Source organism: Astyanax mexicanus, unplaced genomic scaffold (assembly GCF_023375975.1).
Source record: "Astyanax mexicanus isolate ESR-SI-001 unplaced genomic scaffold, AstMex3_surface scaffold_47, whole genome shotgun sequence".
NCBI classification, from domain to species: Eukaryota; Metazoa; Chordata; class Actinopteri; order Characiformes; family Acestrorhamphidae; genus Astyanax; species Astyanax mexicanus.
The window spans coordinates 714,268-786,356 of NW_026040057.1; the positions used below are offsets into that span (position 1 = coordinate 714,268).

A 72,089-nucleotide genomic window follows, 5' to 3' on the forward strand; every position below is an offset into this window, starting at 1 on the left:
TGGAGGTTTGACAACATATCATTTGCAACGTGATTTCCTGACTCTTGATTGGATTCAAAATTGTAAAAAATGTATTTTAGGTCCAACTTTTCACGTTCTAACGGTGGCATAAAGCATTCGTGTTCTATGTCAGAATATATTTTAGCGCCGCTTTGTTCACATTGGTTTGTTCGACAGTCGTGTTCTCTGGACCCTTTTCTCACATCCTGTACGGTGTTACATTCTACACAGTAGAATCTGCTTTCACACCTTTTTTGTCCTCAGCCTTGTGCTTTTCAAAACAGTAAGAAAATCTATAAATCCTTAAACAATCTTTACACTGTAGTGTGCTTTTAGGACGCTTGGGACAATTGTTATTGAGACAAACGTTGCATTAGTAGTCGCATTTATGATGAATCCTATTGTTAAGATTCCCTTAAGGTTTTTCACGCCGTTATAATGGTTCTCATGCAGAAATAAAAATAGGGTATTGTCTTTGAGGTGTTACTTTTTTGAAAAATGAGTAGCCTTCTTTGTCAGCGTTCCGGTTCATCACCACGATTTTGCAGTTCAGTTTTTGTTTAAACTATGAAATGTCAGCAAAGCTCACCGCGTCATTTTCCGACAAACCTACATCGTTTTGTAACCGCTTTGCATTTTATTCTATTTGATCACTTAGATCAGGATTCAGTAGTTTGCAGACGTTTAGAGAAAAGCAGAGATTGTTGTTGTTTTGAAAAATATACAGATGTTTACATTTTTGCTGCACAATTTCCGAGTTGAACATTTGTGATAACTTGACTCGCGCGCTTCCGCTAGGCGGGTGTACGATTATAATCAATATTTGTAAAGTTTCATCGGAAAGAATTTCAAATTTCCTCTGCATGCTTTTTTCTATCATGTCAATGATTTCGTTGGGATTAATTTCACCATCGTTTACTTCAAAGCGTGATGAAGTGAATCTCCTTTAATTTTAACACACACAACGTCCCCGGCTCTAATGTAACCATTAGCTACACCAACCATCTGGTGAAAAACCTCCAACACGTAGTTGTGAAATTCTTTGAAAGAATCCACGTTTCCCAGTGAGGAGAAATTCAGGGGCCTTCTAATTTCGGTAGTGTAAATCTGAACTCAGTTAACATGAAGATACGGATCTATTTGATCTTCTAATCCGTCTCCTAGTTGAACATCTAACTGACCTTGGATATCATCCCCTATTTGATCTACTCTTTGATCTTGTAAATCGTTCCTTGCTTGGTTACATAAATGAGCATCAACCGCGTTTTCATTTTGTATGTTATGTCTTTCACCATTAGGTGAATGCGAGTTTTCCATTTGATCTTCACTGTTGTAGGACGACTGGCCATTCTCACTATCGTGATTAACCCTGGTTAACAAATTTTGTGAATGTTGATTTACGTTACCCATTACATTCTGAAGTCTGGTCAGACTTTGGTTTAGATTGTGTAAAAAATCAGTTGGTGGTTCTTTTGATATGTTTTGAGATGTTTTTGCAGATTGATGAGAAACATTACCGTCATCTGACACTACAGCTAAACTTTCATTAAGCTGGTTAACCGCGAATAATAGGTTCATTCTGAAGTCGAGTTAGACTTTGGTTTAGATTGTGGAAAATACCATGCTGACTGTGTGTGTTTTGTAAGTTTACATCAGGTTCTGAATTAGATGTAATGTGACCACTGGGTACCTTATATTGGAATGTTTTATAAACCCACTCAATAAAAATGGAATAAGGCACACAGGAAAGGAATGAGGCTGAGGTTTACAGAACACATTTATTATTTTGTTTAAAACAGATACATTAAACCAGACCAATCACCTTCTCTTAAAACGCTAGTGGTTATACTGACCACAGCAAGGGATTAACAATTATTAGACATTTCTTTCAGGACACTCATACAAATCACTGTTTCCCATAAAATCACCCAATATAAGACTTCACGAGTATTATAATTTGATCCCAATTATCTAAGTACTTTCACTTGGTAACACTTAAGGATTTAATAAATTCTTCTATTAAATAAGGCTTCAATCTGGGCTATAACACTGATCTCAATAGTCTATGTACTTTCACTTGGTAACACTGAAGGATTTAGTAAATTTGCCGATTAAGTCAGGCTTCAAGCCACCAATTAATTAGCACACAAAATAAATAAAAGAAAACCCAAAACGAAGAAAATAATGATAATAATAATAATAATAATAATAATAAACCACACTGCAAACAAAGCGAAATACACTCAAATTAAAATGTGCACAAAACCATAACACTACAAAGTAAATATATCAATAAGGGGCTGAAGCTCTAAACCAAAAGGACCAGTTACTTCCCATAAATCAAGTTAATGTGCACGTTGAAGCTGTACTGGAAGGCACCAGATAATGGTTCTATGAGGAACTAGGGCAACCATGGGCCAAAAGCCTATGTTAAATCACTAAAACCATAATTTTATTTTAATTTAAACTCAAAAAAATATTTAGATGTAAAGATACAATCCTAAAACACGGGGGAAAATGTAAGAGAAGATTGAGAGAAAAACAGTGGCTACTATCATTGGCCTTTTTCGGTCACTCCTAAAACATAAATAAAAGTTAGCCACTCCACTCATTGACTGTATTAGTTACTTTTTACTGCATAAATAAAGTGTCCAGTCAGATAATACATACCAATCAGTCGTAAATGCGGAAGCCAGAACTCAATCTCCTTCACAGCACCTTCAGCATCAATACAAACGCTATATAGAAGCATAAACACACAGTTAGCTACCTCTTCCACATACAGTAATTCAGTAAACAGACTTTACCCACCACTCAGCAGCTACACACCCCCAGCTGATTCCTGGAACTCCCACATTCACTAAGATAAAACAAACTTTCTTTTAATATACTGAAAATTTAGTAAGCTTAATAAACTTTTAATATTTATGTCCAGTACACCACCTAAATCTAGTAAAGTCCACTGTAATTCAAACTACCACAATACAATATTAAAAACAACCCATACCTGCTTCAACTATGGATTCCTCTCACGCACACACAGTGCCCCCTTGATACACCCTCCAGGTGTTCCTTTAGTCCTTTCCAGTCAGTAAGCACAATAAAACTATCTCCCACAGAGTTCTTTTAAAACAGCTTTCCCACGAGCTGGAGCTTTCCGACCGGAGCTTGTACCTGCCGCCACGAGACCAAACGCTACTTCGTGCTGGTCCCGCGAGACTATAAGCAGCGCAGAATCCTGTTCTGCCAATCAGTAGCTATCAAAATAAAAGTCCTCCCCTCTACCTAGAGGAATCTATGGTTCCGTGAGATTATACGCAGCGTGAGGTCCTGCTCTACCCATCAGGGACTGTCAAAATAAGAGTCCTCCCCTCTACACCTCACCTAGTGGAATCTATAGGGCAACACTAGGAAATATTAATTAAAATCTTCCCCACAGTTCTACCCGCTACAGTAATTTTAAACCTTTTAGCTTAATTTAAGTATTCACTATTGGTTCTCTTTCTAGACATGTTTATTGAGTAACAAAGCACAATGATTCATTAACAAATTCAAACGTTTTTATACAATGACTGAACACTCTTACATTGACTGTTTGAACCACGTCTAGTCACATAGAGAATTTTCCTGAAAGTCAGATCCACCGCCTTGGAAAGATGTCGAAAATTATCGAGATCCTCCTCCAGGTCACCATCGTTAAAGTTCTAATTCACATACATTACATTACATTACATTACATTACATTTGGCAGACGCTTTTGTCCAAAGCGACTTACAATATTGAAGTGCGAATAATAGAAGAGGTTAAGTACAAAAATAATAGAAGTTAAAAATAAAGCATCTATAGATAGGGCCTTAAGGAGGTCAGAGGGAAATAATGGGATAGAGGAGTAGAGAAGAGGAAGAAGATGAGGTTAGAATTAGTTAGTTTGTTAGAGGTGTTAGGAGAGTAGGTGCTCTTTGAAGAGCTCTGTCTTCAGGAGTTTATTAAAGATAGTGAGAGATTCTCCTGATCTGGTAGTAGAAGGTAGTTAGTTAGAGGTGTTAGGAGAGTAGGTGCTCTTTGCAGAGCTCTGTCTTCAGGAGTTTATTAAAGATAGTGATAGATTCTCCTGATCTGGTAGTAGAAGGTAGTTAGTTAGAGGTGTTAGGAGAGTAAGTGCTCTTTGAAGAGCTCTGTCTTCAGGAGTTTATTAAAGATAGTGAGAGATTCTCCTGATCTGGTAGTGGAAGGTAGTTTGTTCCACCATTGGGGAACTCTGTATGAGAACAGTCTGGATTGCTTTGTGTGAGTGTTTGGTAAAGCGAGGCGACGTTCATTGGAGGAGCGCAGCGGCCGGGAGGTAGAGTAAGCCTTCAGGAGCGAGTGCAGGTAGGAAGGAGCTGTACTGTCATCACCTTGTAGGCGATTGTAAGCACTTTGAATTTGATGCGAGCAGCAACCGGTAGCCAGTGGAGCTCAATGAACAGCGGAGTGACATGTGCCCGTTTTGGCTGGTTGAAGACCAGACGTGCTGCTGCATTCTGGATCATTTGGAGTGGTTTTACTACACAGGCCGGGAGGCCAGTTAGTACGGCATTGCAGTAGTCGAGGCGTGAGATGACGACTGCTTGTACCAGGAGTTGGGTGGCCTGTTGCGTCAGAAACGGTCGAATTTTTCCGATGTTGTAAAGCGCAAAGCGGCAGGATCGAGCAACTGAGGCCACATGAGAAGCTGGTCATCAACCATGACACCCAGGTTCCTAGCAACCTTTGTCGGTGAGAGAGAGAGAGAGTCGATGGTTATGGCAAAGTTGTGTTGAATAGAAGGTTTTGCTGGTATGACCAGAAGTTCAGTCTTTGAGAGGTTTAGTTGGAGGTGATGTTCCTTCATCCATGCGGATATGTCTGAGAGACACTGCGATATCCGTGCAGAGATTGAGTGATCTTCAGGTGAGAACGACAGGTATAGCTGGGTGTCGTCAGCAAAGCAATGGTAGGAAAAACCATGTGAGCGGATAACCCGACCTAGAGAGGTGGTGTATATTGAGAAGAGAAGAGGTCCCAGTACCGAACCCTGGGGAACCCCAGTGGGTAACGAGTGGGCTGGGGACAGCAGTCCTTGCCATGACACCCTGAACGAGCGCCCAGTGAGGTACGATCTGAACCATGACAGTGCATTGTCTGAGATCCCCATGTTCGAGAGTATAGTTAGGAGGAACTCATGATTGACTGTGTCGAAAGCAGCCGAGAGGTCCAGCAGAATGAGCACTGAGGACTGCCCTGCAGCTCTAGCAGTTTTTAACGCTTCTGTCACAGACAACAGAGCCGTCTCAGTAGAGTGCCCTTTCTTGAAACCAGATTGGTTATGGTCCAGGAGGTCATTTTGGGTGAGGAAGCCAGAGACTTGATTGAGAGCTGCTCTTTCTAATGTTTTAGAAATAAAAGGCAGTAGTGAGACCGGTCTGTAGTTATCAACCTGGGCGGGGTTGAGAGAAGGCTTTTTAAGCAGTGGTGTCACGTGTGCTTGTTTAAAAGCAGTCGGGAACACACCAGAAGTTAAAGAGGCATTGATCGTGTGAGTAATAGCCGGAATGATTGCAGGTGCAATGGTTTGCAGAAGGTCTGAAGGAATCGGGGCAAGTGGACACGTAGTAGGACGGCTACGCGTTAGGAGAGCCAGTGTCTCGTTCTCAGTGAGAGGAGCGAACGAGGAGAGCGCAACGCCTTCGGTAGAGGGATACCGGGCACCAGAGCATGATGTAGGACTGCTACATGTCGCATCAGTAAACTGTCTGCTGAAAGCTGCCACTTTCCCAGTAAAGAATGAGGCAAGAGCTTCAGCCGTAAGGCAGGTAGCCTGAGGAGGAGGTGGAGGGTTGAGTAGTGTTTTGAATGTAGCAAATAGTTTCCGGGAGTCTGTGAGGGAGCTGATTTTTTTTGTGATAGAATTCAGCTTTAGCAGCAGTGAGGCTGGCTGAAAAAGAAGCCAGGAGCAGTTGGTAGTTTTTTAGGTCTGTCTGGTTTTGCTTTTTTTTGCCATTTTCTTTCAGCAGCTCTGAGTTTGGAGCGTAGTTCCCTGAGCGTGTCATTTTTGAGCCATGGCTGCGGTTTGCTTGGTTTAATGGCTTGAGATGTTTGAGGACAGAGGTCGTCCAAACAGGAGCTTAATGTGCAGCAAAGAGTATCAGTGGCATCATTAACATTGAGTGATGAAAATGAGCCTAATGGAGGCATATTATCAGTCACCAGCGAGGAGTACTGGTCTGCTGGGAGATCTCGAAGATTTCGGCGGAACGAGACCATAGTAAGAGTAGCTGTGGGTTTTTTCGAAATGCGAACGTTGAGTTGCATGAAGAAGTGGTCTGAGAGGTGTAGAGGAGTGACAGTTAAAGAGTCTGTGTCACAGTTACGAGTGAAGATCAGGTCTAGATGTTTGCCAGCTTTATGTGTTGGGGGCTGGGGACCTGCTCCAGATCGAAAGACTGCATGAGGGATGAGAAGTCTGAAGCTGTTACTCATGATGGATGTTCATATCCCCTAGAATGAGCATGGGGCAATCTTGCTCGGGGATAGAAGACAGTAGCATGTCAAGTTCATGCGTGAACTCGCCCATTTGTCCAGGAGGACGGTAGATGACAACGACAGTAAGTTTTGATGGAGTATTAACCAGTGTGGCATGATACTCGAACGAGTTGTATGAGTTTGCAGGTAATAGTGGAGTGTATTTTAAGCCATTCGCGAGCAATAGGCCAGTTCCACCTCCTCGTCCTGAGAGACGAGAAGTATGGGTAAAGAAATAATTATTTGAAAGTGCCGCCGGAGTAGCAGTGTTTTCAGGTTTAATCCAGGTTTCAGTCAGAGCCAGTAGTTGTAGTGAGAGATGATTTGCATAAGAGGCGATGAAATCTGCTTTATTAACAGCCGACTGGCAGTTCCACAGCCCAACAGAGAATGAGGTAGTAGTGGGCGTGGCTTGCTTAAGAGGACGCAGGTTAGTATGGTCCTGGCGCCTATGTGTGTTTTTCCGCCTTCTGTGCGTACCGGAGATGACAGGAATGTGATGGGAGCACATTTTGTGAGGCAGTAGGACGGGCTGCCTTGTCAGTGGCCTTGCTCGGTGGACTCGCGCAGGTAGACTCGCAGGTCTTTACCCGCGCAGGTAGACTCGCAGGTCTTTACCCGCGCAGGTAGACTCGCAGGTCTTTACCCGAGTTAGGTCTTCACACGAAAGGGTCTTCACACAACAGCTGACGCCTCGGCGAGTGTGAGTGACGACATAGGAGTCTGAATTTGTGCGCAGGTGCGGGCGATATAGGAAATCAGCTCCACCAGACTGTCTTTTAAAGAGTGAGTAACGCCCCTGAGGTGTGTAGACAGAGAATGTGTGAATGAGGGGGTTTGCCACGCCCCGCTCAAGTGAGAATCGCTCAACCTTGTCCGAAAAAGCGTGCTGAAAAGCGCGTTTGCTGTTGCTCTTACAGCGTAGCTGAAGTTAAAATGGAGTAAAAAGCGCAGTCTGGTGTAGCTTCAGTTCCTGTACACAAACACACAGGCACAAATATAAATTTCTATAAATACATTGCATTTCATTATGAAATTTAAAAGTAATAATAAAAAAGTATAAATGGACCCGCATCAGTTTGCCTACCAAGCAAACAGGTCCACGGATGATGCTGTTGCCCTGGCAATGCACACTGCATTGTATTATTATGATTAAATAATTGATAGGTAAAACTTTGTTGTTTTTTTTAAACGGTACAATTATACACTTACCTGAGCTTGTGGAAGGAGAATCAATAATAATTCTTGATTTTCTAAGGATTAAAATAAAACAAGAATTATTTAATCATATGAATAACTATTTAATTAAGTGTATTAAATATAAATTTCAATTAAACAATGTATTACTTACCTCCTAAATAAAGTTGGAAACACTCTTGAATGGGACAGAACTGAGAACTTTGTGCTACTTTATCAACTAAAGGGCGGAGCTATCTACATACGTATACAATTCTGATTCAATGTTTGTTTAATCAGGGTTTTAATAGCTACGCCATGCACAAAGTTTTAATACTGAAATATACTATTTAAACATGGTTAACATCTGTTTCAATACCATTAAAGGATCCATTACAATGGGGGATTGGATCAGTTGAGGATTGTCAATGGGGACATTGTTTCAACATAAATAACAGTGGGACAGGCCGGTAGCCATGACATCTGACATGTTTTAGATTGATCATGTCATTACAGGGTGAAAGGTCACCTGTCAAAATCACTGTGATTTCCTGTGCCTTGTACCTTGTTGTGACCAGGCTTGCCCTCAAACTGTAGCCAGTTATCTATAAAGTCCACATGATTTTCTGCACACCACTTGGACATCCAGCGGTTCAGCGAAGAAAGCCTGCTGTAAGCTTCATCACCACGCCTCATTGGGATGGGGCCAGAGCAGATTATCTCCTGGGACAGCGTCTGGGCCTGTTTAATCACCTCTTTAACATTAGCCTTAGTTACTTCAGACTGCCACAGACGAATATCATTGGCCCCTACATGAATTACTACCCTCGAATATCTCCTATTCCCTAACAGCCTAAGGTTGCCACTAATGTCCGGTGCTCTGGCTCCCGGTAAACAAGTAACTGTTGCCGCTGGTGCCCCTAAAGGAGTAGCTAATTTCACGTGTCGGACGATAGAGTCTCCTATCACCAGAGTACCTTTAACAGGCTCCTCAGTTGGTGCTTCACTGAGCGGGGCAAACCTGTTTGACTTGTGAACTGGGGGAGCATGGTGTTTAGGTGGGCTGGCTGTGGCCTTTGCGGTAGCATTAGCCTTAGCCTTTCGACTATGCCGCCGAGACGTTACCCATTCGCCCCGCTGTGAGGGCTCTAAGGCCGGAGTCGAGGGGGTACTAACTCTCCCTGAGACACCCGGGGCTGCTAACAGTGAATCCTGCTGTCTATCCCTTATTAAACCCCGGACGTGCAGCTCTAACTTATTCACCTTATCCACCAAGGTGCTAACTATCTCACACTTAGTACAAATACCACTATTGTTACCAGTATCGGTGGATAAGGGATCTAAGCTATACATGCCACACTCTAAACAGGTGTAAACCTGAGCAGAAGCCATGGAGAAAAAAGCACTCACCTTGTTTCAGCTGAAATTAGAAACTTACACAAACAAACTGCAGCAGCAAACAGCTAATCCAGCAAACCTGAGGAAAAAGTCTATAAAAGTAGACTGAGAGTGGATTAATAGGTGTGTAGAGCAAAGAGGAAGCAGACTAAAAGTGGATTAGTAAGTGTGAAGAGAGTAAAAGAGAAGAAAACAGAGAAAAGTGTAGAAGCTGAAGATTAGAGCAAGCTTTCAGCAGAAGACCAGAGTAGCATCTGATTTTACATAAGAGTTCCAAAATCAGATTAATCCAGTGTGTAAGGGAAAATTGGTCTTGATTGATTTTTTTTCCCTTCTTAATTACATATTCTCTATTTTCTGTTTTTATCTCTTTCGCTCTTCTAGGAAAGTCTAAAAGCCTGATAGACACTTTTGTCCATTGCCTTATTTGTATGAAGCTACAGGAGACGTTGGCAACACATCTGAAAAGAGTCTGCATGAAGAACAACACTCCAGAAGAAAGACGTGCAAAAATGAAAAGCTAAAGAATCACAGAAAAGGTCGAAAGGAGGCAGTGTATGTGACTACCAAGATTTGAAGACAATTGTTAAATGTGAAGACAGCTGTAGAACCCTGGCACACCAACTTCTTAGCAAGGGCTTTCTCCTGCAGAATTACTCAGCAGAGACACCTGAAGTAACAGAGAGGTAAGCAAGTATCATACTATTTTTAAGTAAGTGTCATACTCCAATTCCCTAGATATAAAAAAAGTTTTTTTTTTAAAGCTTATGAAATTCATGTTTCTTGGTTTGTTTTTGTGTAAATCAATGTTATGTAGGGGTGAAGAACTTGGTAAAAGAGAACCTGCTGATAAATACTGGGAGAACTTGCAAAGTCTGGTGTCAGTATGACATATGAAAAGCTCACAAAATGGACTTCCGGTGGCTCAAGGTCCAGGTCCAGGCTCCAGGTATCGGCCTAATAAATCCCCCAAATCCAAGGACTCCTCTTTATATGTTGGACTATTGAAAGGACAATGCGTGGGGATAAATCCAGGAAAACGAGATGTTAAAAAGCGTCACAGACCTAGAAACGGAGAAATAATTTGACACCTCCACGATGGAGACATGGCCGGGAGATAAGGGCGACGGGGATAATGAGGGCAGACAGAGGTGAATTGAAAGCGGACATGAGAAACGAGCTCTGAGTTTTGAGCCAGCTTTAGACTCGACCTGAAGGTACAGTTGGACGAAATGTCTACTGAACTTAACCAGAACATATCGGATGCCATGGGGCAGATTGGGGAGGCCACGCAGCGCTTAGGGGAAGTGGAGAGAAGGATGGAGGAGGCAAAGAGATGGGATATCGGCATTAAAGATTCCCTAACCCAATTAATCAAAAACCAGCGAGCGCTGCAGGCTAAACTGACAGACCTGGAAGGTCGTTCCTGAAGAAATAATGTCCGAATACACAGTGTATCTGAAAACGCGGAGGGCTCCTCAGTGCGCTGTTTTGTGGAGGATTTAATTAAAGCTGAATTGGAGGGTTTGGATTCAGAGCTTGGAATTGAGAGGGCTCATCGCGCGCTGGTTCCTAAACCCCCCACCGGTGCTCCACCACGGTCATTGTGGTCCGGTTTCTGCAGTTTACAACCAAAGAAAAAGTCCTACAAACTGCTTGGAAAAAGAGAATCTCCGTACAAGACCGGAGGGTGTTTTTTGACCATGATTATTCGGAGGAGGTCCAGAGGAGGAGAAAGGAGTACACTCCAATCAAGAAAGTTGTCAAAGAAAACAAAATCTGCTTTCAAACTCCGCTGTCCAAGCTGCGGGTGCATCTTGAGCAGCTGAGGATCTGGCCAGGAAAGGAGTGCCTGTGGGATCCATCCGGGTGCAGAAAGGAGCTGACCTCACGGAGGAGTCTTTGGCTAGGCTCCTTCCCTGGAATATAGCTGGAGGATTCCGAGAGGGGAGCAAATCGAAATTCAGTCAATAAGGAAGAAGCTCTGTGGCTTTCAAAGGATGGGTCGAGAGGATGAGACAGAGGAGGATTAATTCGGGCTTTCCTCACTGAACGGCCGGTTCCAGTTATTTGTAAGTGACTCTAGAAGACTGCTTTTTTAGTAAAACTCAGTTTACTTTTGTAATCTCACCACACCAAAATGTTTGGGTGTTCCCAAGGGCCGATACAAACAATGTGACTTCCCGCAACAACACTTTAACGGGGATGGTTAGCACCCCTGATATTTTCTTTGAGTGTTTTGTTTACTTTTTACAAGTCTGCTAACAAGGGGTCTACAACCTAATTTTGCGAAATATGGAGCAAGCTTTGACAATGTCCTTACTGCTGCACCGGACTCTATCCATGCAACGCCTTCGGGCAGCAAGAAGAAGAGCGTATCGTCGTCGCTGGATCGCTCTGTTTGCAGCTGCAGAGGTATTTCCATTCGCACCAATTACTTCCATAATGGCATAGACTGCAAAATGAATACTAAGTGAAAGTTGCCATAAGTTAATAGAGCCCAAAATTTACATATAGATTTCCATCCTTGCCTAACTTAAATACTTGCTTTTCTTCAAGTTACACAGCCCTGTAGTCTATGCCAGGATGAACAGGGCTGTGCCACTCCTGTCACAATATTTTGATGCGGTCTCTAAGCTGAGGGAGTCCTACCATTTGTCCCGGGCTACTATGGACACGGTCATCCATCGAGTTCATAGAGCTCAAATCATGGGTGGACACATGAGGTTTGGGTGCTCCTCAGTGTGTATTGGCTTGTTCATAGACTGCCCTACAGGGTGGTAGCAATGGCATTTGATGTACCTGTACATAGCCTGGCCCACCGCTTCTGTGCTGAGATACTCACCCTGCTGAAGGAAGTAATCTGCTTTCCAGTACAACAGGAACTCTCAGCTGTGGGTGCAGGGTTTGCTCTGGCAGCCAACTCTCCTGTGTTCTCCAAGTGTGTGGGAGCTATTGATTGATGCCATGTACGAGTGAAGGTTCCACCAGGTCCGGATGGACATGACTACATTAACCGCAAGCTGTTTGCTTCTATCCAGCTCCAGGCAATATGTGACAGTAAAGGAAAGTTCATCGACATTGACGTGGGGTATCCAGGCTCTGTCCATGATACTAGGTGCTGAAGAATAGCCCAGTGTATGTAGGTGCACTGTATCCCTCTGAAGGTCACTTCATTGTGGGGGATGGAGGATACCCATGTATCAGCACTCCAATTACCATCATTACCCCCTTCCGTGAGCCAACAGATGGAAGAATGCAGGACCGCTTCAATCGCTATCATGCAAGAGCCCGGAAGGTCATAGAGCGAGCCTTTGGCATGATGAAGGCCAGGTGGAGAAGTATCTTCCTTAAGGCACTTGAAGTAAGCCACCTCTTTGCTCCAGATGTGGTAGCCGTCTGTGCAATACTGCATAACATTTGCCTGTCGACGGGGGATGTTCTTGAACCAGAAGAAAGAAACGACCAGGTGAATGTCCTGCCACCCAGACCAGTTAAGAATGAGTGCAGTGGCCAACCACTGCGAGCCTGTTTAGCAGCACAGTTGTTCACCTCTGTCATTTGGCCAGACCACCAGTGATGGGAGTAACGGTTACTAACGCAGTTACTTTTTTTCAGTAACGAGTAATCTAACTAATTACTATGATTGTAACTATAACGCTGTTACCATTTCCGACACCCCATTACTGCCTGTTACTTTAGCCGCTCTATGAACTTTTTTTTGTTTTAACTTTGCTTTGCCCTGGGTAACCCCTCCTCTTTCTGGTGAACTTGAGCTTCTGGCCGCTGTGCCTGTGGGTTTACGTGGTTTGGCGTGGTGAAGTGAGGCACAATTGTGACGATTTGCTGCTCTAATTAATTCAGTGATTGCCGTGGACAGCCCAAGTTCCGATTTAAGGACGTTAAGCTCTTTTTAGCTGCTCCGGTTTTTGTGGTGCTGCTGCTTTCTATTTTAGAGCTTAGATTCTCTGCCCGAATCCCACCTGACCCGAGGACCGACCCGAAATCAGGCTCCTATTTTTATTTTATATAAAGCTCTGGTGTGATAATCACAATGTTGCTGAGTAACCAATTATTATTGTTCACTAAAGCGAACGAAATAGCGAAAACTGAAAGTGAAAAAACATTTGTGTTAACTGAATCTAATAAAAACGGTAATTAAAAGGAAAAAACATAACTATGAATATAAAACTAACTAAAACGAACTGAAATTACTGATAGAATACACTAATTTTAGTGTTTAATTTATTTATAAGCACTGTTGTAATCACGTAGCTCTGGGCGCACGTGAACGCCTCCGCGTTTGACTTGCAGCACTGTGTGTAGCTGTTCTTAAAAATCATTTAAATTAAATAATAGTTCTATGCTTCTATGTTACAGTGTTAATTAACATAATTCTGATTATATTTCAGGCTCATAATGACAGTTCATGGTTCGGGCTTGGGCAGAATGTGCACGGGCTGGGTCGGGTCGGATTTTTTGGGCACGATCTAAGCTCTATTCTCTTTTGGTGAAGCTGTTATATTAATACCATTTTAACGGTCATTAAATTGTTGTTTTTGTCCATTATTTTGTTTTATTTATATTTACATATTTCCTTTGAGTGTGGCTTGGTTTGTTTAATTTCATCCCCAGACGCGTTTTTCCGTTTTTTTCAGTATTACAAGTTTTAGTAATTTTCTTTGGTTGTGTGAAGAATTTCGTTTTGTTTTTTTGAAATTCGTTAGATTATATTTTTGTCAACATTTTGGGTTTGTTTTCGTTTGTTATTTTTCTAATAATAATAGTAAATGCATAATTGATTTCCTTTTTTTTGACGGGCGAATAATAAAAAGTAACGCGATAGTTACTTTTACTGGTAACTAATTACTTTTATAGTGGAGTAACTCCGTTAGTAACTCAGTTACTTTTTTGGAGAAGTAACGAGTAACTATAACTAATTACTTTTTCAAAGTAACGTGCTCAACACTGCAGACCACCTACAACATCATGACTACATATAATTTTACTGTAAATAAATTACATTTTTCCCAAGAAAACCAATCCATATCTTGTCTGTCAACACTCCATTTTAAATAGAAAAATGGTGCAACTGTGCAATGCAATTTCATTACAGCCAGGGTGTGTATGTTGTGCTTTAGGATTTGCAGTAGTACATTCAGTAACATGTATTTAAGCATTTTCTAAAAATGAATGATGTGCCATCAATCTACCTATAGGGCTACAACACAACCATTAAACATTATGCAGCAAATTCCAACTGCCTAATTTTGTAGTGCAGTGGTTTTCAAACATTTTTAGTTGGAACAAATGATGTTTCCAGTAATTATGCAGGTTATTTCACTGCTCCCTCTGAGCTCTAGCCTCCTCTCTGGCAGCCTCCTTCAGAAACTCTAGCACCTCTGCAGAGTAACTTTGCCTTCTCATTTTGGCTGCTGGAGTTCCTGAAGAGGGACAGGAGGTACTTCTGCTGGTGGAGGGCACTGGCTGGCTCACAGAGTCAGGGGCAGAGCTGGCACAGGAGGGAGCGTCATCTTCCAGTGTGGAGCCTGAGGCCACATCAGCTGGTGGGCTTGGCAGCTGGGCACTTGTGATCCTCCTGGGAGGCACAATTGAAGGTTTGCCTCCCAGGATGGCATGCATTGCCCCAAACCAGCGCCATGTTGCTGCTGTGGTCTCCCCCTGGTCAGTGCTCATCCCTGTAGGGGGATTTCTTAGCTCCTAAAATACATAATTTTGGTGTTACAATGTACAATTGTTTATATACTAAACAATATAACAAATGGTTTGTACAAAAAGATCCCATGTTATTCTGTGCTCCCACTTTTGCCCAGCACCAGTGAAAAGGAACATCTCCCGAAACATAGTGTTCATTGTTTGTTTCTCTGGTTAGGATATTGTGACACAAGACACTCCGTGCAAGCCCTTATACCTACAGTCAGTATACTTTTGTCGAACGGGACTTGCATCTTATATATTTTATAAGTTGCCCCATTTGCTCAAGAGACACCTTACTCTCCAAGCCCAAGTCTCTGCGAATTGTCCTGTAAATCAAGCATCATGAGTCTGACATGAATAAAGCTGCTTATTTAAGATTCTGTGTCGTATCTAACAGGTCAGCTGTACAGGAATGTAATGTACCTATTGATGAAGGTTTCATAGGTAAATATTAAATTATTTTGTATATATTTGTCATTAAATGTAATAAAACAAATAACTATTAATAAATATTAAATATAACAATAAATATAATATTTTGCATATATGCTGAAGTGAGAAAATATGAGTTTAAACAGCATTAATGAAACATTACTATCACACACAGCTAAATATTCAGATGTTACAATAAAATCATGATTACTCCCAGCCGCATTTTTGGCTGCATTTCTCCGGCCAGTGAAGAGGGCAGCCCTGTCTGACCTCAGCCTTATGAGGGTTTCAGTTTCCTCATCAGTCCCTAAGTAAAAAATAAATAAATAATGTATATATGATATGTATATATAACAACATATTACAAATAGGGTCATTAATATAGTTTTACTGAACATACAAAGCAACTTGTGGGCAGTTGTGTTAACTGCATAAAGAACATTTCAGTAGAGAAAGCCAGGTGACAAAAGAAAAGGGTGTTAGCTTATCTAAACTATAAATTATATTACTGCTTTACTGGCTGTTTAATTAGATAATAAACCTAGTTAATTAATGTGTTTATGACGTATATTTGTGCGTTGCCTTTGCCATGTCGCGTGCTCTGTGGGCGTGGATGCAGTGATGTCATTTGAAGATCCCTAAAAGTCTTCCGGAGTAGGATACTTTAATGTATCCTCCGTTGGAAGCGTCTTTGAGGATTTTAAGCGTCTTCTTTCGTCTCCTACGGTATTCAGACAGGCGGCAAGATGGCGTCACGAAATCAGTTTCAGGGTCACGGAGGAGAGGAGGAGGATCGGTAGGAAAAAGGAGACACTTTTGGGGTTTCTGGACGCAGCCTGAGAGCTGCAGTAAAGTCAAGCTGAACAATGCTACCTTCTTGTTGGTCTCCTCCCATTACTGTTAAAGTGTTACTAACTAGTGCAAACACTACAACAACCACAAACACAATTCACCTGTAGTCACTGTTCACAAAACCAACCCCCTTTTTCTCAAAACTCTAAACACATTTTGCATATATCTCTGCTCCAATATGCATTGTGTGTTACGGTTTAGTGGGGGAGGTGGACTCAAATGCAGAGTTATTTTATTTACTTATTTTATTTATTTTTTATTTGCTTATTTATTAGTCTTATTATTTATTGGTAATATTATATTTGATATAACTGATGTGTCTGTATGTGTGTGCAGTTGGTTTGATGGTGTGCTTGAACCGGGGTTTGAACTCCCAACCTTTGTAACTGCAGACGGCTGTGCTACCACTGCACTACAGTGCAGTGTGTGCAGTGGCTTTGGATGAGGGCCTTAAATGTGGCAGTGAAGAAAAAGGGCGGGAAAATCAAACAAAGGATCTGCTGCCACATGGCATGGCTCAAACAAAGGAAATTAACTCGAACTTAAGAAACTTAGGAAAGACTTCTTGAAAATAAAAACTTCAAAAATAAACTGAGATCTTTTCTCTCTCTTTTGCGGCTTCTTTTAAGATCTCTCTCTTTTTTTGTGAGCCTTTGTTTCTTTTGAGATCTTTTTTTGTGGCTTCTTTCAATATATATATATTTTTGTGAGCCTTTATTTCTTTTAAGATCTTTTCTTTTTTTTGTGGCTTCTTTTAAGATCTCTTTTTTTTTTGTGAGCCTTTGTTTCTTTTAGGATCTCTCCTTTTTTGTGGCTTCTTTTAGGATTTCTTTTCTTTCTAATCTTTTTCTTTTGTACCCACTGTTACCGGTCACCCCTCTACAAAGGTGTGATGGTGAACTGAGGTTTGGCTGGGGTTTTTAAGCTGTGTTCACAGCTGAGCCTGATTTGAACTAATTACCGCTGGGGATTCTGGGACTTGGAGTTTTTTGCCCCAGATCCACCAGCTCCTCCACCGCAGTGTCCAGGCCCTCTGCTGGTGGTTGGTGGCATATGCCGCTTTCTTACATTGTGAAGCTCATGTGATGCAAAATGCCACCGACAGTCAGCAAAACTTGAACACAATGAACATACCTGGGCTGTGACCGAAACGGCTCCCTACTCCCTCATTAGTGTTGCGCTATGTAGGGAGATACTAATAAGTTCACTAATTAGTGGTAAAACAGGAGTGAATTCGGACACTAACTCATCATTATCATGCGCCAGCACCGGTCACATAAACACACACAGGTGAGAGAGGGGTTGAGCCGTGTTTAAAACTCCATAAACACACTGAACTGAGCTCTAAATTAAAGTTAGTGAAGCTCTGAGCTGATCATGAAGTCATTTATCTGCTTGTTATATTTACGCTGTTTAGAAGATGATCCTCACATTACTGAACTACATGAAGAAAACCTTACAAATAGCAGCGTACCCCGGCTCGCACTGTTGCCAGATTTGGTGGTTTCATGCCAAATGTCGAGTTGTATCTGAAATTGTCTGGAGGAAACGCTGTGATTTGACAGGTGAACAAAACTACCAAGTGTAAAGAGTTTGGAAATTTAACTCGGCGGTGTTATAGTTAGATATCTAACCCTGCAGAGACAGAGCTTTTAGTCCTGCTGATGGAAAGGGTACTCATCAGTGTTATAGTTAGATATCTAACCCTGCAGAGACAGAGCTTTTAGTCCTGCTGATGGAAATTTGAAGCCGTGTTTATGTTCGTTATTATATGTGAGTAAGTTATTTCTTTCTTTCATTGCTTGTAAGGTTATTTTTATGTACTGTTTTTACGTTTTTGTTTCGTGTGTCCAATGATACAAGGCACAAAACACATAACACAAATATGCAGATAAACTCATTTAAATATCATTTTTTGTAATCAGCGATATTTAAGATATTTATGGTATTTTAGTAAAGATCATGTTGGAATAAACCCTGTAATATTGTTAATATAACAAACATCAGCTGTTTGGGTGGTTTTCTCAGTAATCTGAATCCCACTGTAATCTGGCAACACTGGTGGCTCATCTGTTGCTTAGTAGCGAGACCCGCAAACCATTTTGGGACACATTCAGCTCGCTTAGTAAGCAGCGAAGTTTACTACAGGGGTGATAGCGTTCCGGCGCCGCGCCGGAAATCCGGCGTAGCGTGGCTCTATAAAAAAAAATATATATATATATATATAAATAAAATAAATAAATAAATAAATAGAGCCGGTTCAGGTATTAAGTCCCGCCTCTCAGTAGAAACTGCGGAGGAGCGGGGGAAGCCCCTCCCTTGCTGTGAGATTTAGCAGCGGGATCGGACGCAGCAGCTTCAGCTGATTTAAAAACAGATCTGGATATACGGAGATTTTTCTCAAAAAAAGATAACGGTAGGCTAAACACGTAAACTGTGATGATATGTTTCTGATAGCTGGTTAAAAATACACTTCTTGTATCAGCACACAGATTAAACCCACTGTGATTAATAAACTGCAGCTGTGTTAGTGAGTTAGCTTGATAGGGAGTCAAGGTTTTAGAAAATAAATAAACTATATATGTAATGTTCAACTTGACCTGTACCTGATCAGCTAATCACTATTTCACATATTTCACTGTCGTTATTAGTTTAGGATTACAGGAGAAAATGAATATAGCTAATTAGCTAGAAGCCAGATGTAGTGGATAGTCAGAATTTAGTACAGTACTTTATGTTTGTAGTTTAAAGCAGTTTCTTAACCCTGATCACTGAACTAAAATTGTGTTTTCCACAATTCCACAATCATTTCACCTAGATTTTCACCTGATCTTGATTTTCACCTAGAGTGACAGCTGTCACAGTGAAAATGAAGCGGAGTTATGAAAGTGGTTGTGCTAAACGAAAGAAACGGGCAGAGAGCAAAAGAATCGCAGATGCACTGACAAAATTCACCTCCTTTTTTACACCTCCTGAACCGATCAGTGTTTTTGGGGCCGATTCCGATCGCCGGTCGTCTTTCACCACGATGGGCCGATCGCCGATACCGATCTTGGGCGGGGCCAAATGCCACATTAATGCCACACAGGTGCCTGGCAAACCTGGCTGGTACAGATTCCCCTAATTACATCCACACCAAAGCAAACACTGGTAATTTACGCTGCTAGTAAATAAACACGAGTGTTACTGACCAAAATAAACGCTTTTTATGAGAGATATAAGTTCTGTGTAAATATTTATAAGACAATACCTGACAAAATCAGTTTTAATGACGTTAAATAAACATCACTGTGACAGCGCTAGTCGCAGTTTCACCGCAGTAAAGGACGAGGAGGTGAATCACTTATCTAACCAGCCTTTACTGATTTCTGCTCCAATAACCCTTTCAATAACCTCCAATAGCCTTTAATAGTCTTCAGTAGCCTTCAACAGTCTAACCTTGCAGCCGTGGTGTGTCCACTAAACTCCGTAGTTATAAACATCATGAGGTTAGCAGCGCGCTAACTGACCTGTTTATAATGTAATCCGAGCAGTGCCTCCGTGACAACTGCTGCTGTTAGCTGCTTTGGCTGAAAGGTGAACTGTAGAGAGCTGTATTATCCGTTTTTAAAACCTTTTCCTACACAGATGAACTTAAAAAAAAACGTGTAAAAAAAAACGCTCCAGACTGGCTGAGCTGAGCTCTGTAGCCCGTGGCTGGGCTGTAGCTGTGACTGAGTAAAGACAGCGGGGGCTTGTGCTGCTGCAGCTCCGACTAGTGGTTGGATGAGGAACTGCAGCTTCTTGTAAGTGAGCAGTTTCACCGGTTTCACCAGTTTCATCCACACACAGCTCTGATAAACTGCTTAACCCTAAACTCCTGAATCAGATCGGCTAAAATCATAAGAATATCTGCAGAACAGTGTTAATATGCAGAAGAATATACAGAACAGTGTTAATATGCAGAAGAATATACAGAACAGTGTTAATATGCAGTAGAATATGCAGGATCAGGGTTGAGAAACACTGCTGTAATGTGACTTCTGTTCATTTGTAGTTCACAGTAAGACCACATGTCCTGACGTTTATAAAAGTCTCTATGAAACATAAAGTTACATTATTTTACACAAGGACACCATCTTAAGAAGAGCTCTCAGTAGAAAAAAAGAGTGGAGAAAATGTAAATATGAAAATGAAAACGTTATCTAAAATGTGTCACTTGACAATAAGGTTATACACAGACTATTAAATGTTTGAATAATGTGTCAACATTTATGCCTATGTTACGTCACATATGCAGTCTGTTGTCCCTCCCCAACAACCCCCCCCCCCCCCCTTCCTCACCCTGTTGGAACAGGAAAAAAAAGTTCAGGCTCAGGATTTTTTTTCACTATCACCCCTGTTACTATAAATCATGATGCATTATGGGAGTTTTTAGTGCCCTCAAAATCACATTCGAATCCCCCCTTATGATTCGGACACTCAAAGAAAAATGGCTGACATACTCAATAGTGCCCTAACTAGTAAATAGGGAGCCCTGGTGTCATTCAGTAAACACAACGACTCATAATTGAAAACACCTGTTGCAAATGATTTGACCACACCTATATAAGTCAGTTTGCTGAAGGTTCCAAACAAAAATGGATGATCAAGGCAGAAGAAGAGGAGTTCGTGTCAGAGGAGGGAGAGGAGCAGGGCAAGGAGGGAGAGGAGAAGGAGGGAGAGGAGAAGGAGGGAGAGGAGAAGGAGGGAGAGGAGCAGGGCAAGGAGGGAGAGGAGAAGGAGGGAGAGGAGAAGGAGGGAGAGGAGAAGGAGGGAGAGGAGAAGGAGGGCCAGCAAGACTATGCATTTTAATTACTGATGAAAGGAGAGCAACAGTCATTGACCATGTCATTGTCCACGGCATGACAATGACCGAAGCTGGACAACGAGTCCAACCTAACCTCAGCAGATTCTCAGAGGCCACCATTGTTCGGGCCTTCAGAGAACACAACAGGTACTGTATGTACTAGGCTTTTACTAGTCACTACACTAGATGTTTACAGTATGCAGTACTATAGTGGAGTGCACCTACATACATAAGTTCAATCATATGGAGTCAAATTGGGGTCTTTAATGCTGACGAGAAAATAAAACTATCGTGAAAAAAAATCTCCACGAATTGCAAAAAAAATCTAATATTGCAAACAAAGAAGAGAACATAAATTATTTTTTTTCACTTGTGATATTTTTATAATGAATCTTTTGCAACACCATTTTTTCTTTGCGTTTTGCGTCCCTCTTTTATTTTTGCAATACGTTCCCTCCTTTGCGTTCCTCGGTTTTGTTTGCGAGTCTTTTTTGACCCCTTTTTGACGTGTGGGGTGTGGAGAGAGGAAAGGGGGCGTGGCCACAGTGAAAAGGCGGGTTATTGAAGGTTCACGTCATCAGCTGGAGCCTCTGCCGCGCAGCCCGCCAACTCGACCGGTCGTCATGACGGACGCTAACCAGGCCGAACAACAGGTATTTATAGTTTATAAATTGAAGCTTAATTTTTTTTTTTTACCTAATTACTGAATTATATAATACTGTTGTCTTCGTTGTTATATTAAGCTGTGTTTGTAGCCAGTTAGCTAGGACAAAAAACAGTACGATAACGTCTAGCCTGTAGTCGGCTAGCTAGTGTGCTCCAACGTACAACCAAACGATTTCCTGGGCAGGTCGTGCTGGGGTTGCATCCCCTAAATTCACATTTTTAATTTATAAATCAGATTAACTCTACTTTAATCTAACTCAACCAGCGGTCATGTTAGAGTCTGCAAGCAGCCACCGTCATACACACGGATGGAGCTAATGTAGGATAGCTGGTTAGCTACCTAGCTAACACCCCTGCTCTCTGTCTCTCAGCGTCTCCCTCCCTCTGTTAGCGTTTCTCTCGCGCTCTCTCTCTCTCTCAGCGTCTCTCTCCCTCTGTTAGCGTTTCTCTCGCGCTCTCTCTCTCTCTCAGCGTCTCTCTCTCTGTCTCTCAGCGTCTCTCTCGCGCTCTCTCTCTCTCTCAGCGTCTCTCTCTCTGTCTCTCAGCGTCTCTCTCGCGCTCTCTCTCTCTCTCAGCGTCTCTCTCCCTCTCTCTGTTAGCGTTCTCTCTCTCCGTTAGCGTTTCTCTCTCTCTCGCTTTCTCTCTCTCTCTCTCTCTGTTAGCGTCTCTCTCCCTCTCTCTCTCTGTTAGCGTCTGCGTCTCCCTCTCTCTGTAAGTGTCTCTCTCTCTCCGTTAACGTTTCTCTCTCTCTCTCTCTCTCTCGGTTAGCGTTCTCTCTTCTTACCCCCCCACCCTTTGTTAATAATCTGTATAGGGTAACTACATAAGAACACACATTAAAATTGAAGATCTTTATTTTATAATTACGTACAAGTAAATCTGTCATTACTGTATTCTCACTATATATACAGTATTCTGTATTTTCTCTCTCTCTCTCTCTCTCTATATATATATATATATATATATATATATATATATATATATATATATATATATATATATATATATATAATTAGTAAGGCAATTAATAGCCTTTCTCTTTTTTAGGTCTCTGTGGCTGTTTCTGATCCTGCTCTACTGGAAAGGATGATTATGCAAAGGCTGCTTCATAAATTGTAAAATTTTTTAGATCGTCAGCCCTTAGATCTGGACTACTTACTGTTTGTGTGCAACCACGAACTTCTCTTTCTTACCTCTGTATCTGCCCAGATTTCAATACCTGAAGTGCTTTGTGCACTGACAACCTTGAAATCTGTTGTTGAGATGCATGTGCCACATAATGGTACACCATCCATTTCTGTAGGCATGGAATATGGAGAACGAGGATGCCCTCGCTTTATCATCTCCAGAGAACATCTTGAAAGATTAGTGAAAATGCATTTACCAATACCTTGCATTGCCCATCTCTTCTGTGTCTCAACAAAGACCATCAAAAGGAAACTCCAAGAATTTGGGATTTCTCCTAGACTCACATATAGCATGTTATCAGATGATCAGTTGGACAACCTTGTTAGATCAGTGAAGGCTGAAATTCCAAACATCGGACACAGAATGATGAAGGGAAGGCTGCAAGCATTGGGTCATCGTGTGCAATGGAGAAGGGTGTGGGATTCCATGCATCGTGTGGACTCTGCTGGAGTGCTTTTGAGAATGACACAGCTGAGGTGTGTCGTAAGGAGGACATACTCAGTCCGTGGCCCCCTCCATCTTGTCCACATTGACACAAATCACAAGCTTATCAGGTATGAAGAATTGTTAGCTTCTTAGCTAGGACAACCCCCCCCCCCCCCCCAAACCCCACCAGGAGTAAAATGTTTTTTTTTTCTGTGAAAATGGTAATTTATTAAATTGTTCTCTTTCATCAGATATGGCATGGTGATCTTCGGTGGCATTGATGGCTACTCAAGAAAGGTCATTTCTTTCTTTTTTTATTAGTTGTGAAATGCTGCAAGTATAACTGCAATAAGGAATATTTAGGCCGGTCACAATCCTTTATCATTGTCTTAAATTTGCCATGTCTGCAATGTCCAAATGTTCATTTTGTATTTGTTTCTACACTTTTCCATCAACACAATGGTGTTGATGTAAATATATTAATATAAGAATTAGGGTGAAATAAGTGGATATGATTAAAATAATTTATCATACTATTAGGCAATAACAGTAGCAGGCCTACTAACAAGTTCTGTAAATGTGTATTAGGTCATGTACCTAGGTGCTGCAACAAACAACAAGGCATGCACTGCTCTTGGTTTCTTTCTGCAATCTGTGGAGAGACATGGTGTTCCACTAAGGCAAGATGCATTTAATTCAGAAATTAAATTAATCATAATTTAATGTCCTAAAAAAAACTATAAAACTTTTTATATATATATATTTTTATTATATCTAGGGTCAGAGGGGACCAAGGCGTAGAGAATGTAGACATTGCAAGGTGCATGTTCTCTGTCCGTGGCTGTGGTAGGGGAAGTTACATGTCTGGCAAAAGTGTGCATAACCAAAGGTAAGCAACATTATTTCAGTAGAAATGACTTCTTTAGTTCCCTGTATAAGCTGATTGTTTAAATAATTACTTTTTTCCTCAATTACAATTCAACAGGTTCCAGGTAAGCTTATGATTTAATTATTAATTTTAGATTCCAAAATTACTTTTGGATGCAGTTTTTTAGTTCCTCCCTCACCTTGAGCAGTGTAGATAGTATAGTATCTATTTAATTAAGAATTTTCATTGAAGCTTTTTGAGAACTGGGTCTCTTCTTGTTTTTGTAAAATATTTTAACATTCGAAGTTTGCAGTGATGCTTGAATTGTTTGCACGTTTTCCCCCCCAGAATAGAACGGCTGTGGCGTGATATCTGGATGTCAGTCACAAATATCTTTTATGATGTTCTGCATACCCTTGAAGAGGAAGGTTTACTGGATCCATCCAACAGCTTGCACTTGTTCTGTGCTCAGTATGTGTTCTTGCCAAGACTTCAGGCCAGCCTTGATGCCTTTACAAATGGTTGGAATAATCATCCCATCCGCACAGAAGGGAATTCATCCCCAAACCAGATGTGGGAACTGGGATTCCTTAGTAGTCCTGTACCTCCCCCAGAAAATATGCAGTATATGCAAGGCCTTGATCTTGACAACACTACTACTACACTCCCTGAAGAGTTGTCCGGGGGGATTGTTGTTCCACCTGTTGAATGCCCACTTACTGAGGAACAGAAGGCAGAACTTGAAAGAGCCATACCACCGACAGCACCTTCACAGCAGCATGGACAGGATATTTACTTGGTGGTACTATATTATGTTATGCATCGTTAAATTTGTAATAATTTGAACGTTGTTATAATAAATAAATGAATGCAAACAAAAAAATAAATGCAAATTTAAAGCATGTCTTATTTTCAGCAGGAGGTATAAGTTTCAGATTTGTGCAAATGTGCAGTTAACATGAATGTTGCATGAATGAAATTTTTCAATAAAGCATACTGTTACGCCCTCGCCAGGTTTCCCTCTGTTTCCCCGGTGTTTCCACTGTTATTTTCCATTACGTGTGTCTAATTTGTAACTCCGCCCCTTTCCAGGTGTTCTGTGTTTCATGTTGCTATAAATAGTCTCCCTTTGTTAATGTTTGCTGTCGGTCTTTGCACCTTCCCGTGTTGTCTGTCTCGCTTAGTTATTGTTATCCCTCGTTTCTTGGTTTTTGCATTTATACGCCCTTGTTTATTTCTTGTTAGTTGTGTTCACGTTTATTTTCTAGTCACGTTTAGTTCCTGTTTGTTTCTTTGTTTATTTTGTATATATTTATGTAGTTACCCCTGTATATATCCCTAGCCGTGTTTTGTTATATTCTGTTTAGTTTAGCTCTTTGTTTGTTTTCCCTGTTTGTTTATGTATATATATTTATTCGTGATTTCCCTGTTTGTTTATTTGTTTGTTTATTATTTATTAAAGTTATGTCTTACCCGCTCAAACGATCGCCTCCCATCTCATCCCCGCGTGACATAAAGACCGACCGCAAAATGGACGTTTATGCGGGAAACCCTTGGGTTGGATCCGGGCTGGCCATCCGTCATGCCCCCTTTGGGACCTCGGCGCAGGAAAACCCGAGGCCGGAGAAGGCCGGAGAAGGCCTCGGGCTAGGCGTTCTAAGAGGTCCTAAAATTCGGAGGATTTTCTTGGGGGGGGCTAACTGTTGGGGCTATCGGCCTCGGTGGACACGAGGCAGGCAGAAACGCAGGCTGTGAGGATCCCTACTTCTGGGATTACGTGGACCTCCTCGCAGCCGCGTCCAGTTCGGAGGATGAGTTCTACCTCCCGACGAGAGCCCGCTTGCCGCCGCTTGCGGAGGCTATCCTCCACCCGCCTCCCAGGGCGCGCTCCACCTCGGCGGCTCCGCAGCTAGCTTCAGCGGCTAACCAGCTTGCATCTCCCGCGGCTGCAGCTCCAGGCATTCCCACGGCTACGCGGCTAACGCAGCTAGCATCTCCAGCGGCTGCAGCTCCTGGCATCCCCACGGCTACACGGCTAACGCAGTTAGCATCTCCTGCTTCCACAGGTCAAGTTTCTCTGGCTGCTACGGCGCCCGCATCTTCTACGGCTGCAGACCCAGCTTCCATGGCGGCCGCCGAGCAGCGCTTCCAGTCACCCGCAGCGGCAGCAGATCTTCGCTCCGGGGTTCCCATGACAACGGCGCTACACTGTACTGCTGCTGCCACCCCGGAACCTGAATACGCTGCGGTGAAATTAAGTCAAGTCTCCGTGCAGTCTTCAGCAGCCCGAGTCGTCACACAGACACCTACAGCCCAAGGGTCCAAGTCTGTTCATGTGAGTGTTCCTGTGTCAGCGGTGCCCGCCACCGCCAATGTTCCTGTGCCAGCGGTGCCCACCGCCAATGTTCCTGTGCCAGCGGTGCCCACCGCCTATGTTCCTGTGCCAGAGGTGCCCACCGCCTATGTTCCTGTGCCAGCGGTGCCCACCGCCAATGTTCCTGTGCCAGCGGTGCCCACCGCCAATGTTCCTGTGCCAGCGGTGCCCACCGCCTATGTTCCTGTGCCAGCGGTGCCCACCGCTCCTGCTACGATGCCAGCGATGTCCACCGCTCCTGCTACGGTGCCAGACACCGTCCATGTTCCTGTGCCAGCGGTGCCCACCGCCCATGTGCCGATGCCAGCGGTGCCCACCGTCCATGTTCCTGTGCCAGCGGTGTCCACTGCCCATGTGCCGATGCCAGCAGTGCCCACCGTCCATGCTCCTATGCCAGCGGTGCCTACCGCTCCAGCGCCGACGGCAGCGATGCTCGTCGTCACGCCGCCAGCCCCAGCTGCTCTAGTCGCCGCGCCGCCAGCTCCTGCTGCCCGAGACGCCGCACCGCCAGCTCCTGCTGCCCGAGACGCCGCACCGCCAGCTCCTGCTGCCCGAGTCGCCGCGCCACCAGCTCCTGCTGCCCGAGTTGCCATGCCTCCAGCTTCTGCTACCCAAGCCGTCGCGTCGCCAGCGAGGCCCGTCACCACACCCAAGCCCATCCCGGCACCCAGGACTAAGTTTTGCCCCAAGCCTCGTGTGCCCAGGTCTACCCCAAGGCCCCCGGATACCAGCCCAAGAACTTTGCCCAGGCTGGCTCCACGAACTTTCCCACAGACTTTAGCCAGTCCTGGGCATCCCCAAGTTTATTTTGTACCCCTGTCGCTCCCCGTTATGGTTCCTGTGTCGGTCTATGTTACTGTTCCTGTCTTGTCTGGTTTCTGTGTACCTGTCCCTGTGACCGTGTTCGTGTCTGTACCGGTTAATGTTTTTGTCCCTGTTCCCTTGTCTAGTCCAGTCATCAGTCATGCCCCATGTCCAGTCATCGACCCCTGTCCAGTCTCCTGTCTCGCCCAATGTCCAGTCTCCAGTCACGTCCCCGGTTCAGTCTCCTCTCTATGTCCAGTCTCCTGTCACGTCTTCTGTCCAGTCTCCTGTGTTGCCTCATGTCAAGTCCCCGGTCTCGTCTTTTGTTTTTCCCGGCCTCTCCCCGCCGCCGGCCCCCGGGGTTCGTTTTTACGTGCCTCAGGAGCTGCGCGTTTAGGGAGGGGCTTCTGTTACGCCCTCGCCAGGTTTCCCTCTGTTTCCCCGGTGTTTCCACTGTTATTTTCCATTACGTGTGTCTAATTTGTAACTCCGCCCCTTTCCAGGTGTTCTGTGTTTCATGTTGCTATAAATAGTCTCCCTTTGTTAATGTTTGCTGTCGGTCTTTGCACCTTCCCGTGTTGTCTGTCTCGCTTAGTTATTGTTATCCCTCGTTTCTTGGTTTTTGCATTTATACGCCCTTGTTTATTTCTTGTTAGTTGTGTTCACGTTTATTTTCTAGTCACGTTTAGTTCCTGTTTGTTTCTTTGTTTATTTTGTATATATTTATGTAGTTACCCCTGTATATATCCCTAGCCGTGTTTTGTTATATTCTGTTTATCGTTATTCCTTGTTTGTTTGTTTATGTACATATTTATTTTCGTCATTCCCCTATTTGTTTGTTTGTTTGTTTATTATTTATTAAAGTTATGTCTTACCCGCTTAAACGTCCGCCTCCCTTCTGCTCACTCGTTACACATACAGGTTTTAAAACTTGCTATTTTTTTATTTCATGTAAATATTCAGATAACCACAACAAGTTTAAACAGTTTTGTCTTAAAATGCTTTTTGTAAACATACAAACTGATTAAAAAGGTATGTTGGCATGTAAATTAATAATTACTTATAAAAGCGAGACTGATTCAATACACTCACTCTAAATGGAAAAAGGGAAATGGGCAGGTCCAGAGTTGAGAACTGCAGGTACAAAAGACAATTGTTTTTCAACCAGTTAACACTGAGGTGATTTTATAACAACATTTGTGCAATTCTGGTCCTGAAGAGCTGGAAACCAGTGGTTATTTGTGATTTAATCCAAGAAAGGCATTTATTCCCCTTTAAACTCTGTGGAATCCATGGTCAGCCTGAATAGCCTGTACCATGACTGTTTTAAATGTGTCATAGCTGGTCATATGTACAGTAGGAAATGTAATAGTTTTAGCACATGCACTTACAACAGGGAAGCATATTTTGTGTTCTGGCATTCGCTGTGTACATTCATGGTCAAATATAAGTGTTATTTGGAAATCGTGTAGTTCAGAGGCAAGAAGTGGCTTGTGTGCCTGACCAGTAAGCCACTGCATAACAAAGGGCACAGTTACAGGGGAAAGGTCTGCTTCAGGCTGCTCTTCATGGACATCACCTACAACACAAGTGATCTTATTTAATATTTTGGGTCTTGTTTTTTTTTTTTTTAACTAAACAGTGGTTCAAATATATTTATCACATTTCTACTGAACAAAACAAATATTTAAATAGTTGTGCTTCACATGAAAATGCAGTTTATGTACTGACCTGCAGTTAGTGCTGGACGATATGGCCAAAATTTATATCACGATATATTCCTTAAATTTCAGTCGATACGATATAATTTCGATATCGATATAAATACTTTGAAGGCCTCAGAAAACTGCTAAGAAGCCCTGCAATCCCTGCAGCACTGCGAATTTAAATTATTATATAACTGTATTTGCACTTTTTGTATGGCTGACATCAGATACCCTCATTATATGCACATCTATCTATCTATCTATCTATCTATCTATCTATCTATCTATCTATCTATCTATCTATCGATCTATCTATCGGAAATCTGTACCTACTACTGTCTGAAAATTTAATTTAAGCCTTTGAAACCTCCTTTCACAAAAAACTTTAATAATTTAGAAATAAAAGTAGTCAAAATAAATCAATGCTCAATATTATTTGCATATAGCAAAATAATAACATGACATCCCTGTCAAACATAAGCCTATATAACTATTACCAATAAAAATAACTTTAAATGACAACAGAGGCCGAGCTTCTTATTCTTTGTGAACAAATTTAACAGATTAAAACAAGTGTTTCAACTAGGATATAGAATACAAGAAGCCTTTATACACATAAAAGTAACAAGATTTTCCCGTCAAATAAACAAACCTACAGGCTTTATCAACTATGAATAACTTAGTTACAACATAAGCTATAAAAGTGCTTCAGTCAGTAACGTTATAAGAAAAATATTGTATGTAGTGGAGTTGCTTGAAGTGGTGGAACAGATTAGATGTATTAACATTACCGCTGCTGGTCGACTGCACTCTCCGGCACAATTTGCAGCAAAGCGGCAAGGAAGCGGACCCGCGGGCGAGCGAGCGGACCCACGGCCGAGCGAGCGGACCCACGGCCGAGCGAGCGGGCTCACTGCCGAGCGAGCGGACCCGCGGCCGGCCTCGAGGACCCGCGGCCGAGCGAGCGGACCCACGGCCGAGCGAGCGGGCTCACTGCCGAGCGAGCGGGCCCGCGGCCGGCCTCGAGGACCCGCGGCCGAGCGAGCGGACCCACGGCCGAGCGAGCGGACCCACGGCCGAGCGAGCGGGCTCACTGCCGAGCGAGCGGGCCCGCGGGCGAGCGAGCGGGCCCGCGGCCGAGCGAGCGGACCCACGGCCGAGCGAGCGGACCCACGGCCGAGCGAGCGGGCTCACTGTCGAGCGAGCGGACCCGCGGCCGGCCTCGAGGATCCGGGGCCGACCGAACCGAGTCTACCTAGCCTTGGATCCGCTCGTCCCGAATCCGTTTGGCTCCAGCGCGAGACATTTTTGCTGCGTAGCGAAGCGGACCCGAGCCTAGCCATTTTAACCTAGCCTTGCCTAGCCTAGCCTATTTGGCTACGTGCCTGTGTGGTTACGTCATCACGCACTGACGTAGCCCAGCTACGGGGGCTGAATGTGTTGAGCTCTGGGGCGAGCTGACGCCAGTAAAAAACACCTGTCCGTGATTCTAATACATATCGATATACCACAAAACTGATATCACCGTTATTGAAACATTTCTTATCTCGATAAATACCGATATCGAATTATTGTCCAGGCCTACCTGCAGTTTCAATTTCTTGAAGAAAATCTTGAAAGAAATTGATGAGGGCACTCTCTCTGGCTTCTCTGATTGTCCCCTTCTCAGACATTTCCGGGAGTATATTCTGGATGATGAAATCTGCATCAGTCTGAAAGGCATATGCAAATATGTTTAGGTCAGGTAGGCCCCACTGTGTTAACTGATACACAATAAACCACCAGGCATTTTTCCCCTTATTATTGTAAAAGGCTACATATGAACAAACTTTGACAGCACATTATTGAAAATATATTTCATTAAAAAGGAAAACATATTTCTGTACCAAGATTATACATTTTTATATTATGATTCAAATAAACAAGGCAGTTGTTGTAAAATAAATAATTTTTAAAATTTGATAATTGATAAGCTACATTTGGAAACTAAATTTGATTAGTGATTAGTTTTATACTAAACCTTTTCATCATCAGTGAAACCAGGGACAAAGAAACGCTGGCAGAGTTCGGCATGTGCCTGCAGGACCTCCACAAAATTGTAAGTCTGCAGACCTTTGCGGACTTGCTTCAGCATTGGCATCAAACGCAAAGTTGCATGCAGCACTATGGATCTTTGAGGCAAAAACAAACATGCACCATACACAGTCATTGCAGAAAATTAGCATCACCTTGTTGTAAGTAGTAATTCATGTAGGGGCCAATGATATTCGTCTGCGGCAGTCTGAAGTAACTAAGGCTAATATTAAAGAGGTGATTAAACAGGCCCAGACGCTGTCCGAGGAGGTAATCTGCTCTGGCCCCATCCCAATGAGGCGTGGTGATGAAGCTTACAGCAGGCTGGCTTCGCTGAACCGCTGGATGTCCAAGTGGTGTGCAGAAAATCATGTGGGCTTTATAGATAACTGGCTACACTTTGAGGGCAAGCCTGGTCTTTTAGGTAGGGATGGTGTCCACCCCACGCGGGAGGGTGCTGCCTTACTTTCATGCAGCATAGCTCATAGTCTTTTAGCTAGTCGGCAGAGTAGTATTAGAAGCTGCTGACAATCCAGAGCCGGGACCAGGCCGCAGACAGAGAGGCTTAACCGACCGTCTGCGAGCTGCAAAGAGACGTTACCTAGATACCAATGTATTCAGACTGTGTCTGTCCCCCGAGTCAAACAAAAACATCAAAAAACTAAAACAGTAAATCTAAATAACTTAACTTATATTAAACAATCATATCCAGACTGTAGTACTAACATTTCAAGCCTAAAGATTGGTTTACTTAATATTAGATCTCTGAATTCAAAAGCAGTTCTGGTGAATGAAATGATAACTGATCAGAAATTCGATGTTCTGTGTCTGACAGAAACCTGGATTAGGCCAAATGAATATGTAGCATTAAATGAAGCCGCCCCTGCAGGCTATAATTATATACACAATCTGAGATTGTCCGGTAGAGGAGGTGGGGTCTGCATATTTTTCCAAAGTACCTTAGTTAGCAATCAGAAACACTATGAAAATTTTACTTCTTTTGAGCTTCTTTACACCAGTATAATTAATCCAGTTACAAAAAAGAATGCATTTTCTTTAATTAACATCTACAGACCACCAGGGCCCTATTTAGAATTTTTAAAAGAATTTAGTGATTTTGTCACAGACTTAGCAGTAAGTAATGATAAAGTGATTATAGTTGGAGACTTCAACATTCATTTAGAAAAATTGGATGATCCATTAAAAAAGGCATTCACATCGATTTTAGACTCAGTTGGTATTATTCAAAATATAACAGGACCTACTCATTACTGTAATCATACTCTGGATTTAGTTTTGACCCTGGGTGTGAGCATAGATAACCCGAATATTCGTTCTCAAACCTCCGCAATTTCAGATCATTACCTTATTTCATTTAAATTACATCTTAGTCATAATATACGTACATCCCCTAGCTACTCTGTAAAACGTTCAATTACGCCTTTTACAGCCCAACAATTTACAGATAAGCTTCCAGACTTATCAACTCTAATGTACTCTCCTGTAGACCCAGTAGAACTAGACAAACTAACCGAAGGTTTAGAAAATACCTTTCGCTCTACTTTAGATGTTGTAGCTCCCCTTAAACACAAAATAGAGAGACAGAAAAAGCTCGCACCGTGGTACAATGATCAAACTCGTACCTTAAAGCAGTTAGTACCAAATTTAGAGCGTAAATATCCATCAACTAAACTGGAAGTGTTTCACTCTGCGTGGAAAGACAGTCTTGTTAAATATAGAAAAGAACTAAATAAAGCCCGCTCAGCGTATCTGACCTCACAGATCGAGATTAATAAAAATAATCCTAGAGTTCTCTTTAGAGTTATTTCCAAATTAACTAAAAACCAGGCAGGTACTGAACCTCAGATTCCAGCCATTCACACCAGCAACGATTTTATGGACTTCTTCAATAGTAAAATTGAAAACATTCGGGATAAAATTAAACAGATAAATATTACATCCTCTCAGTCATCTGGTCTGGCTGATCTAGAACAAAACCCTGTTACTAAAGTTAGGTTGGAAGTCTTTAACCCACTTCCACAGCTAGAACTAGAGAAAATTATCTCCTCTTCAAACAGCACAACCTACACACTTGATGCAGTCCCCACAAAATTATTAAAACAGGTACTGCCAGATATAATTAAACCTCTGTTAATGATAGTAAACTCATCGCTCACCCTAGGCCATGTACCCAAAGCCTTTAAAACAGCTGTAATTAAACCTCTGATCAAGAAACCAAATCTTGATCCTAGTGTACTGTCTAACTATAGACCTATTTCAAACTTACCCTTTATTTCTAAGATTTTAGAAAAAGCTGTAGCCCAACAACTTTGCTCTTACCTGCAAAGAAACCAGATCTATGAAAAATTTCAATCTGGATTTAGGCCTTATCATAGCACTGAGACAGCTTTAGTTAGAATAACAAACGATCTACTTATAGCCGCCGACCAAGGCTGTGTTTCCCTACTGGTACTTCTGGATCTGAGCGCAGCCTTTGATACAATAGATCATACTATCCTTTTAGAAAGACTAGAGAACATGGTCGGTGTAACCGGAACTGCCTTAGCATGGTTTAAATCGTACTTAACCGATCGCTATCAGTTTGTGAGGATAAATGATATGTCTTCCAGTTATACCAAGGTAAGATATGGAATTCCACAAGGCTCTATATTAGGACCGTTATTATTTACATTATATATGCTCCCACTGGGCAAAGTTATTAGAAAATATGTGAATTTTCATTGTTATGCGGAATCACACGCAGCTCTTCATATCAGCCAAACCTGATGACAGAGTGAGATTAAAGAAAATCGAGGATTGTGTAGAAGATGTAAAATCATGGATGTCGCACAACTTCCTCCTATTAAATAGTGATAAAACAGAAGTTCTCCTATTAGGCCCCGAAGCTGCTAGAAATAAATTAGCAGACTTAATGCTAAATCTGGCTGACTTCTCAGCCACCCCGGGTTCAGCAGCTAAAAACCTTGGAGTTATCATAGATTCAGATCTAGCATTCAATAAACACATATCTAATGTTACTAGAACAGCTTTTCTACACCTCCATAATATTGCCAAGCTAAGAAATGCCCTATCACTGCATGACGCAGAAAAATTAGTACATGCCTTTATTACCTCAAGGCTAGATTATTGTAATGCGCTACTGTCTGGATGTTCCGGCAGTAACTTAAATAAACTTCAGCTAGTTCAAAATGCTGCAGCCAGGGTCCTTACTAAAACGAGAAAATTTGACCATATTAGTCCAGTACTATCAGCACTGCACTGGCTTCCAGTCAAATTCCGCATAGACTATAAAATTCTCCTGTTAACGTATAAAGCCCTACACGGACTCGCTCCTGAGTATTTACAAGACCTCATCTCCTGTTATGAACCACCGCGATTACTTAGATCTCAGGGTGCTGGTTTATTAGTAGTGCCTAAAATTCAGAGGAGCTCTGCAGGAGGAAGAGCTTTCTCTTATAAAGCGCCTCAACTCTGGAATAATCTCCCCGAATATGTTCGGGACTCAGACACAGTCTCAATCTTTAAGTCTAGACTGAAAACTTACTTGTTTAGTTTAGCTTTTGGTAATTAATGTTTTTCCCTTTAGATAAGGCTGCAGATTCAGGGGTTCATGGACAGAGGGAATTGTGGTAAACTGAGATGCTGGTGCTGTTGTTCTCCCACTGCACACGGTCACTCAGGTTTGTGGACGGTGGAGTGGGTGGATGCCAGTGTTTCAGGGTGCCTCCATGTCTATGTTACCTTCTGGCTCTCTGCCTTTAGTTAGGCTGTTTTATTCAGATCTGCCGGAGTCATTAGATCAATAATCACACTCTGATAATGTTTTATATTCTCTGTTTTACATAAATCCAGTCAAAACTAATTCCATCTCTCTGCCTTCCTCCGAGTTACTGACTGCCCACCTGTCTGACCCGATACCGCGGGATGTTGGACCCTCAGGCTCTCATGTCCTCTGTCTGGCCAGACTGGAAGTTTCTGAAGTCAGCTCTTCTCCATCCACCACCACAGATCAGCTGTTTCTGTAAAGCTGCTTTGTGCCAACACCAGTTGTAAAAAGCGCTATACAAATAAATTTGATTTGATTTGATACACTCTTATTTTAGTTATCACAGTCCTGTTCTCACATGTTCATGGTTGCAATTTGCCTGATGACAAAAGCACTGAAATTACAAATTCAGATTTTTTTGGAAAGCTTCTACTGCCATTTATTCAATACATGAATTCTTTTTACAACTAATGTCTGCACCATGTTACTGGGCATGCATTATCGGTGTCAGTGGGGCCCAGTACAGCCTTATTTGCCAGGGAAGCCAGAATGGATCTGTCGTGTGGTAAAAATCCTTACGGAACTGGCAGCACTGAGTATGTATTATCGGTGGCAGCGGGGCTTAGTATGGCCTTAGTCCCCAAGGAGGTCAAAAGGCAATATGGATTTTTTGGAAATTGTTTTCATTGCCACTTCAACTGGAGCAAATCTGGATTCTTTTCATACCTGGACACAATGATGCACTGATGGTTCCAATTATTAGAAAAAAATTGTTTTACACTCCCTTCTGCAATTTAACCAGGACAGAATATGTCTTCAAAAAAAATCCTGTTGTTTCATTTCATACTTTATCAATGCTGAAGGTAAAAAATCAGTTCTGTAAATAGTTCAATGCATTTTTCCAAAATTCATTCAAAAAAAATCTTGCATTTTCCAAGGCCAAATTAAAAAGATATCAGTTCTGTAAATAGTTCTATGCATTTTACATCCCACTCTTGGCCAGCAAAAAATAAGACAAGGGCACACTAGCAGGGCTAACAGGAACTTCAAGCTACACCAGACTGCTCTTTTACTTTACTTTCACTTCAGCTACGCTGTAGCAGCAACAGCAAACGCGCTTTTTAGACAAGGTTGGGCGAGTTGCGTTAGAGCGGGGCGTGGCAAACCCCCTCTTTCACACTTTCTCTGTCTGCGGACCTCGGGGGCGTTACTCACGGCTTTAAAAGACAGTCTGGTGGCGCTGATTTCCTATATCGCCCGCAGCTGTGCGCAATCTAGAGTCCTATTACATCACTCACACTCGCCGAGGCGTCAGCCGTTGTGTGAAGACCCTCTCGTGTGAAGACCAACGCGGGTAAAAGACCTGCGAGTCTACCTGCACGAGTCACCGAGCAAGGACACTGACAAGGCAGCCCGTCCCACTGCTTTCTAAAATGTGCTCCCATCACATTCCTGTCATCTCCGGTACTCACAGAAGGCGAAAAAACACACACCGGCGCCAGGATCATACTAACCTGCGGCCACTAAAACAAACCACGCCCACTACTACCTCATTCTCTGTTGGGCTATGGAACTGCCAGTCGGCTGTTAATAAAGCAGACTTTATCGCCTCTTATGCAAATCATCTGGCCTTACAGCTGCTGGCCCTGACTGAAACTTGGATCAAACCTGAAAATACTGCTACTCCGGCAGCTCTTTCCAATAATTACTCCTTCTCCCACACTTCTCGTCCCTCAGGACGAGGAGGTGGAACGGGCCTATTAATCGCTAATAGCTTAAAACATACTCCACTACTACCTGCAAACTCATACAGTTCATTTGAGTATCATGCCACACTGGTTAATACTCCAGCAAAACTTGCCATTATTGTTCTCTACCGTCCTCCTGGACAAATGGGCGAGTTCACACACAAACTTGACATGCTACTGTCTTCTATCCCTGAGCAAGATTGTCCCATGCTCATTCTAGGGGATATGAACATCCACAACGACAGTACCAACTTTACAGACTTCTCATCCCTCATGCAGTCTTTCGAACTGGAGCAGGTCCCCAGCCCTCCAACACATAAAGCTGGCAAACATCTAGACCTGATCTTCACTCGTAACTGTGACACCGACTCTCTAACTGTCACTCCTTTGCACCTCTCGGATCACTACTTTATGAAACTCAATATTCATATTTCGAACAAACCCACAGCTACTCCTACTATGGTCTCGTTCCGCCGAAATTTACGAGATCTCTCAGCAGACCAGTACTCCTCGCTGGTGACTGACAATATGCCTCCACCAGGCTCATTTTCATCACTCAATGTAAATGATGCCACTCCACACTAAGCTCCTGTTTGGACAACCTCTGTCCTCTTACATCTCGAGCCATTAGCTCTAGCAAACCGCAGCCATGGCTCAAAAATGACACACTCAGGGAACTACGCTCCAAACTCCGAGCTGCCGAAAGACAATGGCATAAAAACCAAAAACAAGCAGACCTAAAAAATTACCAACTGCTCCTGACTTCCTTCTCAGCCAGCATCACGACTGCTAAAGCTGAATTTTATCACAATAAATTCAGCTCCCTCACAGACTCCCGGAAACTATTTGCTACATTTAAATCACTACTCAACCCTCCGCCTCCTCCTCCGGCTACATGCCTTACGGCTGAAACACTTGCATCATTCTTTACTGGAAAAGTGGCGGCCATCAGCAACCAGTTTACTGATGCACAATGTAGCAGTCCTACTACATCCTCTACTGCCCGGTGTCCCTCCACCGAAGGCGTTGCTTTCTCCTCGTTCACTCCTCTCACTGAGAACGAGACACTGGCTCTCCTAACACGTAGCCGTCCTACTACGTGTCCGCTTGACCCAATTCCTTCAAACCTACTGCAAACTATCGCACCTGCAATCATTCCGGCTATCACTCACACCATCAATGCCTCTTTAACTTCTGGTGTATTCCCAACTGCTTTCAAACAAGCACATGTGACACCACTGCTTAAAAAGCCTTCTCTCAACCCCGCCCAGGTTGACAACTACAGACCGGTCTCACTACTACCCTTTCTCCCTAAAACACTCGAGAGAGCAGTTTTAAATCAGGTCTCTGGCTTCCTCTCCCAGAATGACCTCCTGGACCAGAACCAATCTGGATTCAAAAAAGGACATTCTACCGAGACGGCTCTGTTGTCTGTGACTTGTTGTCACTGCCTCTCTTGGTCAGGTTATCCACTCACATGGCTTTTCCTACCATTGCTTTGCTGATGACACCCAGCTATACCTGTCGTTCTCACCTGAAGATCACTCAATCTCTGCACGGATATCGTCGTGTCACTCTGACATATCTTCTTGGATGAAGGAGCATCACCTTCAATTAAACCTCTCAAAGACTGAACTTCTGGTTATACCAGCAAAACCATCTTTTCAACACAACTTCTCTATAAGTATCGACTCTCTCTCTCTCTCACCGACAAAGGTTGCTAGGAACCTGGGTGTTATGGTTGATGACCAACTCTCCTTCACGCACCATGTGGCCTCAGTTGCTCGATCCTGCCGCTTCGCGCTTTATAACATCAGGAAAATTAGACAGTTTCTGACGCAACAGGCCACCCAACTCCTAGTACAAGCAGTCGTCATCTCACGCCTCGACTACTGCAATGCCCTGCTAACTGGCCTCCCGGCCTGCGTAGTAAAACCACTCCAGATGATCCAGAATGCAGCAGCACGTCTGGTCTTCAACCAACCAAAACGGGCACCCCGCTGCTCATTGAGCTCCATTGGCTACCAGTTGCTGCTCGCATCAAATTCAAAACTCTTACAATCGCCTACAAGGTGATGACAGAACAGCTCCTTCCTACCTGCACTCGCTCCTGAAGGCTTACGCTACCTCCCGGCCGCTGCGCTCCTCCAATGAACGTCGCCTCGCTTTACCAAACATTCACACAAAGCAATCCAGACTGTTCTCATACAGAGTTCCCCAATGGTGGAACAAACTACCTTCCACTACCAGATCAGGAGAATCTCTCGCTATCTTTAATAAACTCCTGAAGACAGAGCTCTTCAAAGAGCACTTACTCTCCTAACACCTCTAACTAACTACCTTCTACTACCAGATCAGGAGAATCTCTCACTATCTTTAATAAACTCCTGAAGACTGAGCTCTACAAAGAGCACTTACTCTCCTAACACCTCTAACTAACTACCTTCTACTACCAGATCAGGAGAATCTCTCACTATCTTTAATAAACTCCTGAAGACAGAGCTCTTCAAAGAGCACTTACTCTCCTAACACCTCTAACTAACTACCTTCTACTACCAGATCAGGAGAATCTCTCGCTATCTTTAATAAACTCCTGAAGACAGAGCTCTTCAAAGAGCACTTACTCTCCTAACACCTCTAACACACTAACTACTTCTAACCCCATTTCCTTCTTCCCCTCCTTCACTTCTCTATCCCTTTATTTCCCTTTGACCTCCTTTAAGCCCTATCTAAAAATGGGTTATCTAAATTCCTATTACTTTTGTACTTCATTATTGTAAGTCGCTTTGGACAAAAGCGTCTGCCAAATGAAATGAAATATAATGTAATGTAATGTACGCTCAGTTCTTGTGCGTGGAGAGCGCACTCATATAAATGGTTGGGTGGAAATCATGAGTTATTGGTGGGAGAAGTAAATTACTTTTTTAGTACTATTAAGTCAAGTTAAATTTATTTCTAAAGCACATTTAAAAACCACAAGGGCCAACCAAAGTGCTGTACAATACAGAAGTACGAACAACTAAACTACAATAAGATATAAGATAAGTAAATAAAAGTAGCATCAGCAAACAAGATTTATACACCTGTATGCTGTTCAGTTCTCTTGGTGGGTGACAGGTAAACTGTGTGATTTAAATCTTTTAAGTTACTAATTTGTGTTTTTATATTAGTGTTAAGGCATTTTATACGCTGTAATGGCTGTAAAGTCTCTTTTCTCTTTCTTTGTGAAGCAGAATTAGAAACCCCAGCCAACACGTCCCCCGACAGCCAGATATCTGCCAAATTACATTGTTTAAAAACTAATTCAAAGTTTAAACTAAAAATTATATATAATGGTATTTGATGAAAGTATGAATCACTGTTTACAGGTTAAACATTAGAAATGCTTAGCAGCTCAGTACATGTTAATACATATTAATTCAGTTATACACAATAGAACTCTCAGGATTTCACACAGTTTATTATTGAAGATTGTCAGCATTGCTTAAAAAAATATTTTTGTTTATTTAAATACATTTAAAGGAATATATAGGCCTGGCCTACTATAATCAGTTTTGACAGGGATTATTTGTTTTATTCTTTGTTTAAAGATTGTATGGTCGTTAAAATTTGCCGTGAAGTCTTGGAAAAATGTATTGGTGGAAAAGTGTATGAACCCTGTAAATACATTGGGGGACGTGAGTACAAATTTACATCTTTTCCCAAATTAAGTTAAGATAAGATAAAACACAAAATATATTAGAATCGCACCGTCTGCAGTCTAATAAAAGTCATAGGATTATTATTTTAATGTGTTGGTATTTTACATATTGTCCCAACCGTTACAGAGGGGTTTGGGAAGATTATAGATCTGAGGTTTTCAAAATAGCAGCTACTAATAGATCATATTTTAAGAGAAAGAAATCTGAGCATAACTGTTCATTAATGTATTACAGAATAAGCAACAGAACTGGGTTTTTTACTTTTACTGTCTACAACAACAGTGCTTCTTTTTATCCTCAAAAACGACTGGAGAAACCTGGAGAAAAGAAGCTTTAAATGCCTTTAATGGACTAATATATTTGCAAAAGGACTTTAAACAGTAAACCCATGCTGCAGTTTTACTTCACTTTTTCAGTGTTTGGCGTACCTGTTTGTTTGAGCACTGCCCAGTGTTAGTGAAGTTAGAATAGATGATGAAATTTTCAGGGAGATAAAGTCCATCACAGCAATGAAGAGCTAAAAAGAAGAGCAATAAAAGCAGAAGCTCAGAAAGAAAGATAATTATGAATAGATAAGAGAGAGATAATTACTTCTAAGCTACATAGAGCCCTGTACCTGTATTCTTTAAACATGCTTTAAGGAATCAGTGGTGAATCTGGATGCAGAGATCAGGTATCTGGTCCTGCAGTTTATAAAGTCATTTCTTGTGAACATCGGAGGAAACAAAGGAGACGATGAAATGAAGAGCCTGCAACTAATAGCAGAGGGGGAAAAGGCTCTGATGATGAAGATGCTCCTAAAGGTGTTTTTGCATCCGAGAGGGGGAATACTGTGATCTTGATGTCATGCGCTTGTCAAGAACCAAGCATGACGCTGGTACAGGGAATATAACTAAAAAAACTAAAGTAGAGAAGCTCTGTTGTATATTTATGAGCTTTAAAACCACTCCCAGCTGCAACATACGTAACCTGTGAGCACAAAACGGCTTCAGTTCTGTTCATACTGAGTCCATCAGAATGCACCGGTACACCAGTGATGATCATATGTGATGGATCAGTTTTCCTCATGCAATCAATTTCCATTACAATCTGCATAATGAGCTTATTTAATATACTTTTACATCGTCACAGCAGAGACCAATTTTACCCACATTAACATTTCAATCCTGCATCACTGCCTCAGTCACATGATAAATAATAAGGCCTTATGCAAGAAAGTATTTTTCATTTTTACTCACAAAAAAGTTTTAATAAGAAACAAACCCCACAACAATCCTCTAACTGACTGAATTGATCAGTGGTTCTATAGTGCTCTGAAACAGCTCTACACTACAGCTTAGTGATGCGTGTGTTTGGCTCAGTGAGCTACACTGAGAGCTGGGTGAAGTGGTTTTCAGTGCTTCATGCTGTTCTCCAGTACTTACAGCATTTTGATCTAAAATAATACTAACCTCAACTGTGGAAGAGAAACACCATATTTCAGAGAATAACACATTATTTCAGGGTCAGTTTACAAAATTAGGTTTTGTAGAAAAGTCGGTCACAACTTTCGTGGTTGAATTTGTTTTTAGAGGCCAGTTATGTAGGAAGTGTCAGAAGTAGCTGAGAGCTGGTCAGTGGTTATGAATGAGAAAGAAAGAAGCACTTTTAGTAATACATGTTTGTACTTAACATACCTCTTTGCCATTTTAAAGATTGACATACAAACCATACATTTTATAATATATATTGGTTCAGATTTATGGTATTTCTTAGTTTTATTTTCTATATATATATATTTTTTTCAATTCTGTATTTTGCGAGACAATCCCATCTGCACATATACCTATCTTCCAGATCAATTTTAGTACATCTTTTCTGAGGAAATCTCATCGTTTATACAATAGAGATTTTGGACCAATAGAAAAAGCCTGATAATTAATTAACTGATAAATAAATTAGCCTAGCATTTAGCCCAATACTCAAATACTATAATAACTCTGCAGCCCTTTTGGCCACAGTGGCTCTTACTGTTCATAAAGGTCTCAAACTCAGAAATCACACTCAATACTCGAATAATCTGAATCACTTCAATTCACTTTTTAAAAATCTGTATCAAAACTGAAAAATCCAGGTAACTGTCCCTAAACAGATTTTATTACATCACACAGGTTTTAATCTTTTGTGGATTTTGGTGGACGTCTAAGTGCAGCTGATCTGAGATCAGAATGTTGCTGAGGCTTTTTAAGATGTGTAGCAGCTGAGGTTTAACTGAAGCAGATCTGCTAGTTTCCATGCTGCAGCACCGATCGCTGTAGTGTAAGTTAAGTGTTACGTGCTGGCAACCTCGGTGGGCGGGGTTAGTGTTGGGGAAGGAGCAGCAGGAGGAGTCAGAGGACAAAAACACAAAACTCCGGGACTGAGTGACATTTAAAATAGGAACGTACTACTGAATCCCTGCTGACAAGAGCTGCCAGTGCTTTCACTCAACATGTTTCCTAAATATCTGATGATACATCCTGATCATTTTCAGATGGCCACAGAGACTTTTTAAAAGAATGGAAAATACAGAACTACAAATCCTTATCCTGTGATCCCTGGATCAGTTCTATCCAGTCTGAATATGTTTTATTAAACGTGACCAAAACCTGTGAGATAATTTTGACCTTTGAAATCTGGATTAAACGTTTTGTAAAACGGTCCCCACAGTAGATTAGATTACTGATCAGATATCAGATCAGATAACTGCAGCTCATTCAGAACACTGCCACCAGAGTCTGAACCAGAACAAAGAGGCAGGAACACGTAACTCCAGTACTCAGGTCATTACACTGACTCCTGATCAGCTGGAGAATAGAGTTGAAATACGGCTCCTCGTTTATAAAGCACTAAATGGGTTCGGACCAGCGTACTTCTCTGATCTGCTGGAGAAATACCGGCCTGTTAGACTCCTCAGATCATCAGAGATCTGTTAACAGTATATACACTGCTCAAAAAATAAAGGAACATTTAAATAACACATCCTAGATCTGAATTAATTAAATATTCTCATTAAAAACTTTATTTTGTACAAAGTTGAATGTGCTGACAACAAATATCACACAAAAATCATCAATGGAAATCAAATTTATTAACCAATGGAGGCCTGGATTTGGAGTCACACACAAAATTAAAGTGGAAAAAACACACAACAGGCTGATCCAACTTGTAATGTCCTTAAAACAAGTTAAAATGAGGCTCAGTAGTGGGTGTGGCTCCACGTGTCTGTATGACCTCCCTACAACTCCTGGTCATGTTCCTGATGAGGCAGCGGATGATCTCCTCACAGACCTGGATTAAAGCCCACTGAACCAGCGTATGGTCTCACAATGGGTCTGAGGATCTCATCCCGGTACCTAATGGCAGTCAGGGTACCTCTGGCCTCCCCACACCATTACTGACCCACTGCTAAACCGGTCATGCTGGAGGATGTTGTAGCAGCAGAACGTTCTCCATGGCGTCTCCAGAATCTGTCACGTCTGTCACATGAGCACAGTGTTCTCTGGTAAATGCCAATCGGCCTGTGTGGTGTTGGGCTGTAAGCACAAGCCCCATCTGTGGACGGCGGGCCCTCATACCACCTCATACTAATCCTGGATGAGCTGCACTACCTGAGCAGCTTCTGTGGGTTGTAGACTCCGCCTCATGCTTCCTCTACGGTGAGATAACTGACAAAATGCAAAAGTGACCAAAACATCAGCCAGAAAGCATAGGTACTGACAAGTGGTCTTTGTTCCCCACCTGCAGAACCACTCCTTTCTACCTGTGTTCTGTTCCATTTGCACAACAGCAGGTGAAACTGATTCACAATCAGAGTTGCTTCCTAAGTGAACAGCTTAGTTTCACAAAAGTGAGTTTGAGTTATATTGTGTTGTTTAAGTGTTCCCTTTATTTTGGTCACCATACCTTACAACAAAATGTTGGTATTTTACATAAATTTGACAATTTGTCTAATGATGTAAGAGCTTTAAATCAAGCTGATGTTAAGATTGACATTTTGACCCAGATGTTGGGTTTTGGTTTTCATACCGTACGTGGATTTGACGTAAGGATGTGATGTTTGGTTGATGGTTTTTGGTTATCTAAAATTATGATGCGAAAAGAACTAAATATCTAAGAACTAAATGTCATATGTCATCACTGTTCAACGTCAATTTGACGTTAGTAATAGATGTAATCTAGATGTTAAATAGTTATCTGACGTCATGATCAACACTCAACCAGGCCAGCTGGGAACATATTATGCTAGCACAGAGAATTGGTGGGGCTTTCAAAAATCTCCCAGCATACCTTATTTCTCTTTGCCTGTGTTATGTGCAGGATTGTGTTTGGGTGTTTAGTTTAGTTTATTTAGTGCTTCCAGTGAAGAGTTATTCAGCTTTCTGGTGTTGGTGTGGAGGGTGAATAGGAGTCTCTGTCGCTGTGTTTCCATATCAACGTTTGAATTCAACAAGATTTCTGTTGTATGAAGCTGATAAATCATCACTGTTATTATAGACTGTAGGAGATTTCTCATGAACAGGTGTTTCTCCAGGTACAGAGGAATTAAGATCAGTGCAGGATCCAGACTCTGAGTTAAAGTATCATTTCCCTTTAGACAGAATCCATTATCAGGTGACTAAGCTCCAGTTTCTGCTGATCTAAAGGTGAATGTTCTACCTGAGAACCACGGTTCTCTCTATAGAGGCCTATAGAGGTTCTGCAGTCTCATATTTAGTACCTGTCTACTGCAGCTCTCCTCTGACTTCTCTTCCTATACGAGTTATCAGACAGACTCACCTTCAGATCATCCCTGTATCTCCTCTACTGATCCTCCTCACTGTCTCCCAGTAGCTGCTCAGATTTAAAACCCTGACTCTGTCCAAACCCTGACAAATTGTCCAGTGATCAAACTCTGATCTGTACTGAGATTTAACAGGATCTGATGGAGCTTTAGGTTCTAGTCTCAACTAGTTTTATTAGTAAACAGTGAAATTTGAAATCATTCTAAATATGAGGGTCTGTTAAATAACTTAATTGTAAATCTACGTTAAAACCATGTAATTCCCTTAGGAAGAGTCGTTGTTGTGTTTGTGTGCATCTTTTCCGTGCTTAAACACTGCAGATGAGTTTAGAATCTAGATCATGAGGGACTGTTTTGAGGAGAAAAAGCTTCAGAAAGCTAAAATTTTTTATAAAAATCAGATAAACAAACAAAATCCATCAATAACAAAACCCACAAACACCCACATTAACACACATTTCATCAGAAATGGGCAAACAAAGGTCTATATATAGACAACACTCACCTGGGAACACTAACGAGTGGGCGGAGTTACAGATTATCAACAGGTGTAGAGGATAATGAGGGGGCGTGGTTAAGGTGAATATAAGGCAGAACTGGGGCAGATGGACAGAGGGATGTTCACGCTGCATAAAGAAGCTGTGCTAATGACTGTGTTCACACACCAACAGAAACTCTATAAAATCTGATTTACTGCCCAAACTCTTCTTACTGTGATCAGAACCAGACTTTATTTCTCTCAGTATAAACTGAGTAACTCTGTGCTCTTTAACAGCAGAGTCTCTAATGGAGTTCAGTCTATAATCAGATCTTACTGTTTGAAGAAACCAGAATAATTTCCCTTGAGCGTAATTTCTGAATTAAATCCAGTTGAGAATAATAAATGGAGATTTATTTATCTTTATATCACTCTATCATCAGGCTGCGTCTCCAGGCATCAATCAGACGGTCATTGGGAGTTCCATGGTGAACAGTGTCCTGGTCACCACATACAGTATATCACTACCTATTAAATCACATGCAGCCTCCTCCCTCTCTTCAGTTTAAGCTCAGCTGAGTGTAATCTCGGGTTTAGAGACAGTCGAGCACAGTCCTGAGTCAGAGTCGTGTTCTATGGAGAAGAAACTTTATCCAGTCCGGGTATGAATGAGGGAGAAACACACAGCATATATAAGACTGAACACACTTCACTTTTTTCTGCTTGGCTTTGTGTTTAATTTAATTTAATCTCTGTAATGAATCAAATTCAGCTTGATTTTTCTGATCATTTTTTTTATAAAACCCCTCCATGAGCGTCAATACATCTGATTACCTGACCAGAATTATAACCCTTACTTCTCTGCACAAACCGCAAATTAATAATGAGAATTTTATTAATTTCCATTTAAATGTTTTTCCATTTAAAAGTATTTGGAAGACTCCAGATATTACCCGTCTTCAGTACTGCTTTTCTTGCTGTGGAACTGTTTTGGAAGTGTATGTTTTTGTGCACAATGGGCTAAAGGTTGATTTTGTAGTCCATTTTAAAAAGTTCTTAATTCTGTAAATCATTAAAACTGCACAGATTCGATTTGAACGAGTTATGGCCAATCAAAGTTGGTGCAGCAGGCCAGCTCACCTCAGCTGCCTGATGTGCAGTCATGCTTTATTTACAGGTCTTTCCTTTTTAATAGTTAGAACAGACTACATTAGACTAGACCTTACTGCTTGCATGTTAAAGAACAAACAAGACCAGACAAATATCAGCAAACCGTTGCTGTATTGAATTATTTTTTGCAGAAGTTGCAGATAGTGTGTACACACAACTTTGTGAACATATATTACACATTGCAGCAGATGTGTTACTAATCCTAATCTTATCCCTAACCCTAATATTTACAGTATCTACACAGTTACATATATATATTTACATTTATAATGCAATTTAAATTTGTGCTGCTGGGACTACAGCCAAATTAAATCTAAACCCTCCCCAGCAAAGGATTCCTCTTGACACCGTAATCAAACAGAAGCTCCTCGTTCACTTTAATGTTGCATATGGCGATGAAGAGGATTACGTCCTTGGCATTCTTTGAGGTGTGATCAACTAGCTGGCCTAATTTTTTGCATTCCTGGATGGCACGGACACTCCTCCTCATGAGCATCAATACATCTGGCTTCCTGTCCAGAATTATAATGAAACATGTAGCTACTGTGGGTCGCTAAGCCCTCCTGTTTTGACACCACTTTACCGTGGTATTCAAACAACTTCCCCAAAGGCAAAAGGCCTTGCAACCAACACACCCCCCTACCCTTCCCCTCTATCTCTGCCACTGAGAGTCCCTTCAATATCTGCGTCCTGCAAAGTTTCTGCAGCACAGCACTGTCTGTCGCTGTGTCGATGCCCCAGATGTCTTCCACTGCTGGACAGTAGGTGCAGCATCAGGAACATTTGCAGACCACCCTTTCTTCTCAATCAAGGTCTTCACTCTGGGTTCAGAGGACAGCCTACAGGAAAGGAAGGCTGTGAGGGAAAAGTTCAGACACAATATGATTTGTGTTCAAGGTAGTAATTAGAGTTGAGACTAAGACGAGGGTAAGAGAAAAATCCCTAAAAACTCACCTAGAACTTGCTGCACCTGATTCTGGAGCTGATCACTACACCAGCGGTCGTAGCGATGGCGCTTATGCACCCCTGCCAGGGACGCCTGCTCCGAATGCTTTGGTGGAACCCCGTCCAACAACACTGGATATGCCTGGAGCAACTTGCTGTATGCAGCTTGGTCCCTCAAGTAGGACGAGGAACCAGTAGCAATGTGATCGCTCCACTCACCACTTGAAGTAGAGGAAATGAAAGAAATAATGAGTATAGAAAACAGAAAAAAATATCAAACATTAAAATATAACCATGCAAGACTATCCTAGTGAAAACATGAAGAAATACTTACTCTGAATCACCACAGAGGCTCTTCAGTATCAGGCAAGCATCTACCGTTGAGCTAATCTCCTTCAACCGGTAGTGCTTCTCTGCTGTTGTGCGTGTGAGCTAGCCTGCCACCTTGGACTTTTCGGCATCAGACAGGTTCTTTGTAGCTGTCTCGTATGCCTGCCTGGCCTGTCATCTTCAGTACCTCATAAATATATTCTTTAATACTCATATTGTTTCCCAAACCTTTAGTGAGGAAAGAAGAGTATTGCAGAGCTGCATTGAAGTCCCAAGTACATCCAAGGAGTACAGTAGGGTCCTTCTACTGACCAGTCTGGAAAAAATCTTCCTTCTCGTAGAGGGAAGACCCAGAGTCTTGAGCAGCGCCCGTTAGAGAGCGGCCAGAGCCCTCTAGCTCCCACAGGGAACCCGAAGTACTCAACCAAACCCACCCCGAGGGAGTCAACGATCGTTTTTCCAGCCCTCTTTCAAACTGCTTTGAACTTTGTGTAAACTTTCTCTGTGCTCATGAGCTTTCTGGTCAAAACAGCTGGTTGGACGGGATGAGACAGGCCAACCAACCAGGCCAACCAACCAGGCCAACAACCCCCAGGCCACCAACCCGGTTATGTGCATACAAGAGCCTGTCATAGGTCGACATAGGAAGATGCAGCCATCTCTTCACAGCCTTCCTGATTATCCTGTCCGCGGTGTGTAGCCAAACCAAGGTCGCAGTGATCGGCGGCATAAATGACCCGTGGTATGGCAGGCCTAGTCAGAATGGAGACCTTCTGTGTTGGCTTAAGCCTGGCCTTACCAATCCTGCTCACCCAATCAGAAATCTTACCGACAATGTCCAGCCTTATCAGTCCACCAAGATGCCCAGGTACCTCAATGCTTCGGCAGAAATCCTATTGTAGGGATGTCCGCTCCTCTCTTCTGTAGAAAATACCAGATATGTTTGAGAGTCTAATGCTTTAGCAATGTCTACAAATACCCTTGGAAGTTGGTTGAACCCTTCCTTGCTTAGTCTTATGAGGCCTTGCAGAACCTCAATGTGCTCAGAACTACCAGGGGCCCCCTTTGACTGCAGTGAACCGAGCATCCTCTGACGAGTCTACTGTGGATCACCTTGGTGAAGAGTCTCAAGATTGTGGAACGAATGGTGATCGGCCACCAACTGCTGGCCTCCATGTTAGGTATATCTCAAAACTCACAATTGGATGCTAAGTCGTTTGAAGTTCTTAGTCTTAAAGTAGCAGGCCCGTCTCCTGCTTCCAAAACGCAGCATTCGTTTCTGCTGATAACACTGTATCGTCCTCCTGGACCATACTCAAATTTTATTAGTGAATTTGCTGACTTTCTAGCAGCAGTAATTCTTCTTTCTGATAAGATCATAATTGTTGGAGACTTTAATATCCACTTTGAAAAGGATCAAGATCCACTAAAAATTGCATTTAAATCAGTTTTAGATGCTCTAGGCTTTAAACAAAATGTAATTGGGCCCACTCACCGATGTAGTCATACATTAGACTTAGTTTTGACACTGGGTATTGAGGCTGAGAATGCAGTATTAACAGTTAGCTTTCACTGCTAAGCTGATGACGCGCAACTTTTACATATCTGCTAAACCCAACGAGGACCTCTGTCTAAATCAAATAACAGACTGTATTAAAGACATTAAAAATTGGATGACACACAACTTTCTCTTACTTAATTCTGATAAGACTGAGGTCCTTCTATTAGGTCCTAATATTGATAAAAACATAAATGTTAATACTGTAGACATAGACGGTCACTTAATTATACCTGGTAAAACAGTGAGGAACCTTGGGGTCATCTTTGACCCAATTCTTTCGTTTGATGCTCACATATGTAGCATAGTCAAAACTGCATTCTTCCACTTAAGAAATATAGCTAAAATCCGCAGTATACTCTCTCTGGAAGATGCTGAGAAGCTGGTACATGCATTCATAACCTCCAGGCTGGACTACTGCAACGCGTTGTTGGCTGGAAATCCACATAAATTACTCCATAAACTCCAGCTAGTTCAGAATGCAGCCGCAAGAGTGCTTACCAGAGCTAGAAAGTTCGATCACATTACACCTATTCTTTCATCCCTACACTGGCTACCTGTTAAATTTCGTATAGATTATAAAATACTTCTCCTGACGTATAAATCCCTCAATGGTCTGGCCCCGCATTATCTACAGGAACTCCTTACTCCTTACAATCCGCCGCGTTCACTCCGCTCCCAAGACGCTGGCCTGTTATTAGTCCCGCGTATTAGAAAAAACTATGCAGGAGGAAGAGCGTTCTTTTATAAAGCTCCCCAACTTTGAAATAACCTCCCTATTAATATACGGGACTCAGACACACTCTCAATCTTTAAATCTAGACTCAAAACATTTCTATTTGCTCAAGCTTTTGAGTAATGTCTCATTACAATTTTCTTCCTCTTACAGCTTATCCAGCAAATATAAACCCTGTCCTAATCATCTGCTTTCTCTTTCTCTCTTCCCCGGTCGGCCTGGATGTGTCCGTCTGTGGTTCCAGCTTTCAGGAATCAGCCCTGTCCTTCTACTCATCAGAGTTATTACACAGCCCTTCTAACTCCTGCTTTTTTTCTCTTTCTTTCCTTTCTGTTTTCTCTATCTATCTCTTTTACATGTATGGAGATGCTGTTCCTGATGTTCCCAGCCTGGCTCTCCACTGCCCGCTGTGTTGTTCTCCGGCTCTGCAGCCCTGCACTGATTACCATTAACACACTCAGTATCTGTTTCTGTATTAGCCATAGCTCTATAGTTTGTGCCCATCACATTCTTATATTCATAAATTAGTACCTGTTATATTAGCCATAGTTCACATTAATTCTCTGTACTGTTTTGTTCTGTTATTTGTTTGTTGTTTGTTTGTTTGTACTGAGCGGGTCAACCCGAGTAGGATGGGTTCCTCGGACTGAGTCTTGGTTTCTTCCTCTTAAAGGGAGTTTTTTCTTGCCACTGTGTCACCATAAAATTGGCATCTCTGTGGTGCTGCTCATAAGAGGCGTGGACCTGTTTTTCCTGTAAAGCGGCTTTGTGACAACCTTTGTTGTAAAAAGCGATATAGAACCCCTTCCCCAGTCTTGGGTTTCAATACCGTGCAACACTGCTTAAAGCACACCAGCACAACTCTGGTGAACATCCACACAAACATACATGTGACCATCTCACACCCAGTCAAGCAAGAACGGTGTTAAATTTTTATTTATTTATTTTTTTAATACCGTCTGGGTTCGTTCGACATGGCTTGATGGTTTTCCAATACCTCTTTTTCCGTGAGAGCTGACTCAAATGGATAGTTATCAGCATCTCTCTCTGTCAGGAACCTTTCCAGCCTGCCAAAGAATCCTGGGACTTCCCATTTCTCCTTATAAGCTCCCTCAACAACTGTGAGGGGAATGGGGCAAACGGTAGATGTACTTCCGTCTAGGATTTCTTTAGCGAGACGGGCCGGATCGCTTCTGAAAAGCCTCTGGCACCTAATGATGTGGCTGTTCTTACTTTCTCCCTCCTGAACCTACTGGTGCTGGTCACTCGCCGTTTAAGTGACCTACGAGAGGAGACGTCACACAGACCTTCTCAGCTTCCGAGTGCCTGAAGTACGGATTTGAGGACTGAGATATGTTGGTCCTTGGAGCTCCCGGCCGCATCGATCATGTCAGCAGCCAGCCCCCCTGTATTTCTGCAGGAGACCAGCCACCAGGACTCCGGCTCCTGACCCTCAGTCCTCATGCCCTTACTACTCTCCTTGCTCTTAAATCTCTTCTGTCCACAGAGTCGGGAAATGGAGCCAGGGTCCCGATAGCACTTGTGCTTTTTGACAACCATACGTCATTTGACTGCTTCCCTCTCCGCTGGGGTCCACGCCTCAGCCAGCCTACTAAGGTCCTCCCGTGGACTATGCGCTGCTGAGTACTCGGACCTCTCCTTGTTGAGAAGCGAGCTTCACAACTATAGCAGGAGTGACTGCGATCCACCGTATGCAGAGTCTAGTAGTGGAGGCTCGGATGCTACTGTATCTTCTGCCGGACGGCATCAGAGCGAAGAGCAAAAGTTTTTCGCTGCTGAACCAGGGGTGGCTGAGAAGTCGCCAGATTTAGCATTAAGTCTGATAATTTATTTCTAGCAGCTTTGGGGCCTAATAGGAGAACTTCTGTTTAATCACTATTTAATAGGAGGAAGTTGCGCGACATCCATGATTTTACATCTTTTACACAATCCTCGATTTTCTTTAATCTCACTCTGTCATCAGGTTTGGCTGATATGAAGAGCTGCGTGTCATCCGCATAACTGTGAAAATTTACATATTTTCTAATAACTTTGCCCAGTGGGAGCATATATAATGTAAATAATAACGGTCCTAATATAGAGCCTTGTGGAATTCCATATCTTACCTTGGTATAACTGGAAGACATATCATTTATCCTCACAAACTGATAGCGATCGGTTAAGTATGATTTAAACCATGCTAAGGCAGTTCCGGTTACACCGACCATGTTCTCTAGTCTTTCTAAAAGGATAGTATGATCTATTGTATCAAAGGCTGCGCTCAGATCCAGAAGTACGAGTAGGGAAGCACAGCCTTGGTCGGCGGCTGTAAGTAGATCGTTTGTTATTCTAACTAAAGCTGTCTCAGTGCTATGATGAGGCCTAAATCCAGATTGAAATTTTTCATAGATCTGGTTTCTTTGCAGGTAAGAGCAAAGTTGTTGGGCTACAGCTTTTTCTAAAATCTTAGAAATAAAGGGTAAGTTTGAAAGGTCTATAGTTAGACAGTACAGTAGGATCAAGATTTGGTTTCTTGATCAGAGGTTTAATTACAGCTGTTTAAAAGGCTTTGGGTACATGGCCCAGGGTGAGCGATGAGTTTATTATCATTAACAGAGGTTTAATTATATCTGGCAGTACCTGTTTTAATCATTTTGTGGGGACTGCATCAAGTGTGTAGGTTGTGCTGTTTGAAGAGGAGATAATTTTCTCTAGTTCTAGCTGTGGAAGTGGCTTAAAGACTTCCAACCTAACTTCAGTAACAGGGTTTTGTTCTAGATCAGCCAGACCAGATAACAGAGGATGTAATATTTATCTGTTTAATTTTATCCCGAATGTTTTCAATTTTACTATCGAAGAAGTCCATAAAATCGTTGCTGGTGTGAATGGCTGGAATCTGAGGTTCAGTACCTGCCTGGTTTTTAGTTAATTTGGAAATAACACTAAAGAGAACTCTAGGATTATTTTTATTAATCTCGATCTGTGAGGTCAGATACGCTGAGCGGGCTTTATTTAGTTCTTTTTCTATATTTAACAAGACTGTCTTTCCACGCAGAGTGAAACACTTCCAGTTTAGTTGATGGATATTTACGCTCTAAATTTGGTACTAACTGCTTTAAGGTACGAGTTTGATCATTGTACCACGGTGCGAGCTTTTTCTGTCTCTCTATTTTGTGTTTAAGGGGAGCTACAACATCTAAGGTAGAGCGAAAGGTATTTTCTAAACCTTCGGTTAGTTTGTCTAGTTCTACTGGGTCTATAGGAGAATACATTAGAGTTGATAAGTCTGGAAGCTTATCTGTAAATTGTTGGGCTGTAAAAGGCGTAATTGAACGTTTTACAGAGTAGCTAGGGGATGTACGTATATTATGACTGAGATGTAATTTAAATGAAATAAGGTAATGATCTGAAATTGTGGAGGTTTGAGAACGAATATTCGGGTTATCTATGCTCACACCCAGGGTCAAAACTAAATCCAGAGTATGATTACAGTAATGAGTAGGTCCTGTTATATTTTGAATAATACCAACTGAGTCTAAAATCGATGTGAATGCCTTTTTTAATGGATCATCCAATTTTTCTAAATGAATGTTGAAGTCTCCAACTATAATCACTTTATCATTACATACTGCTAAGTCTGTGACAAAATCACTAAATTCTTTTAGAAATTCTAGATAGGGCCCTGGTGGTCTGTAGATATTAATTAAAGATAACTGGATTAATTATACTGGTGTAAAGAAGCTCAAAAGAAGTAAAATTATCATAGTGTTTCTGATTGCTAACTAAGGTACTTTGGAAAAATATGCAGACCCCACCTCCTCTACCGGACAATCTCGGATTGTGTATATAATTATAGCCTGCAGGGGTGGCTTCATTTAATGCTACATATTCATTTGGCCTAATCCAGGTTTCTGTCAGACACAGAATATTGAATTTCTGATCAGTTATCATTTCATTCACCAGAACTGCTTTTGAATTTAGAGATCTAATATTAAGTAAACCAATCTTTAGGCTTGAAATGTTAGTACTACAGTCTGGATATGATTGTTTAATATAGGTTAAGTTATTTAGATTGACTGTTATTCGACATTTTTGTTTGACTCGGGGGACAGACACAGTCTGAATACATTGGTATCTAGGTAACGTCTCTTTGCAGCTCGCAGACGGTCGGTTAAGCCTCTCTGTCTGCGGCCTGGTCCCGGCTCTGGATTGTCAGCAGCTTCTAATACTACTCTGCCGACTAACTAAAAGACCATGTGCTGCATTAAAGTAAAGCAGCACCCTCCCTACCCAAGACCAGACACAACAAGGCACAAGAAATCAGTGATTTTGACAAGTGACCTTTGACCCTGTAATGACATGATCAATCTAAAACATGTCAGATGTCATGGCTACCGGCCTGTCCCACTGTTATTTATGTTGAAACAATGTCCCCATTGACAATCCCTAACTGATCCAATCCCCCATTGTAATGGATCCTTTAATAGTATTGAAACAGATGTTAACAGAGAATATAAGGGGCACTGTCAATCACTTTTTGACAGGTGACCTTTGACCTTTGCCAGGTGCCCTTTGACCCCTCCCCCACACCACGTGCCTCCTTTTCTGGAATGTGACCTTTGACCCCTCAGATCACCCTATGATGAGGTCTGTTAGTAATTATGTTTTCAATCATCTGTAATTACCTTTGACCCCTCAGATCCCCTGACCCTTGAACTCTCTTAATTACTTTTCTGATATCAATGACCACGAGTCTCCAGTACTTATTAACTGGTGGCGTGTAATTACCCCTGCTATTCGTCATTCATGTTGGGATATGAGGTAATTTAAACCATGGTGACACACCGCCCCGCCCATCCCTCCGCCCCTTCCTGCCCCATCCCCACCTCTTCCCGTCCTGCCCCAGCCCCCGCCCCATCATTATTCAGATTGTCCTGATTGGTCAAAAAAATTATTGACCAATAAGGTTGTTATTCCTATGGAGCAATCACAGCAAGCCTACGAGTGAAATGTGTATTTAAGTTAGGGGTTAGCGAGATGTGTGAAGGACCGAGAGAACGGAGCAATGGAGTGTCTTTCTAATGCACCGAAAAAGCCATTTCCTGCAATGTCCAGAACTACGATAAAGTTGAGCGAGTTGGACAAGACTCAAGTCTGGCGTCTAGTAGACGGGACCTACTTTGGTTTTGTTTTTGATGAGGACTCTCCATACGTCACTCTTTTTAACAGCGAGACAGGAAAAGTTGTGGATGCGTCAGATCGAGTCGCAGTGCATTATAAGAGCTGGACCATATTTTCAGGACACTGTAAAAGCATGACCCATCATGTGAAAATGTTCTGCTTGGATGAAAATCCTAGCTTCTCTGCAGTGATGGAGCCATGGAGACCCTCAATAAGAGAGGAAGATCCACACTTCCTAAAAGTATATGCCAGCAGGGGTGAAGATGGAGAGTTTGTGATATGCCTGTCTAAGCTATGCTGTCGCAAGCGGACATCAGATGGCAAGCGGGTTTATAAAGATGCCCACGTCAAAGTAAGGTGGCGTGACTGGAAAGAATTGTATGACGATTGGGTAAGAAACATTGATCGGTTGATTGATGAGATGGAAAAAATTAAGGGTCTGGAAAGATTGAAAATGAGGTTGAACGACTATTTTGAATGCAACATTAGCCACCCATTTACCGACAAGGTTGTGGGCGTGGACATTGACCTTGTGTATGTGAAAGAAGTCAAGGGAGGAGTCAGAGTTTTGACCCGCCCACAAATGACGCAGCATATAAACCCTATGGTTATCGAGTCACAGGCTTCTTCGTCTCCTGGGGCAGCATCAACAACCTCTGAAAAATGACTCAAGAACTCTTAAACCTGTACTCCTGTGTTCCTAACATGGACTATTACATCAGGATCAACTCAGCCGCAAACATCGGATGAAATTGACGGATGTATAAGCGCGGCTGTGCTTTCCATCATCCGGGGTGTGACCGGTGATCTGCTGGATCAAATTATTGTAAAGGATATAAATCAACACTGCAACGGTTGTGCAATTGACCACCCCAGTCAAACACAACACAGTTGTCTCTTTGACCCTGAAGACTACTATCTACACTTCAACGCTAAAAGACTTTTGACAAAACTGTTTAAGCCTTGGTTGAAATACACCTTAGCTCTAAGCGCTAAAGCTGTGCGGAATTTCGTCCACACCGTGTTTGGAAAAAATCCAAGCCGTCGCTGAAGCGGCCGTGTGTGAATTGCGAGACGAACCTGACTTCAAGGCGGCTCTGAGAAACATCAAAGATAAAACTTTACCAGTTTACAACGAACAAGTGAGCGAAGATATTATTGATTACTGGAATTTCCACAGCTCTCTGGAATCAACTGATCCGCCGCTTGCATGGGTAACTTCATCTCATCCCTCAAAGCCTTCTCCAATAAACGACTGAAAGACCGGGCTGCATCTCTACTCTGCAAAGTGATTCAACTCAGAGTTAATAATGAGACATTTAATACAAGTCGCTTGATTATAGATCAACACACAGTTTCAGAAATAGAAAAGAAAATGGATGTTGTACGATGTTCAACAGCTGAATGGGACAATCTTCTCTCTACGGCTGTAAGTAGCTCATACCCGTTGGACGAATTTATACATCAAGTTTTAAAGCAAATGTTTGAAACATCATTTGATTATAGTTCTAGTCATTTACTATGTATCTTTACCTATGTAATGTTTTAAAAATGTCAAACAAGGAAAATGTCGATGTTGGAAAAACTATAGACTGTATGTTATCTTTTTAATGGAAAAAAATGTAAATATTTTTCACATAACTAGACTTTTGAGTTTGTAAGAATAAAAGATGATTACACACTCATTTCATGTCCATTATTGCGGAGACACGGTAAAATGACTGAGCGGCTGTTGAAAAATATATACTATAAGCCCTCAAACCCGGGGTCTTATGGAGGGGTTGAGAGTTTACAAAGAGCTATAGTTGAAAAAATAGGTGCGAGAGCAAACGATGGCGATGTGAAAAACTGGTTGGCGGCCCAGGATGCGTATACTCTTCATAGGTCTGTTTCTGTGAAATTTAAAAGAAACAGAGTTTTTGTCAAAAACATGGATGAACAATGGCAAGCTGAATTGGTGGATATGACTAACGTGTCAGAAAAGAATGACGATATGAAATTCATGTTGACGTGTATAGATATTTTATCTAAATATGCTTGGGTACGTGTAATGCGAAACAAGAGCGGCGCTGAGGTGACCAAAGCGTTTGATTCCATTCTAAAGGAAGGGAGAGTTCCTAAAAAACTGCAAACGGATCAAGGAAAATAATTTTTCAACAAAAACTTTCAAGGTTTAATGAAAAAACACAACATTGTTCACTTTGCTACCGGTACTGGTCAGAAAGCATCCATCTGTGAAAGGTTTAACAGGACGCTAAGGAATAAAATGTGGAGATATTTCACAGCCGTTAATACTAGAAAATATATAGATGTAGTTCAGGATTTGGTTCACGCGTACAATCACAACTACCATAGCAGCATCAAAATGAAACCTGTCGAGGTAAACAAAACAAATTCCTTCCAAGTTTTTAAAAACTTGTACGGTTTGATACCTGCAAGAGCAAAGAAACTACGCTTCAAGTTTAAGATGGGTGACACCGTCAGGATTTCTCGAATAAAAAGACAATTTGAAAAAGGATACGAGCAAAATTACACGGATGAATATTTTACAATTTCCGAACAGATACCGAGAGAACCACCGGTATATAAACTGCAAGACGCAGATGGTGAAAAAATAGAAGGTACGTTTTATGAACCGGAACTGCAAAAAATTATAGTGGGAAAAGACAAATCCTATAAAATAGAAAAGATATTGGAGGAAAAGATTCAAAATCGGAAAAAGATGTGTTTAGTGAAATGGGTGGGATGGCCTGATAAATTTAACTCTTGGATCCCAGCCAAGGATGTTGTGGACATTGTCAAAGAATAAATTGTTTCATTGGTAACAAATTGTTCATCATAAACTACGCACCATGGAAGAGAGCGGTTTCTTTGTGACTCTCCCCAGCAACTCTTCCAACGACATTTATCCAAATAATAAGATTTCTTGTTATACGACTAAATTTGCAAAACCCATCGAACTGACCGGTGACTGGGAGGTAGCGCTCACAGAGGTGCAATATCCACATACCTGGTACTCGTTGAAGGATTGGGAAAGCCTGTTTTTCATTCGCTTAAAGGATGGAACAAACAAAGAATTTTATACATGTCAAATGTATCATGGGTATTATGGCAACATAGAACATGTGGTTTATGAGATGAATAGAGTTTTAAAAGGTTTAGCTATTGACTTAAAAATTATTTACAATGCGCTGACCAACAAAATTCGCATGCAAACCGATAAGCCTTATACACTGGAGACTACTCCAGGAAATTTATCCCGCATACTCGGCATGGATCAAAACAAACCACTCACGCTTGATGACCCTGAAGCTCCTTATCCGGCCGACATTCATGGAGGTTGGGGATAGTTTTGTACCGTTGTTGAGGTGTGTACATATAAGAGGGAAAAACAACAAAATCGTCACAATAACTTATGATAAGCCACACTACGTACCTGTGAGTAAGAGTCTTATAAGCGATGTTGTTATCGAGGTAAAAAGCGACCAGGATAACCATATTTCTTTTCTCTACGGAAAATTCGTTGCCAAGCTTCACTTTAGACCGGCAAAACATTCTTTTCGGGTTTGAACAATGATTGGGGGAAACTACATAGACCCTCAGACCTATGTGGACTATTACAAACATCAGGCAGGCAATGGAACCCCGACCATGTACGGATCGGGGTTCGGTGGAATCTTTAAAGCACTTTTTAGAATGTCTGTACCGCTTATTAAAAGAGGAATAACGATCGTGAAACCTCATTTAAAAACCGCAGCAAAGGGTATCGTAACTGACGTTGTGAGCAACATCGTATCAAACAGAGCTTCGCAAAAGCAGGAGGGGTCAGGACTAGCTGCAATTAAACGCAAGAACACTAGGAGACCTCCAGGGAGGCGGATTGTAATAGTGAATAAAAAACGCAAGATCAGACTGACAAAGACGGCCAAAAGGAAGAACAGGAAGCGCTCTCCTTCCTTCTCCTTCAAACGAAGAGATCTGAACATATTCTAAAAGCAATGACTTTCCTGCATAATCTTTCTTCAGAATGCACCAAGTCGGAATTGGATATTTTTACGCTGCCGTACACTCAAACTAGCATTGAAAAGTACACTTATGTCGAAATACCGCCTCTTTCAGCTGTGACGGACAACGGACCTTTGGAGTTTTACGTGGCTGGTAACGGTGACCTAGACTTGAACAATACGTTTTTACATCTGAGGTGTAAAATCACAAATGCTGACGGTACAGATTTAGCTAACGATGCAAAGGTCGGAGTTGTAAACTATCCTATAGCGTCTCTTTTTTCACAAGTAGATGTTATGCTGGGTGATCGACTCATTAGTCAGTCAAGCAATACCTACCCTTACAGAGCTATAATGGAATTACTCTTAAATTACGGTAAAGATGCCTTGGAAACGCTATATACAGCAGGTCTGTTTTACAAAGACACAGCGGGCCATATGGAATCAACAGATCCTCAGGGTCAGAACAGTGGACTCAATAACAGGGCCCTTTTTAGCTCTGAAAGCAAAACCTTTGACTTGATCGGCCATATCCACTCCGATATATTTTTTCAGGATAAACTTTTACTGAATGGAGTTGACTTGAAAATTAAAATGGTGCAAAGTAAAGATGAATTTTGTCTAATGAAAGAAGGAGCCAGGGATTACACTCTTAAACTACTATCGGCTTCTCTCTATGTGAAAAAAGTTTCAGTTTCTCCGGCCGTCAAATTGAGTCATGCGCAGGCATTACTTAACGCGACTGCTAAATACCCCATCGAAAGAGTGTGCATGAAGACGTTCAGTCTACCGGCAGGGAGCCGTATATGTACACAAGAGAATTTGTTTCTGGGACCTCTCCCTAAACGTCTTATATTTTCGATCGTGGACAATCAAGCGTACTCGGGTGATTTTCGTTATAACCCTTTCAATTTTAAACATTATGATCGAGTTTATAGCTCTTTATGTTGACGGAACACAATACCCTGCAAAACCATTTCAACCTAATTTTGAATCCGGTAACGTCGTCCGTGAATTTCAGTCTTTGGTTTTGGCATCCGGAAAACAACTTTACAGATCAGGGTCTTTCAATAAATCGTCAAGAATACACGCAAGGATACACGCTGGTTGCTTTCAACCTAAGTCCTGACGATGATTGCGGGCAGCATCTATCGCTCATAAAGTCGGGAAATATGAGGTTGGAGCTAAGATTTCGAAACCCTCTTCCGAGGACCGTAAATCTAACTGTATACGCCAGTTTTGATTCAATTCTGGAAATCAACAATCGACGAAACGTGCTCATCGATTATCAGTAAATCATGGACACCAGAGAACTTTTAGAGTTGATGAAAAGCTGTCCTTTTGTAAAAAAGACATTTTGCGGTGTTTTACCCTGTGACGAGTTACCTGAAGGTGTGATGATGCAGTTTCCTGCACTTTTCATCGTGAACACTCACCCCAGTCACATGCCTGGAGAACACTGGTTGGCAATATGTCTCAACGACGGTACTTCGGGAGAATTTTTTGATTAGTACGGAAACTCCCCAATTTATGAACTCTTTCCTGATTCTATTTATTCTTTTTTAAAAAAGAACTGCGTTGAAATAAAACACAACTCGAAGCAAGTGCAAAGCTTTGACTCAGTTTGCTGCGGACAACACTGCATATTCTTTTTATGTCGCAGAGCTAAAGGATATTATTTTAATCAAATTATGTCTTTGTACACCAATGATTTGAAAAGAAACGATGACATGGTTGTATCTTTTGTGAAAAAAATGTATCCTAGAGTAAATAAACACTGTCATGAAATGTGTTCAATGCGTTAACTCTGGTGAAAAATTTAGAATGTAATTCATAATGAAATAACGACTATGAAAATATAAAAATTCATTGTAAATGCATTTATTGAAATAAACAATAAGATTACAAAACATTTTTTACATTGCTTCATCATTATTACATCATTATATGCATACACACACACACACATTTAGAAATTTAACCATGTTGTAGGGTTAAAACTAGGAGACTTAAAAACTGGTTCAAGAGTATCAATTGAAGAGTCAGAGTCGCTACTTTTTGAACTTGGGGGTGTCGAAGCGGCGGGGGAAAACAAATACTCGGATTTCTTAATGTCCGATATTTTACGTCGAACGCCGACGTTAGGAATAGCTGAAAAGGGCATGTTTAAACCCGCCACGGCTTGTAACATTTCCGACCACCCTAGGGGTCTCCGATCATCAGACACTTTTTGAGGTGCTGTGAGGTTTTTTGACCAAGTCCAACATGTGCGATCCTTTGATTGTTTTGCCTTTGAAAATAAATTCACCCTTGTCATTCCACGAAGCTACGTCGCTAGACTTTGATATTTTCTCCATGATGTAAGAAGCATTTTTTCTTGTTCTGGCTGCAACATTTCCAACAACGTCATCTTCGGATGAGTGATGATCCCTAGTCACATCCATCACGGGATTATTTTCAGTTTCAACGGGTAGGGATAGTGTTAGCTGACTCTTTTGCTCATCCCCTTGTTTGACTACACTTAGAAATCTTTGCAAGGATAAAGCGTAAAGTTTTGCCTTTTCATAAGGTGTCAAATCAGACCTGGACAGAATATGACGCATTGTTTCATCTAAATCATTTTCCACAGTCTTTCTAACATTTTCTGTACCGCTTGTTATGGCTTTAAGCCTATTCAATTGATGTTGAGGTACCAAATACATTTTGTCCGCAGTTTCCATGCTATTTCCGTGGTCCTAACAAACTGCTAAGAAAAGGGACAGCTACACTTAGCAAAGGTAGAAGAAACCCTCCAGACTGATTAATAGACTTTATTTTAGCTTCCACAGATTTTCTTTTATCAGCAAAAATCTTAATCGATTTCTTTTGCCTTTTCAATTGACTATACTGTTGCGACGTTAGAGGAATGTGTCCTCTCAGTAGATTAAGAGCTAATTCACAGATGGCTAGTATGAGGTCTCTGGGAGCATTGTGAAATATAAGCTTTCTTTCTCTAGGCGATGCTTGATATAGCGATCGCAACGTCTGGTAATTTCTTTTTAGTCGAGCGGACATTATGTCAAAACTTTTTTCTTGGGTATATAAACGGCAGGATTCTCCCAGGAAAACAACCCTGATCTGAGACGAAGTTCTTCTGGCGTTGATGCTTTCAAGTCTACAAATAAATACCCGTAAGGTCTGGCTGTGGCATCCTGGAAACACTCCAACATAAATTTTCCGTTTCCGGGATACATTTGACGCGCCAGCACACTGATCTGTAATTTATCCCTAGGATTTTTAAATAGAACCATATAATTGGTGTTTAAATTTATAGTTCTGCTACTTTTCCCTTGAAAAAACAAATTTTGAACCAAATAGATGACGCTCAGGTTTCTATGGTGTGTATATTTTGTGAAAGCATTCTGTACCTCCAAATTATTACTAGCCGAAAGCAATAAATCATCAAAAATGACCAGGCTTGATGTGTGCAGTGGAAAAATATTATCGTCGCACAAAGAGTCGGGTATACCTTGCACAAAGCGAATGTTTACAACGTTCATCAACTCATCATAGAGAGGTTGCCAGCAGGAATAACACCATACAATTTGATCTGGAATTTTTGACATTGAAACCGCACAATTTTCTAGTAACGTTTTGATAAAAAACGATTTCCCGCTATTGCTGGGTCCACAAACGATACATGAAAAAGGAAGCTGAAGTCTAGCGTCAAACGAGTTGGGTATCACCATTTTATAAGGTAATTTTCTGTTAATAACCGTAAGGTAAAGTTGTCAAATCTGGCAGCAGAATACGCTTGTCATACACAACTCTGAACCGTTTCTTTTGTGGTTTGTTTTTCAAATGAAAGCCTCTTTTATCTTTTACAATTTGGTTATAAGACGTCATAATTTCAGCGTCACAGTCTGGGTTTTTAAAGGTTTTGTCAACCAGTTCTGTCAACGATTTCAAATTTACATATTGAGCATTGGTATAGTTTAACGTTATACCTTTGACCTTCATCACACTCTTTCCTTTGAGAGTGCGATACCCGTAGGTTTTTGGTCCCCCGCTAACAAATTCTACAATTTGATCACCGGCATCCAATTCACTCGTCAGACCCCCCAAGTAATCGCCTAGAGGCGGCATCCAGTCACCCTGTTGACTTTTGAAAATCACAGAGTCTGTGTCCGTATAGAGACACCTCTGTTGGAGTCGATCCATCAGGTTGTACAGTTCAAGTCTAGCGTACGCTGTGGTAAAAATTCCTATAAAAACATTAGCATTACCCGGTTTCAGAAACCTCTCATCACTGTATCGCCACATCCTTGTTCAAAAATGAGAAATGACTTACATCATACACGTCAGAAAACATGTATTGTAAAAACTCGCTAGGGTCTTGGATTAGAGTTGTGTTTGACCTGTCGGATCTCTGACACATCTTTCCCCACAAGGAATTCAAAGTTTTGCTACAGATCTCTTGGCAGGATTTACAACTATGTGTGAAGGATCAAGTTCTATGCCTTCATTCTCGCGGTACTTTTCAACGTATTCTTTTTTGCCAACCTCATCAACTACCCAAGAGGGGTACCCTGAGCTTTCCTGTTTTGTTTTTAGAAACATTTTAATGTAATCTGCAAACAACTCATCCGTCTGGTTAGGAAAGTGCCAGATTTCGAAAACCTTCATCACTCGGAAACCTTTCTCAAGAGCCTTCAAAACCTCTATGCTAGCCCAAGTTTCAGTCAGAGCCCTCTCCTCGTCCGTGTGGTTACAAATTTGCTGTTGTAGTTCAGCACACATTCTACACAAAGGAAACAGGAGCTTGCTTTTCACTCTAAAAGGAAGAACAGGAGCCCATAGTCCTTTGGGAGGTAAGAGTTTTAGTCTCATGAGACCGAAATAATCTTCCAACGGCTTAAAGTTGCGAAAGATGATAGTGGGGTGACCTACGGGGTACCTCTTTGTCTTGTTTACGTATGGATAGAGAGATGTGAAATCATAGTAATCTATTCTCTCACAGGGTTGAGCCACATAGTGTAAATGCAACGCATGTGTACGACCGCCAAACAGAGCGTCTCGCGGCTTCATTCGCTCAGGAAAGTCAAAGTGATCGAGAAAATTTTTAACATCATGATTTGACCTTTTCATCTCATTCCATGTATGTTCCCACATTACTGTGACGTGCAAGTTGTGAGTGTTTTGTAAAATCTGAATCTTTTCCAAAGACTGCTGCAAAATTTCACCAAAGGTTTGGTAAGTCTTACTTAGAGGATGAGTCAGGTTTGAAGGGAAGCATTTGTCACATCCGTGATAAAAACATCCGAGAAACTCAAAAGCTTTTCGGACATGTAGAAAAAGCTGTCTTAGCTTTTTGTGTTGCATGTTCGTTGATCCAAGGATTCAGACGACACGGAGATTGAGAGTGAACAAGTATGATTTATTTCAGATCTGGGAAGAACATTTCAGATCTGGGAAGAACATTACAGGCATGCATCCTAGTTCTTCTGAACCTCGGCCTTTCTGACTCCATCCTTTATACCCTTTTGTGACGTATACCCTTTTGTGACGTACCTAGTTGCTAGGTGGCTTCTCATTTTTATGCTTATCTTTCCAAATATGGTATACTTCAGTTTTCCAGACTTTCTTTAGGAACCCGAAAGCTGTCTTGACCTTTGCTTCTGAGAAATCGTAGGTGGTCAACTTCCCTTGCCAAGGTGACAAGGGAGAATCATTTCCCGTTTATGGCATGTCTTGAGTTCAACAAGACACACTTCCTCTCAGATCATATTTTCCTGCAATTACAGCAGTTCAGTTCGTACTCTCTTATTGATAATAGTTCTGCTACATCTACAGTAAGATTAGTTAGTTATAATACCTGTAATAAAGCTTGAAGCTGTATGCATAATTTTGTAGACTCAATCTTCTAATGCAAGGTTACACAATGTACTTCATTCACTGGTTTCTATACGGCTCTCCCCTGGTTGACCTGTCCCTAGAGTGTAGGAGTAAAAGAGGAACTCTTTTAGTCTGCTAGCCTCTGTAACCTCAAGATGTTTACCAGTACAACGAGGAAGGCATTTTGAGTCTACGAAACCAATTCTTATTTCCACCCAAGACACTCAAAATGAGTCATCTATACTAAAGACGCTCTATTAAAGACCCGACCAAACCATGACCAACAGACACCATCTGCCGAAAGATTAAAACCCAGCTCTGCCTTACTCTGAGGTGTTGAAATGGGCCTCGGTGACGTCCGTCTGTGTTGGTCGTCTGCTGCTTCACCCCGAAAAAGGATCACGTGAGCCTGTCTGCAGGGTGGTTTGACTTCCTGTGTCAGCACGGAGCCCCATTAGAACCCACAGGGAAATCCCTTCGCTCTCAGGTGGCTTGCTGGTGGCCTCCGGACCGCAGATTTCTGGGTTGGATCTGGCGGATCTCTTTTTCAGCTGTACTTTAGCTAAACTTAGATGGAATAATGCTTGGCTTCGTAGATTGTAAAATAACCTTAGATATTTTAACTAGGATAGCTAATATTAATATACTTGAAGAAGATTAAATGCACTAGTCTAAGAAAACTAACTTAAGATGACTAAACTAACAGTCTATCCTTTCTCCATCTCTGGGCTCCCTAACCTCTCTCCTCTAACTGTTTTCCTCAACTCATCTTCTCCAACTCCTTCTCCCACTGCTTCTCCTCCAACTGCTCTGACCTGAACTCCCAAAACTCAACTGGAAACTCTAAACTGGAAACCTCTAAACTGTGTCTGCCCAGTTTAACTATTAGACTCTGTGGCCTGTTTGGCCTTCGAGCTATGATTGGCCCTGTGGCCCAAATGTCTGTGTTTTGATTGGTCTAGGAGCAATTTCAAACTTTGGCAGGGAAGATCTTATTCACAAAGGGCCATAAACCCCCCCTCGCTCACATGGTCAGCATGCTTCAGCATTTTTCTAATAGATCAAACCAAAAGAAAACTCAATTAAACAGTGGATCAAAATACATTTTTCAGCATATCAGTTTGTGAGGATAAATTCAGGAAACAACAATCTTACAATTGAATCACAATAAATGTAATATATATATATTTTGCCCACAAACAGTTTTGTAATACTCAAGATAATCTTAGGAATACAATGATGGATGGTACTCTGTCAGAAAGAGATCAAGAGTCATGTTATTATTTAAACCCAATTAAATCACTTAAAAGATAATACATGGTTAAACCACTGATAACCAAATAAAGCTAAATTATCAAATGCTAGTTAAACCTTGTTGATTCAGACTTGAATGTGTAGGAGAATTTAATCAGGACACATCCAAACACATATACCATATACCAGACACATATACCATTATCTAGTAAACATTCTATAAAACACCTTTTTTATATAGTCAATATATATGTATTTTAAGCAAAATCTTCTCAGTGAGAAATTCCTCTTCCCTCTGCTGTGTTTAGATAAGCGGCTGGCATCGGAATTTACGATGGTGGGGGAAGGAGTTCTTTCTGCACCCCACAGAATTTGAGCCTGCAATGTTGAAAATGGAATCCCAAGCTTAGAACATTTCTCTTAATTTCATTAATCTTATTTCTAAGTGATTGCAGAAATAACTAGGCACAAACCCCTAAATTGGTACAACATTTGGTGAATTAACAATTTCCAAGGCATTAATTAAGTTTTGACTCTCTCTTAAGTCCGCAGTCCCGTCCTAGTGATGGTGTTGCAAATGTTCCAAATGTTTACATTAACTCCGAGGTTTATGACTTGGAGGAATGTAAACAGAATTTTACCCTAAACTCGCATTTAGGGCTCTCGAGCGAGGCTGAGTGAAGAAATAGTCAGTAAATGTCATTTTGAAATTTAAGGTTGTTTGAAAAAAAAAATTACTCCAAGGTTTTTTTAGAGTGTTCTGGGTTCGAAGTTTCCTTATAGGCCGTAAAGTGGGGGTAGTGTGTGTTTGTGTCCAAGCAATGAAGAAATCCTCTGGTTAATCCACTACAATGTGTTTTAATCATAGTTAAGGCAAATATGTGTTTTAATCATAGTTTAAGAAATCATAGGTTAAGATTTTGGCTATCATGATTATTGTAAGCTAATCTTGTTATTTTATAATCTTCCACAGACACCACCATCTTCAAAGTAACTGTCTACAAAGTAGTTGCCAATCTTTACCTCGCCTTCATTAAGGGCATGCTGAATGGGTATATTGTCTCTGCCAGAGATGTATTCAAGCCATTGTATTGCGGGTGTGGAGAATGATTTCTGCCTATTGATGTAATTGTCCAGAGGCGGAATGGTTAACATGTTCTCAGGCAGGAAGTTGGTTCTAAAGATTTTCAAACATACGCCAGCTATGGTGATGCACTTGAACGGATCTACACCCGTGCTACTCAGTATCTCATTCCTGAAAGCCATGCACCCCATTCTGAGTATGAGAACATCATTTTGACAATAAGCAACCAACTCTTGCTTAAAGTCAAAGACCTTTCCGTCGAGTGTTTTGTACCACTCAAAAAATTCGTCTCTCTCTTTTGACCTCATGCTATCTACACCGTAAAACTCGGGATGCGGATATGGACCTACATAGTTTTGATTTTTTTGGGTATTCCAGAAATGCGGAAAATACCCCTTTTTTTCAGCCGTGAATCCCATAGCCTTGGGAATTGTGCTAAGTTTCATGGGCAGAAACGAGAGACTGTCGATGTATCTCTGATCAAACTTTTTATCTTCAAAGCACAAGATTTTACCGCCTTGTGTTATGAGGCAAGGCGTAACACCTTCTACGACTAAACGGTTCAACAGTATGTAGGAATCGTACCCTCTAGCGTTGTGGGCTATAAAAGTATAACCTTTGTATTTGTTCCTCCGAAACTTTTTGAAAAATGCGGAAACACAATCGGTACCTTCAGCAGACCAAACATTACCTTTAAAATCAATGCAACATATATAGTTTGCTACGTGGTACCTCGTCTCCTGATTAGATTCAAAATCATAAAAGATGTACTTTTCATCCGACTGTTCTCGTTTTAAAGGTTCCATAAAACATTGATGATCAAAGTTAGACTCAATTTTAGCGCTGCAGTGTCTACACAGGGTTTTATGACACGTGTTTTTTTGAACCACGATCCTGCAATGTGTTGCACCCGGTACAGTAGAACCTAGTTTTACACAAAGATTCATCCGTACCATTCTGAGATTTATGCTTTTGAAAACAATACTGGGATCTACAGATCCTCAGACAGTCTTTGCACTGTACAGTTTGCTTAGCACGTTTGGGACATTCGCTGTCGAGACACACGTTGCAGTGGTAATCACATTTATGATGTTTCTTATCGTTAAATCCTGCATAACAGTAAGAACATACGTACGTTGTACCTAGTACAGCTTTGAGGTTTTTCACTCCATAATAATGATTCTCGTGCAAAAACAGAAACAAGGTTTTGCTGTGGGGTGTTTTTGTAGTCTGAAAAAAAGAATACCCTTTTTTGACCTTGGTGGTTCGGAACAACACTACAATTTTGCAATTCAACTTTTGCTCAAATCGTGTAATGTCTGCAAAGCTAACCGTATCATTTACAGATAATCCTACATCAGATTGTAATTGTCTCGCGTTTTGTTCTATTTGATAATCACTTTGTTCCGGATTCAGCAATTTGGAAACGCATAAAGCAAAACAAAGGTTGTCACGGTTATCAAAAACGTAAAGATGTCTAATTTTTTGTTGTACAACGTCAGAATTGAACATCTTGGACATACTATTGCGTGCACCACCATGTGGTGCATGTACAATTCGAATCACCAGTTCTATAGTTTCGTCAGAAAGTATTTCAAACCTACTCTGTATCGATTTTTCTATCATGGTCAGAATCGAATCGAGTTCTATGTTACCGTTGATTACCTCAACACGCGATGAAACATTGAGAGATTCGCCTTGTATTTCAACATGAACTACGTCACGTGGGCCTACTTTATCGTTCCCAACTTCAAGCATGCGGTTTAAAACCTCCAACACATAGTTGTAAAAATCCCCAAATGAATCAACGTTTCCTAATGAGGAAAAGTTTATCCTCCGTCTAATTTCTGTTGTATTGAAGTTGTCTATACGATTTATAACTATGTTTGGATCTAAAACATGTCCGGGTTGATCATCTCTCCCAAATCCCATTTGCTCTCCCTCACTCACACTAGGCATCTGATGTATTTCCGGCTGTTGCTCATTACAGCTGTTGGGTGTATGGATATCCTCCATTTCATCAGTAGATGGAGAAGGGCTATTTGAAACATTCTCGTTAACAGGACTACTTGGTAAAATGTGTGAATCCTGACCCATGTTTGCAAGAATTTCATTTAATCTCAAGAGACTCAGGTTTAGTTGTTGTAATAATTCCTGAGCTGTTTCAAACGAATCATTTATAGGGGATGGTACAGTGGCGACACAAGGTTGTGGTTCTGTCATGCTTTCATTCATCTCATTTATCATTTCCATTAGAAAAGGGTTCAGAGCTGTGCATGTGTTGTGCTGCGTTAGAGCGGTTTGAATGATGGATAGATTTTCTGACATATTTTCAAGATTAGAAGCTAATTCATGATCCCTGTGTTCATCAATAGACCCCAATCTTTCGTTAACCTCATTAATCTCATTTACCATTTCTAACAGAAAAGGGTTCAGAGTTGGGTTGTGTTCTATTAATGCATTTTGTATGTTGGTTAAGCATTCGCTTAATCCCGAAAACAAATTGTATGGTGTTTCTGATGTATTTTCTAGATTAGATACAATTTCAGAGCTGTGTTCATTATTAGAAGTCAACATTTCATTACTACCATTAATCAGAAAAGGGTTCAGAGCTGTGTTGTGTTCTACATGATTTGTTTGTAGGTTTGAGGTACTTGGTTCACTGATTAATGAATGTGGGTTATTGTTTGTTTCATTTGAATAAGGCGAGTTGTTGGATTTTTTATTCTTATTTAACAAAGAATCACAACCGGGGCGTTTCTGTGACATTCTTATCTATATCATCAACACAATGTCTAACCAAGAGCAATACACGTTCTGTAAACAAAGGTATAGCCGACCTATAATCCTCCCGTGATCTGCTTGCAGCTGCACGTTCCAGCCTCCGTAGCGAAATCTCCACGGCCCTTTTCAGATATCGAAAGTCGTACAGGTCGTCCAGTTCGCATCCTTCTTGCTGTTGGAGATCTGTAATACAAAAAAAAAAAAAAAAAAAAAATTAGAATTATTATTGCTGTGTGTGTGTGTGTGTGTGTGTGTGTGTGTGTGTGGGACTATTGAAGAACAGGAGCCATGGGCCCCCAGGGTGGGGCTATGGGTGGAGTGTGTGTGTGTGTGTTTCTGTATGTGTGTTTCTCACCGGAGAAATTTGGGTGATCAGACAATGCAGGACTGTTTCCTATCGAAAAAAAGATTTCAATTAGCGCATGTTATTTAACAAAGGATAATTATTACATTATTTCAAAATTTGACTCACTAGGTGTAGTTGGTCGGTAATCATTTGATTGTTGACTTGTCACTGTGGAAGGAAAAGAGAAAACATGTTGTACTTTTTTCTCCATTCCCTCTAAGAGTAAACCTGTGTGTATAAGTTTCTTACCAGAATTAACATCATCAAATTGTAGATTGTCAGACGCTGATGGGCTGTAACTGTTTTCTAATGAACAGAAATCACATGAGTTAGAATATTTTAAATTAAATATTTACATATATTACATATTTCATTAAGTTTCACTCACTGTGAATGGTTAATCCGTAGTTACTAGGTTCCGGATGAAAAGCTATAGAAAATATAAATAAACATTTGAGTTTCATATTGAAGGAATCAAATCATCACGTTTGAAATTAAATAATTATTTTTAATCAAAAATTAATAAAAACTTACTTTGAAATGGATGATATAGTGTCACAGCATCACAGTCTGTCACAGTTTCAACAATGAAACATTCTGATCCTAAAATAAAAGATGAATGTATATACTACATATTTCATATTACGTAGAAAAGTAGTCTTAAATATCACTTACATTTGGTTTTGCATAGGATACATAGAACAATGTTAACTACTCACATTAATTAAGCTGAAAGATGAGTGATTCCTATTAAATTCCTATTAAACCATAAGAAACAGTCATTTAACTACTTAAAGGTAATTTCAATAAAGGTAATATATTGTGATAATTTCATATTAAAAGTTTTTTCTCTCACCAAAGTCCATATTGCGGTTGAAATCGAGGAACGTCAAAGCGTTTGAGGTCTTCAAGCGTCGGGGCTGTCTCCAGAATGTTGTATATTGTGGATTACCAACGGGTTTTTTATACAGTGATTTTGATTGAAGACCTCAGGTTATGACATCACAGAAAAGAGCGGGAGGTGTGTGGTGTGTGTGTGTGTGTGTGTGTGTGTGTGTTTCATTCATATCAAGCATCCGCTTCAAGGTATGAAGTTATCGCTATTTCAATTAGAAATTCAGCTCAAGTTATTGACGGTCGAGTTATAGTATTCATTATCAGTTTTTTAACAAAGGATTCAAACCATCAAAAAGACACTGCTCTGTTTTAAATTTTAGTGATCTGATCAGAACATTCATGAATAGACATTGGTTTAC

The 72,089-nt window shown here is 41.4% G+C and overlaps 1 protein-coding gene and 3 long non-coding RNA genes across 4 annotated transcripts; 1 reads left to right on the forward strand and 3 right to left on the reverse strand.

The window, feature by feature from the left end:
- Positions 1-1,959: 1,959 nt before the first annotated feature.
- Positions 1,960-3,433, reverse strand: LOC125796846 (uncharacterized). The gene is made up of 3 exons (XR_007435752.1): positions 3,008-3,433; positions 2,812-2,860; positions 1,960-2,738 (listed from the first exon to the last, which is right to left on the reverse strand). It is a non-coding gene; the product is annotated as an uncharacterized LOC125796846 (long non-coding RNA).
- Positions 3,434-21,002: 17,569 nt separating this feature from the next.
- On the forward strand, positions 21,003-24,924 carry LOC125796836 (uncharacterized). Its single transcript, XM_049473863.1, has 3 exons — positions 21,003-21,094; positions 24,006-24,116; positions 24,444-24,924. The coding sequence occupies exons 1-3, from the start codon at positions 21,003-21,005 to the stop codon at positions 24,922-24,924; spliced, it is 684 nt and encodes a 227-aa protein (XP_049329820.1).
- Positions 24,925-28,303: 3,379 nt separating this feature from the next.
- LOC125796844 (uncharacterized) lies at positions 28,304-31,055 on the reverse strand. Its single transcript, XR_007435751.1, has 3 exons — positions 31,000-31,055; positions 30,565-30,691; positions 28,304-28,852 (listed from the first exon to the last, which is right to left on the reverse strand). It is a non-coding gene; the product is annotated as an uncharacterized LOC125796844 (long non-coding RNA).
- A 39,787-nt stretch (positions 31,056-70,842) lies between these two features.
- LOC111192024 (uncharacterized) lies at positions 70,843-71,380 on the reverse strand. Its single transcript, XR_007435748.1, has 4 exons — positions 71,222-71,380; positions 71,083-71,139; positions 70,960-71,001; positions 70,843-70,881 (listed from the first exon to the last, which is right to left on the reverse strand). It is a non-coding gene; the product is annotated as an uncharacterized LOC111192024 (long non-coding RNA).
- Between the last annotated feature and the right edge of the window lie 709 nt (positions 71,381-72,089).

What these genes read in the sequence shown, in the direction of transcription:
- LOC125796836 (XM_049473863.1), top strand. Translation starts at nt 21,003, where the DNA reads ATGACAATGACCGAAGCTGGACAACGAGTCCAACCTAACCTCAGCAGA. An exon ending in GCCTTCAGAGAACACAACAG is followed by an intron (nt 21,095 to 24,005) that starts GTACTGTATGTA and finishes TATTATATCTAG; the next exon opens with GGTCAGAGGGGACCAAGGCG. An exon ending in AAAAGTGTGCATAACCAAAG is followed by an intron (nt 24,117 to 24,443) that starts GTAAGCAACATT and finishes TTTCCCCCCCAG; the next exon opens with AATAGAACGGCTGTGGCGTG.